Source organism: Zingiber officinale, chromosome 10A, assembly GCF_018446385.1.
Source record: "Zingiber officinale cultivar Zhangliang chromosome 10A, Zo_v1.1, whole genome shotgun sequence".
Taxonomy (NCBI): Eukaryota; Viridiplantae; Streptophyta; class Magnoliopsida; order Zingiberales; family Zingiberaceae; genus Zingiber; species Zingiber officinale.
In genome coordinates, this window is record NC_056004.1 from 89,019,685 (window position 1) to 89,082,324 (window position 62,640).

General features: G+C 38.0%; 3 protein-coding genes across 11 annotated transcripts; 1 reads left to right on the top strand and 2 right to left on the bottom strand.

The window, feature by feature from the left end:
* Positions 1-11,818: 11,818 nt before the first annotated feature.
* On the bottom strand, positions 11,819-16,830 carry LOC122028032. 3 transcript variants are annotated; one of them, XM_042587054.1, is made up of 6 exons: positions 16,683-16,823; positions 15,790-15,860; positions 15,383-15,627; positions 12,594-12,678; positions 12,253-12,319; positions 11,819-12,154 (listed from the first exon to the last, which is right to left on the bottom strand). In XM_042587054.1, the coding sequence occupies exons 1-6, from the start codon at positions 16,749-16,751 to the stop codon at positions 12,101-12,103; spliced, it is 591 nt and encodes a 196-aa protein (XP_042442988.1). In that variant the 5' UTR covers positions 16,752-16,823; the 3' UTR covers positions 11,819-12,100. The 3 variants fall into 3 exon arrangements, with proteins under 3 accessions (XP_042442988.1, XP_042442990.1, XP_042442989.1); XM_042587056.1 differs by having other exon boundaries at positions 15,383-15,632; positions 16,683-16,807; XM_042587055.1 differs by lacking the exon at positions 15,790-15,860 and having other exon boundaries at positions 15,383-15,632; positions 16,683-16,830.
* An 11,593-nt stretch (positions 16,831-28,423) lies between these two features.
* On the top strand, positions 28,424-42,241 carry LOC122027488 (probable xyloglucan endotransglucosylase/hydrolase protein 32). 7 transcript variants are annotated; one of them, XM_042586479.1, is made up of 8 exons: positions 28,424-29,269; positions 29,337-29,437; positions 29,521-29,738; positions 29,955-30,867; positions 33,949-34,078; positions 40,587-40,649; positions 41,768-41,821; positions 41,903-42,241. In XM_042586479.1, the coding sequence occupies exons 1-4, from the start codon at positions 29,059-29,061 to the stop codon at positions 30,316-30,318; spliced, it is 894 nt and encodes a 297-aa protein (XP_042442413.1). In that variant the 5' UTR covers positions 28,424-29,058; the 3' UTR covers positions 30,319-30,867; positions 33,949-34,078; positions 40,587-40,649; positions 41,768-41,821; positions 41,903-42,241. The 7 variants fall into 7 exon arrangements, with proteins under 7 accessions (XP_042442413.1, XP_042442409.1, XP_042442411.1 ...); XM_042586475.1 differs by having other exon boundaries at positions 41,768-42,241; XM_042586477.1 differs by having other exon boundaries at positions 40,605-40,649; positions 41,768-42,241.
* Positions 31,129-43,150, bottom strand: LOC122027487 (serine carboxypeptidase-like 51). Its single transcript, XM_042586472.1, has 13 exons — positions 42,725-43,150; positions 42,547-42,641; positions 42,362-42,469; positions 42,000-42,240; positions 41,878-41,921; positions 41,749-41,816; positions 41,554-41,659; positions 41,278-41,471; positions 41,108-41,177; positions 40,962-41,012; positions 37,617-37,669; positions 37,367-37,505; positions 31,129-31,377 (listed from the first exon to the last, which is right to left on the bottom strand). Exons 1-13 carry the CDS (start codon positions 42,852-42,854, stop codon positions 31,303-31,305), a joined length of 1,374 nt encoding a protein of 457 aa, XP_042442406.1. The 5' UTR covers positions 42,855-43,150; the 3' UTR covers positions 31,129-31,302.
* Positions 43,151-62,640: the final 19,490 nt, after the last annotated feature.

The following is a 62,640-nucleotide window of genomic DNA, read 5'->3' on the forward strand; positions in this document are numbered from 1 at the left end:
TGCACTATAGGCTTAATTAAAAATCTGCACTATAAGCGCTTAATTAAAATATGCAATATAAGCTCTACATAAAAATCTGCATTATAAGCTTAATTAAAATCTGCACTATAGGCTTAATTAAAAATCTGCACTATAAACACTTCTTATGCTTCGAATTCAAGAAGAACAAAGGTCCGAAACTACTCTTACTACAGGTGAGAAGCACTTACCTTGCTTCTTGGACTCATAACCAAACAAAAAGGGCTTCTAGGACCTTGGCCGGCCGCCGGAGATGATGCCCTAACTCCCTTTCGTTTTCTGCCCGAGCTCCGCCATCGTACGCAGAAGAGAAGGAGAGAATGGTTTAAGTCACGGGAAAACAGAGCATTAACTTATCCCTTTTTATAACTTAATATTTCTGTTAACTCCTTAAATAAATTCGGTACCTTTTCTAAACAGACAAATCCAACATCAACTTATCCCTTTTATAATATTCTGTTAACTATCTTAAATAAATTCGCTACCTTTTTTAAACAGAAAATTTTGTTTGCCCACCTGGTCAACCGGGTTTTGACCGAGTCAAAGGTCGTGGGTTCAATTCTCGGCTTGGACATTTTTTTGTCGAAACTTCCTTCGTTTAGTAAAAATATCAAACGACCTCCAAAAATTACATAAAAATACTCTAAAAATCTCTAGAATATTTCTAAAATATTTCTAAATATTTTTAAGAAATTTTAGAACTCTTAATGAGGAAAATTGGGTCGTTACAGTTGTTGCCCACGGAAAGCGATCAAGGATCGCGGGCCTTCGAGTAGGAGTCGATCTAGGCTCCGAACGAAATAAATCCTCTTGTTCTTTCTGTGTGTTTTTCATTTACTTTCCGCTACTTTTAATTACTCAAACGATTTTCAAAAAACGTGAAATAGCCGCGAGCGCTATTCACCCCCCTTCTAGCGCTTTCGATCCAACAATTGGTATCAGAGCGGGGTTGTTTTGAATCGGTGCAACCACCATTCAAAACAATTTCTTCGTGGTATTTTCAGATTTTTCGGAGTCAATTAGAATTTAACTTTATAGTTATATTCTAATTCTTTTCTCGAATCGATTTTTGCTCGAGGTTGGTACAACACCACCCGAGTTCGTGTTCTATTTTTTATACTTCCCGCACTACTAATCCAGGACCAAGTCCTGGAATTTTCTTGTTGTTTATTTCTTTCTTAGTTTATCTAAAATGGCCCAACAAGAGGGTTATAGCATTGTCCGTCCCCCGCTCTTCATCGGAGAGGACTTTGGTTATTGGAAGGGCAGAATGGAGAACTTCCTGAAGATCCAGTTCGAGACGTGGATGATCGTCAAGACTGGTTTGGATCTGCCAACGGATAAAGACGGAAATCCTACACCCTGTGAGGATTGGGAACCTGCATTAATCAAGAAGGTGGAGGCAAATGTCAGAGCAACGTGTACCCTCCAGTGCGGACTAACAAAGGAGGAACTAAACCGTGTCGGTCCATTCTCAAGCGCCAAGGAGCTATGGGAGAAGCTGATCGAGCTTCACGAAAGGACCTCCGATACCAAAGTAAGTAAGCGTGATTTATTATTCAATAAATTGTATAACTTAAAAATACAGGAAAATGAGACGGCAAGCCAGCTACACGCGCACATTCAAGACATCCTCAATTCTCTTCATGGAATCGGGCAAAAGGTAGAGAATCGAGATGTCATAAGGTATGCACTAAACTCGTTTCTGAGGAGCACATTGTGGGCATCAATGGTAGATGCCTACAAAGTCTCCAAGGATTTATCTTCAATAAAGTTAGACGAATTATTCTGTGAGTTTGAATTACATGAGCAGACTAATGCACAGCCAACCGAGAAGGGGGTTGCTTTGGTTGTAGGTACCAGTCGAACGCGCGAACCGAGATCACGACGAAGAACTGAACCAGAGTCAGAAGAAGAACCCGATTCAGATAATGAAAATGTAGAACTAACAACTGAGCTCATGAACCTTGTGAAGAGACTCTACAAGAAGAAGAAAAGCTTCAACAAGAAGGACCTAAAGAAGGCAGTCCAATCCAAGGAGGTCCAACCAAGTTCTAAGGTAAAGTTCGAAGTGATCTGCTATGGGTGCAACCAGAAAGGGCACATCAAGGCCAACTGCCCTAATCAAAAGGATGCAAAGAAGCAAAGAAGGAAGAAGGCCTTAAAGGCGACATGGGACGAATCTTCCTCAGAAGACGACGACGACGAACTTGATCAGACGAATTACTTGCGCTGATGGCCCAGGACCAGATCGACGAATCCGAGAGCGAGATCGAGTCAGAGGCCGAGTCCGAGCGAAGCCACGGATCCGTATCCGTTTCCGAAGGGTCCGATCTCTCTGTAAATATCCCTCGACTTAATAACTTAGTCAATTACTTATTACGAAAATTAGCTAAGTCGAACCTTAGAGTTAAGTCACTTCTAAAGGAAGTAGAAGTCCTTAAAGAAGTGACTAACTCCAAATCTCTGACTGAACCAGTTCAGACTGGAAACTCAACTCAAGTTCAAAAACTTGAAGAAGAGAACTCCAGTCTGAAAACTCAAGTCAAGGATCTGGAGAAAATACTAGAACGGTTTTCTTTAGGTTCCAAGAATCTTGACCAAATTCTTGGGACACAAAGAGTCGTTTACAATAGAACTGGTTTAGGATTTAAACCAAAAAGATAATATAAATCCTACCTATCGCTTGTAGAAAGAACAAATAGAAAAACAGTCCAAGCATGGGTCCCCAAGTCCAAATTGATCAATCAAGTTGGACTTGGTCAATATTGAATCCCGAAGGATCAAATACACTACCTCGATAGACCATATCGAGGCTATGATCCAGAGGAAGCAAAAAGAAAAACAATATTAATAAAACAAACATAATTTCAAATTTAAAAATTCGAAAATAAATTAAAAATTAAAATTAAAAATTAAATTAAATTAAAAAATTAAAATTAAAATTAAATTCAAAAGTAAATTAAGAATTCAAACATAAAGATTAAAAATTCAAAATTCAATTCAAAGTAAATTCAAAAAATTAGAAGGAGGATCCAGAATAGCTGGCACCTCTAACTAAACTACCCGACTGGGTAACCGAACTTAATCTACCCGAGATGGGTAAACAAGAGTAGACTACCTGGCAGAGTAATTAAGGTTACATAAAATGGGCTAGGTTTAACTTGACCCACGGTACTGGTGAAGTTTTTGGATGATAGTACATTGGGGAAGCTTAGGCATCGTATGTCTAGGAAGATATGGCTTCGACCTGGTGCATTTGGCCAAGTGGAACTGACCGAAGCTACTCTTAAATGGATCCTAACTAGTTAGACCAAGATTTAGTATTAAGTTCAATGGGTAGGACTATTTGGAAAACCTCGAAGGCATGGTTACTTTAATGAGTTCCTTGTGACTCACCATAGCCCAGAAGTTTATCCAAAGACTGCTTACTTGTTGAACTCAAAGCTAAACCTGAATCTAACACAAAGTTAAACATAACCCTAAAATTGAACCTCAATTCATCTCAAAAAATTATAGAATTCCCTGATTGAAAATTTAAATCGGGTGAGATGACTAAGGAATTTAAAATTCAAATTCAAATTAAATTTGTAACTATAATTAATTCAAATTAATACAATTTTAAATGAAATTAATTTTAAAATCCTTTAAAAAAACATTTTAAAAATCTTTTCAAAATTAATTTCAAAACTATTTAAAAAATCTTTTCAAAATTAATTTCAAAATTATTTAAAATCTTTTCAAAATTAATTTAAAAAATCTTTTCAAAATTAATTTCAAAATTATTAAAAAAATCTTTTCAAAATTAATTTCAAAATTATTTAAAAATCTTTTCAAAATTAATTTCAAAATTAATTTCAAAATTATTTAAAAATCTTTTCAAAATTAATTTCAAAATTATTTTAAAAATCTTTTCAAAATTAATTTCAAATTTATTTAAAAATCTTTTCAAAATTCATTTCAAAATTATTTAAAAAATCTTTTTTCGAAATTATTTAAAAAATCTTTTCAAAATTATTTAAAATCTTTTCAAAATTAATTTCAAAATTATTTAAAATTATTTTCAAAATCAATTTCAAAATTATTTAAAAATTATTTGAAAATCATTTTAAAAACCTTTGAAAAAATTATTTGAAAGCTTATTTAAAAAACCTTTGAAAAACTATTTCAAAATCATTTTAAAAACCCTTTAAAAAATTATTTGAAAATCATTTTAAAAATCCAATTCACCACTCTAGGACTAAACACATAGAGGTAAAATACCACTTTGTAAGGGATCATGTAGCTAAAGGTGAACTTGCACTCAACTATGTTGAGTCCAAATCAAATCTAGCTGACATTTTCAAAAAACCCTTACCTGAACTTGAGTTCAATGCACTTAGAAGACAAATAGGAATATGCTAGGTAGAATATATATTAATTTTCAAAATTCACTGTCTTACTTCAAAACTCATTCTTTTATTTTTTTTTCAAAATCTAGGAACACTAATGATTTTAAAATCTCATTTTCTTAGAATTTCAAAAATATGACTTAGCCTAGGCTATACCCTAGAAATTCTGTTCCCCTAGATTTAAGCCAGAGCATCTCACAAACACCTAGGTATACCTTGCTTGTGTTTGCAAAACATAGAATGGTGTGAGATGCATAGGGTACAGCCTGGACTCAAGAATGCTTATTTCTGTACATCAATATGAGTCTGGGCATTAAATACTTTATTAACATTAATCAAGTCAAGTCTTCCAGCAATAGTCAAATCTAACTGGACCAAATGACTTCACTTGACTAACCAAATGAAAGTTGTTGCCCTCTAGGCAATCAGCAAGTAGCTAACGGTTAGACAGTTGGTGAAGGAAATGTTAAGCTTAAGCATGCTTGTACTTTAGGGCTCTGATACCTGATCAAAACAATTTGAATAATTTAACAACTATTTAACTTGACTCATGCTTGGACTGAAGGACCAACTGAATAAATAACCTAAATTAAATTTTTAGTTACTCCCTCTTCGTCCTAAGATTTCATAAATTCTTACTCCTATTTTCTTCAAAATAAAGTTTTTTTTAAGTAAGTACCTTTTCAAACTGAAACTACATTTTGAAAATTTAATGTTTGCAAAAGGCTTAGCTAAGTGGCTCAGATAGCAACCTTCAAACTTAGCAAGACAGTAAAATAATTTGCCTCCAAAATTCTTTAAAAACTCTAGCTAAGGTTTTCTAAACTTAGTTAAATATTTTTTTCTAAAACCAACTAAGTTTAAAATGAGGCTAAGGTCATCCTTCAAAGTCATCCATAAATTAGCCTTTTAAGCCCTCCTTCTCCCTTAACTAACAATTTTTTCAGTAAAATTTTATTATAAGTTAAGTGTTACACAAGCATTTTTTCTTTCAAAGAATAAATCTGTTTTTTCTAAAAACTTAAAACTTGCTTTCAACTAGCTTATTTTTTGATATATGGCAAAGGAGGAGAGTAGGAAATTCAAAAGTAAAAAGTGTTGCTTTTATTAAGGGGGAGAGTAGGAAATTTAAAAGTAAAAGGAAGCCCTGTATTAAGGGGGAGATTCACAAAGTTCAAGTGTTAGCTTAAGTTATGCTTTTATTTGAATTTATATACTTAAGCTTGCTCACTTAAAATCTGTTAATATATTTGTTTTACTTAACTTTGAATTTGGGTTGTCATAATCAAAAAGAGGGAGATTGTTGGTGCGGGAAACATCCGACTATCGAACCTGAGTTTTGATAATGGCAAAGGATTCAAAGTTAAGGTGTGTTGTGATCTAACGTGCTTGATTGAGTGTTTCAGGTAAGTCCTAACTGTGGTTAAGCAAGGTAAAAACCCTAGGGGGTGGTAACCCTAGGTCATAGGGGGTGGTAACCCTATGCGGAAAGTCTTGGTGGGTTGAGTGCTTCAGGCAAAAGTCCTAGAGGGGCAACCCTAGGTGGAAAGTCCTGGTGTCGCGAACCAGGTGAAAGACTGGACCAGCCGGGAAGCAGAAGTCCAGCAGAAAGTCCGGAAGCATCGAGCACCGAACAAAAGTCCAGTCGATCTGGAGGATCACACTGGCAACAGGTAAATCTCCTGAGTGGAGTAGGTGAGGACGCGTTCCCCGTAGAGGGAACAGTAGGCGTCGGGTCGACCTAGGGTTTCTGGTCGGAAACCCGAAGTCAGACCCGGACAGTCCGGTGACTGTCAAATTTATTTCTATATATTGTCTTTTGTGTTCTAACTCTGTTTTACAGAAAACTAATACTTTTGTGCAGGGTTAGAACTGACCGGGATCGGTCGACCGAACCCCCAAGCTTGCAGATCAGGTTCTAGGAGTTAGACCGGGCTCGACCAGGGATCGGTCGACCGGACCTTGGGATCGGTCGACCGAACCTGGGATAAGTGTCGACTGGATCAGGCCGAGGTGAGCGGGTCAGAGGAGACTGATCGGTCGACCGAAACTTGGGATCAGTCGACCGAAGCCAAGGATAGAGCCTGACCAGATCGAAGCGGAGCGACGGATCGACGGATCAGATGCGGTGGAGATCATCTGATCGGTCGACCGAACATGAGGATCGATCGACCGATCCGCTTCGGGTCAAAGCTGATCCCGAGACTTGGGGATCTGGATCAGACTTGCAGAGGCTATAAAAGGAGGCTTAGGATGCAGCTTCGAACAACAACTCTCAGAAAGAAGAACTTGTGCTCTTGTGTGCTGCTCCGTACGCTCCAACAAAGCCATGTTGCTCCAACGACTTAAAGCTCCGAAGTTCTTTATTTACTGTTCGTTGGTATAATTTTTCTTACTGCACTTAACTGTATTTAATCTTGTAATCAGCGATTCTATAGTTGTTTCCCACGGAAAGCGATCAAGGATCGCGGGCCTTCGAGTAGGAGTCGATCTAGGCTCCGAACGAAATAAATCCTCTTGTTCTTTCTGTGTGTTTTTCATTTACTTTCCGCTGCTTTTAATTACTCGAACGATTTTCGAAAAACATGAAATAGCCGCGAGCGCTATTCCCCCCCCCCCCCCCCCTCTAACGCTTTCGATCCAACATCGATTAATTGATACAAAGCTCATTTAGTTGCAAAAGGATATACCCAGATGAAGGGTAATTATTTTGAAGAGACGTTCTCACTAGTTATGAAGTTTGTGTCAATACGTGTCATCCTAGATATAGTAGCACAATTTTACATAGAATTACATCAGATGGATATAAACATGATTTTCCTTAATGGTAATCTTGAAGAAGAAATTTATATGGTACAGCAGAAGATTACGTTGTTGAAAGCCAAGAGAATATAGTATGTAGACTTAAGAAGTCTATATATGAGCTAAAGTAAGCGTCAAGACAATAGAACATAAGATTTAATAAAGTCATTTTGTCTTATGGTTTCAAAATGATCAATGAGGATCATTATATTACCTAAGAAAGGAAAAAAGAAAAATTTATCATTTTATCATTATATGTTGATGATATGTTAATAACTAGAAATAACATAAAGTGTGTGATAGAAGTCAAATCATGAATTTCATCACAGTTTGACATAATAAATATATGAGAAGCTGAGTACATCTTAGGAGTGAAAATTATTGGAGATCAATTAAAAAGGTTTTTGGGTTTGTCTCAAGAACTTATATCACTAAGATATTACAACACTTCAATATATCATATTACAACATTGAACAGACGCCTGTAGTAAGAGGTACTGTTTTAAGCAAAAGTATGTATCCCAAGACTCCTGAAGATTAATCGAAATGAAGAAAAAATCATATGCAGTGTTATTGATAGTTTAATGTACACTATGTTGTGTACTCGTCCTAATATGAGCTATGTTGTTGGCTTAGTTAGCCATTTCCAATCAAACCCAGGATTGAGACACTGGAAAACGGTGAAGAGAATATTTAGATATCTCAAAGGGACAGTGGATTATTGTATTTATTTATAAGGATCAGATATGAGCCTGAGTGGCTACACAGATGCAGATTGGGCAGGGGACCTTGATGATAAAAAATTCACATCTGGCTATACCTTCTTACTGAATGGTGGCGCCATCACATGGAACAGCAAGAAGCAGGTTGTGTAGCCTTGTCAACAATGGAAGCTGAGTATGTGACTTGTGCAGTGGCTATGTAAGAGGTTGTATGGTTAAGGAGATTCCTGAGGCATCTGAAGATTGCAGAGAATAGTGGGAGTCCTATTACAATATATTATGATAATCAAGCTACTATAGCTTTTTTTAAAGATCCCAAATATCATAGCAAAGGCAAGCATATAGAAATTATGTATAATTTTATAAGGGATATTGTTGACAAGAAAAAGATAGTTCTTGAGTATACCCCCTACACGTAATAGGTTTGTCGATCCTTTTACTAAGATATTGACTAAAGAGTCATTTCAAAGACATGTGAAGTCTTTGAGACTTTGAAGATTGTAACTTATTGTAAAGATATTTAAATAAATAAAAATGTCATGATTTATTCAGTGTATATGTCTTTGTTACATTTGAAAAAAAAAAGTCTCGATAAGTATGTTGCCAGATTGAGATTGATTCACTCACATGAACAAGTATCTCTATTTGTTAAGTATGAATAGAGGTAAGACTATTGCTTATGGGACAGCTTATGTAACTGTGAATAAAGGCATACTCATAAGTTAAGACCGCCTTAAGAATTGTATCAAGATAAGATCATTTATGTAATGATTGAAGTAAATGAACCTACCATTTACCGAATTTGCTTAGAGCCAGATTGAAATTTATATGTTGAATTCAGGATTAGACATTAGGTATGTCTAAATCGAAATCTGTACAATGTTAGATTTTTGTGAAAAATATGTGTTCTTTTTTGTAAAGAGAATAAACATGTGATTCATATCACATGTGCTATGACGACAAGAAGAGAAGTAGGAGAATGGATCCCTGCTTCTCTACTATGTGAGATCCTTGAGATTATAAGTTAATCTTAATCTTACCCTAAGTGACTATTTAGCTGTCTACTTGAAGTTCTGATCAGTGTTTGCTACTTTAGCATATTTCCTATTGGCTATGGATAATTCGGTTTATGGATCATAACTAGGAAAGCGATTGATTAGAATGAATAGATTCTAGCTAAAAATGAAGATTAAGATTAATTTATATCTGCTACATTTATTTGTTGGTACTGGTTACATTTTTATTTAGTACATACATTGTAATTGTAAATAATTATGTTGATTGAAGATGTTGAACATGCTCTTGATATAATAGTCATTTTGAGGTATTAGAGATATTCATATTGATTAAATAATTTAATCTGGGGTAAAGACAAGTTTTTGATGTCTCTGATTCGTTCTATAGAGCAACTATGTAAGGTGTAACAATTTTCTTAGCAATAATTACTCAGTGTGTTTGCTGTCGCACTGACCATTTTTCTTAAAGTATGGAATAGATGTTCTTATTTGGTCTTTGTAACTAATTAATTTGTCTATGCTCTTTATGACTTGATCATCATATAGTCTATGTACTTATTTGGTCTTTATGACTAATTAATGTTTTGTTCTAGCCTTTGTGACATGATCAACTTGTAGTCTATATGATTGACATGGTCTATGTGATCTGATAACCTCTATAGATTGACTTGAACGAGTGTAAGATGTTAGACATTGTAAACGTTGCAAAAGATTTGCAACGTTAAACATTGAGGAGATGACTGGTTCATCTTCCTCAACGTTTATTTCAATTAAGGGTCATCAGAGCATTGGTTACACGCTTATGCTTTCTTCTTATATATTTATGCATCCAAGAGCAATCGAGAAGTGTGCTAAGAGGAGACGATGGGCAAAGGAGCAAAGGAGAGCATCCCTTCGGGATTTGGTTTGTGATCTTGTGAAGAGCTTTTCGATCTGTGATCGCTCTTCTAACAACAAGCAAGAAGAACCTGTAGAGATTTGGCTCGTGGTCTTCAAGATTATCTCGGGAGATCGCTGTGAGTTTTATTTTATATTTGATGCTATTAGAGGCAACAGTAGAACATGCAGAGGTGACGTGCGGTGACGGCGACGTCAACAGTGGGGCGCGCGCATGAACAAGCAAAGGAGCGGCAAAGGGAAAATCATATTTTAATTAAAACTTAGATTAACGCTTCCAATTAACTCTCAAATTAAATAGATATTCTAAACCGACCTCATATATTACCCGTTTATCCCCTAAAATATAAAAATATTCATTTTAAATCTTAAAAAATTCTATCAATTCATATAGACCTATTTCCTATTAATTGTTCATTTTTTTATTATTATTTTCCTAATTAAATCTATTTAGTTCTAATTTTAATCATTTAAAGTCATTATTCAAGATATAAAATATATATATTCGGATATCTTACCAATACGTTAGGACATAAAGCCGTCAATTTGGGTTGGGTCCGTCGGATTAGCCCACCCCTCTAAAAAATTTAAGCAGGTTGAGTTGGAATTTTATCAATTTAAACCCGTCGCAGGGTCAGCTCACGACGCACTTGGGTTGGTCCGCGAGTTGAGAAATATATGCAGGTCAAATTTTATGTCAATTTATTATTTTTTATAATTCTAAAATAAAAATAGTACTTTTCATCAAACATATATACTCATTTATATCTATTTACATTTAAAATATCTATTTTTGGATATATTTAATTGATGAAATATTTCTGAAGTAAAATGTAAAATATAAAACTTTTTAAAAAAAATTGATGAATTTATGGGTTGGCTCGCTTAACCCATAATCTGCCTTAGATTGGATTGGATTAGAAATTTCTCAATCCATCGAGATGACGGGTCGACCCGTCCCGTCCCATTAAATGACTAGCTCATCATGGACATTACGACCTGCCCTACTACAGACCGACCTCTCCGTCACGGGTTGATTCGCCTGATCGTCTAGGAGGACCTAACTCCGCTTCATGGCATCCAGATGTGACGTCACGTGGGCATCAGCTTAATGATTGAAGCCAATTATAAATTAGCTTTAATTAACTTTAGCATTCAAGCCGCCTTTTATATTTGTCATAAAAGTAGCTTTAGGTCTTTTTCATATAAATCTGCTTTCTGACATGATTAAGTATTTGTAATAATTATCCATGGTATTTAATTAATCAAACTAATAATATTCTGTGATGGCTAAAAGTATCGCAGATTTCCATCTAAAGGATGAAAATCTCATGTCAATGAAAAAATAAAATGAAGTGCATGAAAACCTTTCAAAAAAAAAAATAGTATTATTAAGATTATAAGGTTTTGTGAAATATGCTAATAACTTGTTTCCTTAATGATGGTGCCCTTCCGGACGTGCACAAACAGCTCCTCTCCCTCTCTTTTTGAAGCCAAGATGGCATGGTTCCTCTAGTCGATCAGACGTCAATCTCCTGCAAGTCACGGCACTGGCATGATCAGCGTGACTCTTCCGACGATCAAGTCAGTGCAAGATTAAAAGTGGAAGGAGGTTGTGGTCAAAGGTGGTCCGCTCGATAAGGATCCTTTCGATGGACTAGAGTAGTTGTGATCGACGGGGCTCAAGCAGGGCCCGCAAGGGGAGTGTTGTCTGAATAGAGTTGTCGTGGAATTGTCTTACCGGCGTGGATTTCCCCAGGTACATCACTTAATTTAGAATTTGATTAGAAATTTAGTACAAATAACATTTAAATAGAAAGAGAGTACACCTATTTTTGTTAGCATTGTATCATCCTACAAACATGCATGAGAATGAAATCCATTCATAAGAGAAAATTGACTCAAAACTCAAGTTAAGACTAATCAGGTTCTTTCTCGAGATAGCATTTGAGTTTCACAAAGCCAAGGGGAGTGCAAAATAATAAGAGCCAACAAGAAGCATGGAAGCAATTTGCAACAAGGTCTTAGTTAGCCAAATCTTCAAAACATGGATAAAAGAAGACCGATTTAAAAGGATTTAGTTATAACAAACAAATAATATACAAGTTCAACAAGCTTTTGCTAGTAAAAATTGTCATTAGATCAGAGTCCAATAAGTTACCTACATAAAAATCTCCAGTTGCCAAGTCTAATGAGCTTCCGAGCTGACAATACTATTCATTTGTTCAAATTCTGCTATGTATGGTATAGTCACCTAGTCGTAAAGCCCTTCTTCATGCCAGATATCAACTAAAAAATCTACCATTTCCTGCATTTGCTCAAAAATATTTCAAGATGAATATTAGTAATCTAAGACTTTTAAACACTTATCTAATGGGCAAATAATGTAAAAGTTACTTGACACACCCATAATGGAATGGCCTGTGGGAAAGGTTGAGTCGTCGATAGCAAATCATCATACGTTGAGAGCCAGCTGACAAAAATGAGCAAGTGAGAATTGGACAAGAACAATCAAAATTTCAATGTCGTTGTATTTTGTGGAGGTGGATGTTTACAACTTACAAACATCAAGCCTGAACCTTAAAAATCTGAGTTCTAAAATGAAAATATTGTATCACGAACAAACAAATACCAAAAATTCAACAACGCTGCTATATGAAAATATGAACAGAGTCCAACCATTCACACAGAAATAGAATCAGATTAAGTTGATGTAATGACAAATATGAAGGATCAAGTGCAATTACCTGATTGATGGTTCGCTCCGTCTTCTCCACCTGTTTGAACTGTCTCCTAACCATTCTCGTCTCATCTCATTCCAAGTTATAGCACCTAGAAAAGATAAGATTCCTTATTAAGATGGGCAAGAAAGCTCGCATTATTTTCTTTGTATGAATCTCCAGTTGAACTATTCTCCTGGAAGTAGCTTAGATGCAGCATTTAAATTCAATATATTCCATCTTATTTACTTAAATAACCTTCATTATATCATAATACAAACATTTCAAAAAAACATATCGCCTCTGCTGCAAACTATAGAGATGTGGATGTGAATAGTGCTTTCCTGATAATAATCGAACACAATGGAAAAGATACATCAAATATTTCCACATGAAATAAGACAGTTACAATAGTTAATAAATGTCAAATGGCCAAGTGAAGGAACCTGGTCAGGGGCTCTTCCCTAGGATCAAGCGATTCAGATTTAAAAAACTTAGAGAAAGCATATATATCACAGCAAGTATCATTCCAAACATCCAACGCCAATTAAACAAGAAACTTCTCCAAGAAATACTAGAGTTTTTGTGAACTTACTATGACAAGCAAAAAAAAAAAGTGCCCTTTGATTTAAACAGGCCTGGCGATGTATTAATAACCAATTAAATTGCTTTCTAAAGCATCACAAAAAGAAATTATGTTTAACCTATAGTTTTGAACTAAAAGTACTAACCCTTCCCACCTATTTGAAGCAACAACCTTAATAACCATGATTGTTTTATCAATCCCTTCACAAAAACCTGGGATAGGTTGTGAGGGACACCTAGAGTGAACGTAATCACCTTTTGCTATAATGATTATTTTATCAAGGTTTATTTGGTCTTCACTGAAATCCCCGAAAATATCAATCGAAAGAGCCAAAATAATCTGATGATTGATTGCAAATTTTATTAGCAAAGCAAACTAAGACCCCATTTACTTGTCTTGATAGGAAAGAAAGGAATCAGAGAGAGAGAAAAGAGTGGATTCATTGAAGGGAGAGACAGGAAAGTGTTCGAAGTCGATTTATAAAAAACACAAAGGACAAGAAAAAGGTAACTATGATTAGGTATTACATCCCTCTTTTGGTAATTTACTTCTGACAGTTGCATTGTTTAGATTTACCCATTGGTGTGTCATAGAATAGCAGCTATGACACACGTACAAGATAGATATGTAAACAGTCAAAATTATGCCATATCATTATCATCAGAATAACTCAATGACTAAAGTAAATATTTGCAGGAGTGAAATTATCAAACTAAAACTAAGACAGTAAGTATTAACAAATAATAATGACAACATAGTATATTCTGCATATAGTTTGGTTTTAAAGGCTAAAATGTATGGTAGATTTAGGAACCATAGGTTTGTATGTAATGTCAGAGTAAGTGAAGCTAAAGAAGCTTTTAAAGAAAAAGGGAGCTATAAGTATCGGTCCAAATGGCAATTCTATTGAAGTTTGAAAGAGTTACAAAAATCAAGGTATAACTTGGTTGCTTCTTCTTTATATAGTTAATGGATGGCATTAGAGCTGTCTTTTCTTTTCAATGAATTGTTTCTATTTCTAACAAAATTGTAGATGAAATCAGTTAATATTCCTATTTGTATGAGGGAAAAAGGAATGTTTAGTAACTATATCAACGTGATAAAAAATATGTATCATGATATTGTTACTAGTGCAAAAGCAACTACAAGTGTGATATGATTTTCTACAATTCAAGAATTACATCAAGGGTGAGGCCTAAGACTATCTTTTTTACATTAGTATTAGATAAACTAACCAATCATATTCAAAATAAACCTTAATGTATATTATTTGCAAATACAAGGATGTATGAAATTACAAGAAAAGATTAAAAAAAATACTGATATTCAAGAGAAATTAGGTGTAGCTCAAATAGATGATAAAATGAGAGAAAATAGGTTATGGTACACGTATGTTCAAAGACGACCAATAAACTCTATTATTAAAAGAATTGCTTCTATTAAAGTAGAACAGGTAAAATATTTGAGAAGAGAAAAAGAAAAAAATTATTAATTAATGTAATAAAAATAACAATGATTTTAAACATTACAAGTAATATATACCTTTCATAGATCTCAATGAATGGAGAAGATTAAGTGGTCAACAGTAAATAATTGGAATAAAGGCAGCTTGATGATCATGATGTGTTAGTGTCATGTGCCTCTTAGGTTAAGAGGGGGCTTTATAAGACTATGGCTATATTTTAATAGAACAAAGTTGGACTTTTAGGAAGAAACATATACAAATAGTTATGCTAGAAGAAATAAGAATGCTAAAATGGAGGTATAGCATGACTAGAAAAAATGAAAAAATAGACAATAGCAATATCCAAGAACAACTAGCTGTAGCTTTTATGACAAAAAAAGAAGAAGAAAAAATAGTTGGGTGACAAATGTTAAATTGATTAGAAGGGAAGGAATAAGGGATAGACGTAGATCATAACATATTCAAAAGCAACACATATTGAATTGAAGAAGGGAAGAAATAAGGGATAGAGGAGGATAAAAAAAATTATTTGATGTAATAAAAATGATTCGATTAATTTGAATATGCAAATAATACAGTCCTACAGAGTTCAACGGAAGAATGTCATTCACAAATAATTGGGCCAAACAAATTTGATGACAAGAAGGATGAATGTTTAATAGCATATAATGTTAAATCTTTGCTAATAGGGAAACAAACATTTCACCGTGAAAATTTGAATAGTAATCAATGAGTATGGTTATTCCAAATAGATCTTAGATAGACCTTGATTGACAAAGGAATGGTTGTTTGTATTGATCACTGCAGCCTTGATGTCCTTGCAAGCAGATATGGGAGTTGAAGGGCGGTGGGTATCAAGCAAGCTGATGTTGTTGACATTATTTTCCATTTCTCTAGAACTTGATGACCACTGGCTTCCCCAACCTATTAAAGATTGATCTCTTTTTAAGGGTGACTTCAATGTTCTTTCTGAACTTGATCTGGTTTCAGCAAGGAGTCCCAAACAACAACTGTTCTGCACAAACTTAAACAAAATAAATTGTGCCCATGGAAAACATGATTGTATAACTAAGAAGTATAAATTTGCATTGAGACGATGACAAATTTTAATATTATCTTGAAAGGAAAAATGTATTTTGATAATTAAAAATTTGAGAAAGAGAAATGCCTACCCCATGAAAGCTAAAAGTAGGTGCTTGTGAAGGAGCACGCATCCACCAAAACCATGCCTACCCCAAAACTTCTGAAGCATAAAGTCACAGTAGTTTTACAAAAACACAGAATGAATAACTACTGGCAGTAGCCAAAAAGGAACATGATTCATGAACAAAAAAAACATGGGTGTGTTTCCTATGAGGGGAAAAAACTAAAAGAAATAAGGTAACCTAATATTTCCACATGCAATGGAGCACAAATCTAAACTTAAAAAACAACAAAATTATTTTTATTTTTAATTATGTTTATTAATATTTTTAATAAATAAAGTTTAAAATTTTAAAATTTCATCCCCTTTCCTTTTCTCTAAGCAAAGAGTTGGATAGTAAATATTTTTCCTCAACCTTAATAGCAAACAGAGCGTCAGTTAGCTACATAAGTAAGCGTTTATAAAGTAAAAAGTAGTTGATGAAACATTTAAGAAGTTAGATTTTGTGCCGAATGGCAGAATCAAAAAACAAAAAGAAAAATGGCAGGAATCACAATTCAGAAGACAAGGGATGGATCAGATTTGGATTCTAACCAAGTGGATATTAAATTGAAGCAAAACAAGTTCATATTTTGAGTGAGAAAAGCAAAGGATCTCTTCGATTCTCCCCTGCGCGTCGAGTCAAACAAAGCGAAACCCCATCCAAACAGGAATAAACGGCAGGAAGCGCCCACCACCTAACCAAATAGACCACCCCCAAAGGATCGCAAAACAAAACATAGAAAACCCCACCCAAGATCCCCAACGAAACCTAGAATTCAATCAGGATTAAGGAGCAAAGACCAAAATTTCCAATCTCAATCGCAGCAAAGCAACCGAACACGAGGTAAAGAAAGCTGCGTGAAGAGAAGGATCGCTTACCTTGTCCGAATCGATCAAATTCGCCGCCGAATCGGATAGCGTAGGAGCGGCAATGGGGTTGTTTTGCATTACCGTCGCGCTTCCTTAAAAGGCCGCGGCTTTGAGAGATAGAAGCCGACGACGACGTCAGCGCCGCCGTTTCGTGGGTTCCCCTTCGCCGACTACAAATCTGAACCGTCCATTTCAAATCAGTAAACGCTTTCCAGATTTTTCTCACAGTCGAATCATTAATCAAACTTTTTTACCTAACCCACTTAATATTTCGAAATATCCAAATCATATACTATAATTTAAAAATTACCTATATCTACTTTCTATTTTACCCTCGTCCTCACGCATCAATTAGATGGAAAAAAATAATGATCTGATTTTTTTCCAATAAAATTGATTTTTTCTATATATTTAAAATCTTAGAAATTTATTTTTTAAATTAAAATAAATGAGTATATGATTTGATAATTTTAAAATTATGATATGTGAGGTATAAAAAGATTCATTAATTTCAAATTTAAATTACTAAAAGCAATAAAATTTTAGTTTTAATCTTTCATAAATTTTATAAAATAAAATTTAGCTGTATTAGTTGTGCTATATTTCCTATCGCAATAATATAATTCAAGAATTTTTATAATTTATCGCTAGGGACAATTGCTAATCATATGGTAATTCTTAATACTCATTAGTTTTTTATTTAAATTGTAAAATAATATACATATCCTAAGAAAATGACTTATGATTTGCTATAAAAAAAAAATTATTAATCTAGCTCATTGGTTATATCTGGGATGATCAATCCGACTCTATAGAAGTTTTGCATTGGTCACGAGGATAAATCGGGAAGCGCACGCAGCAGTCAATCCAAAAGTCCATCATCCTTTGATTACGCCTCCTCATTTAGAGAAAAAATTCTTACAAATACATTGTAGCTAAAGTTTGAACTGTGAATGTCTAAATGACAATTTAAATATCCTATCGTATGATATCATAGCCCTGGGACATGATTTGCTATAAAAAGAACTATTCGAAGCCATCCAATTAAGGACGGATCTAAAAACGTAAAGGTGAGTTGAAGTTTGGGTGTGATTTTAGTGAACTTTAATGGTTATTCTAAATTTAGTCAATCTTATTCTTTAATTATACTATTAAAGAAGTAGGATCGAACCAACATTAACATTCAAACTAACTAAAATCAACAATTAGTAACTAAAATATTAATTTAAAATTAAATCGACTCCACATTTACATTGCCATTTAACACTTGCAATGTCCTACAAGTATACAGTATCGAAATGGGCCATACGGAAGCCCATGCTGTCGGTCCTAGCTTTAAATGGGTCATTTTTCTAAAGCCCATTAATGTTGTATAAAACTGATATATCGGGTTGGAAACCGATATTCAACTTTCTTCAATAAGATAATCAAGCGTAACTTAAAATGAACTAAGTTGTTAAAAAAGATTGTTTGAATTTAGTATAAGTTTAGTTTTCTTATGAAACTCTCAATTTAATCATATTTAATTATTTAAAATTTTTATATTTTTAAATTTATTTTATTGATTAAGATTCAGCATATTAATTTTATTTGTTATATTGATTAGAATGTGATTGTTGGACATAATTCATAAATTATATTCATGAATATTATTCATAAATATTTTTATGATCAACAGTTGGATACAGGAATATAAAAACAAAGAACATATTCCATAAATAATTGGCAATATATGTTTATGAATATTAATTATGTATTCAAATTTATTAATTTAGTTTAACAAATTATTTATATTTATTTATATATTTATTTATTTGACATAATATATATATATATATAATAAATATAAATAAAATCTTAGTTAGAATATTTTTTTCAGACAATCCAGATATTTAATTTTTTTGAACCGATTAATTTTAGAGATGACTAATCTAATCTGAAGGTTTTTATCGACCATCAAAATTAATCGGGAATCACTCATGAAGATCTATCTAGATAGCTAATATCCTTGACTCACTTCTTATTAAAAGGAAAAATTTTTAATAATACATTATAGTTAAAATTTAAATCTTAGATCCCTTTTATCTATTAAATAATCTAACCATTGTATTACTGTCTACTACTGTCTCACAGATAAAAATATTAAATTATATAACATTGAACCTAAATGATTAATTTAACCCATGAAAATTTTCGGTCAATTGTTCGAATAAATCAGGAAGCCTCGCACATTTAATGAAGTAGATGAGTAAAATAAATGATGTAGTTTGCCACTTTTCTGGTGCAATAGAAACTGGCGGCAGATGTAATTCATTAATTTGAAATGTATTTAAAACGATGGCTTAATGCGATTGGTCGTGTTCTTAGTAAAGAGGGGCCACGTAATAATATTAGTGTTTTTCGGCTGAACCTGCTGGGACAGGGAACAGATTGTTGACCATTGATTGGTGCTGGGCTCCACACGCTTTTGCCAATCTAATCGAGTTAACTTGTACGGCCAAGAAAAGCCGCGAGACAAAATGAAAGCATTTTTTTACTAATCTGGGAAAAAACTGTCATTTTCAACGCAAATATATTATTATTGAAAAAAATACAATGGCAACGCAAATATGAGTGCTTTAGTTTTTCGAACACTGTTCCATAATTTTATCCTAAAATTATCCCTTTTAAACTATGGGTAATGCTGACCAGCTAGAATCAATACATGTAAGTGTATACATGGGTATTTTAGTAATATCATATGTGTACATTAATTACATGCATGCATTCTAATTGGAGGATAAAAAATTCTAACTGGTCAGATTCTGGCTAACAAGAATTACCGTTAAACTATAAGGTGGTAAAAATTATTAGGTAATTTCTATCATATATAATAGCTACCAGCTAGCGTAGAAGCTACCGAATAATGTTTAAAATGAATTTTGATCTACTGTAATATAATTCAGCTTGTAATGTAATTAAATTTGTAATGTAATACAATCTTAATTACATTACTACGTTTTGTAATATATAATCTATGTAATCTTTGATTAACATTCTTTTGTTTGATATCCATTATTTTTTATAAGGAATGTAATTCATATTATTATAAAATTATAAAAATATCCCGCGACTTCTACCGACGGTCGCCGCACCTTTGTTAGAGCTTGCAGTCATCGGCGCCTGACAACTGACGACGGTCGACGACCAGTGACGGTCGACAACCGGCGACCAGCGGCGGCGGCGGTCGGCGACCAGTCGACGACCGGCGACGGCAGCCGAAGACCGGCGCCGGCTGCGACAGCGATCGGCGACCGACGACGGCCGACGACCGGCGAGCGACGACGGCGACGGGCGGTTGGCGGCCGACGACAGATTAAGGGTATATTCGGCATTCAAATTTTGGTTAACAGTGACCTCGTAATGTAATCGGATTACATAGTATTTGTTTTGTAATCCATATTACAAAACTTCACTACCTTTTGTAATCAAGATTACATTACATTACTGGTTTAAAGTTAAAACAAACAAAGTAATCAACCATATAATGTAATCCTAATTACATTACAAGGCATATTACACCCGACCAAACGTAGCCTTAGAATTTAGAATTTAGAATTTATACAATATAAAAGTTACCTAATATTTACTACAATATGTATAAATTACTCAATAGTTGTTACAACATATAAAAATTATCTAATTGTTACTATAATGTGTCTAGAGTGAGTTTAAAATTTATGATTTATATCTCATATAGAAATTATCCCGTAGCTGCTCAACGTATTTAATGTGATTTTAGAGTTTAGGATATCTTAACACTCTTATATTTAAATATTATTTACCAATTTAGTTAAAATTATTTAAACTTCATCAAAATAATTTTAAAATAGTTGTAGAAGCTATTTTAATATAATAGTTTTCAAATATCATAAACTCTAAATCCTAAACTTACGTTAAATACACGTTATAATAGCTACTAGGTAGTTTTTATACATTGTAGTATCTACCGAGTAGCTTCTACACATTATAACAGCTATATAGTTCTACACGATATAAAACTTAAATCTTAAATTCACCCTAAACATGTCATAGTGGCTATCGAGTAGCTTTTACACGGTATAAATCCTAAATCATAAACTCACCCTAAATACGTTGTAGCAGCTACCGAGATAGTTTTTACACATTATAGCAGTTACCGAGATAACTTTTACACATTATAGCATATACCAAGTAGCTTCTACACGTCGTAGCTGTAGGACCGTTGCGGCCGGCTAGAAAGGGGGGGTTGAATAGCCCTGTAAAAATAAAACACAATCCTTCCTGACTTTTCAAACTAACACTTGTATATAAAATAGAAAATCAATAAATCAAAACAGAAAAAGGCGAGGCACCAGATGTTTACTTGGTTACAACCGGGGAGGTTGTTAATCCAAGGAAAATGATCGCTCTATTATCTCCTTCAGGCGGAGAAGCCTCTTTTATAGCAATGTAGGCACAGAAAGAAAGAAGCTAATCTAAACAGTGGAAGTACACAAACGTTGTTACAATTTCTGAACTGATTGAAAAGCTTCTGGACCAAGGCTATATTTATAGCCTTGGTCGGGGCGCCTGGAAGGGGTTCCAGGCGCCCTAGAGAGATAAAACTTTATCCCCCAACGTTCAGATCGCATTTGACGCGATCTGGTCAACAAACCAAGTCCGGGTGCCCCGGAGCCTAAAGTCAACAGATGTTGACTTTTTCATTCGGGGACCACTGCTCCAGTTCAGTTCGCCTCAGTCCGGATCTTCAACTCCGGATCCGCTTGCTTGGGTGATCTCTGCCATCCGGAAAATGGCTCACCCGAACTCAACTTCCGGTCTTCTCAAGCGGGTTTCCCTTCGGCTTCTCGTCCCACGGAATCACCGCGTGTTTCCTTCTCGTCCGTCGGCGTACTCATCCGCAGTCTTCGTCCCTCGGGCGCACCACGTGCTGTCCTTCTCGCTAGCTGCGTCTCTTGCTCCTCGACCAATCTTCCGCTCCGGCTTTCGTCCCTCGGAACCACCGCACGCTTCCTTCTCATCTGCCGATGTACTCTTCCGCAGCGCCTCGTCCCTCGGACGCACCGCGTGCCGTCCTTCTCGTTAGCTACGTCTTCCACTCGACTACCTGTGCTCCTAAGCTCCTGCACACTTAGACACCAGGTTAGAAACATACAGGACCTAACTTAACTTGTTGATCACACCAAAACAACCTTGAGGTTCCAACAATCTCTCCTTTTTTGGTGTGAGCAACCCAAGTTAAGGTAGAGTAAAAATAGACATAAAATAAACTTAACTAGATTTGCAATTAAGTGCAAAAATAAAACAAGTTAAATTTTGGTCTACCTCCCCCTAGACTTATACTTTTCCTTCTCCTCCTTTGATTACAAAAAAATGGAGTTCCAAGTAAAATAATCTAAGGGTTAAAGACTTTGAAAAATATGAAAAATTTTCTAAATAATTTAAGCAGAAATTTTTAGTTTCAGAAAAAAGTTTTTAACTTAGGGAAAAAAATGATTTTTGAGAGTTTTTTTTTAAAAAAAATCTAAGTAAAAATACTTTTGAGATAAATTTTTAAAAAAATTTTAACTTAAATCTTTGAGAATTTGTAAGTTAAAAAAAGTTTTAAAAAAATTTCTAAGTAAAAGAAATTCTAACTTAGACAAAAATATTTTCTGAAAATTTTCCTAAGTATGAATTTAAGTCTTTGCAAAATTTATTTTTAAAAAAATCCTAACTTAAGATTTTTCTAAGTAAAAATTTCTAAGTCATTTTCACGTAAAAGTATTTTTCTAAGTATAAAAAAAAATATTTGAAAAACTTTGAAAGCATTAATTAATTCTAATTTTAATGCTTTGACATAAAGTTAATTAAACATTTATTTCAATATTTTGGCTTCCAGGTCGTGGCGAGACACTAGACCTTCTTGGTTATTTGAGCAACAACCACTTCCTTAGACAAAGCCTCATAGAGAAATTCATTGTTTAATTTTCTCACTGGAAAGCGCTAATTTTAATTTTTAAAATTTAGACTAAGCAAGATTTAGGAACCCAATAAAGGTTCCAACCTACTGGATTAACTAAAAAGTTTTTAGGGACATATTCTCTTCAAATGTTCCTAATTTGTCCTGGGTGATATCTATAATACCAATTCAAATTTTTAAATTTCTAAAATTAGATGAGCATGCATAGTTTTTCAAGTTGCCTATTTGATTTTTCAAATTTTGATTTTCTAATTGTAATTTTTCATTTTTCAATTTTGATTTATCTAATTCTTCTAAAGGGCAGGATTTAACTAAAATTATTTTTAAATTCTTTATTTCTTTTTCTAATTTACAGCAGTCTTTAGTTAATAACTTAACAAACTTAAAAAGTTTATCGGGAGAAAGAGAACGTACCTAACTTACCTTGGCGAGTTCGTTGTCCGTGTCTCCCCCGGACCTGCTGCTTTCTTCCGACGTGGCTCCCCCTTCATCGATGCTCATTTCGGAAAAGCTTGACTCGCAGTCGTCGTCTTGATGACTTGCCATTAGAGCAAGTCCGGAGAATGCCTCGACTTCCGACTCCGACGATGTATCGTCCCACGTCGCCCTTAGGGTCTTTCACTTTTTGATAGGCTTCTTACCCTTCTCCTTGTCTTTATTCTTCAGCTTGGGGCAGTTGTCCTTGACGTGCCCTTCTTCGTCGCAGTGGTAGCAGCGGATCGTCCTTTTCTTCTTCCCCTGCGGATGGCTAGTAGATCTGGATTTACAAAGTTTCTTGAATCTTCTTACCATCATTACCATTTCCTCGTCATCGAGAGAAGATTCTGACTCTGGTTCGTCTCTCGAAGCTTTGAGGGCGACGTTGTTCTTGGGCTCCTTCATTCCTGCACATCTTGACTCATACACTTCAAATGTTGAAAAGAATTCTTCTAATGAAATTTTTTCTAAATCTTTAGAAATGTAAAATGCATCTACTAATGATGCCCATTTGGTATTTCTAGGAAAGGAATTTAAAACGTACCTTAGCGAATCTCGGTTACTTACATTTTCTCCAAGATTCGAAAGTCCGGTAATAATTTCTTTTAGTCTTGAGTGCATATGCGCGACTGTCTCGTCTTCCCAAAGTCGTAGGCTGGTGAGCTGATTGCGAAGCAGATCTCTTCTGGCGAGCTTGGCTTTGGACGTCCCTTCATGCAGCTCAAGGAACTTCTCCCAAAGTTCCTTTGCCGAGTCATAGTGTCCGATCCTATTGACTTCTTGAGGTGGAAGAACGCTTAGCAGATGGTATTCTACTTTGCCGTTCGCCACGTATTCAGCCTACTCCTTTTTTGTCCATTGATATTTTTCCTTACCTTCTGGAGCTACAAAGCTAAATTCCATTGTTAAAACTAATTCGAAATTTGTTGTAAAAAATACCTGCATCAATTTTTTCCAGGTGGCGAAGTCCCCTTCGTATTTCGGCGGGTGGATGCTTGGTTCGACCATCTCGTTGCTTCGTTCGGCGGTTAGTCCTCCTGAAGCGCCTCGGCTCTGATACCACTTGTAGGACCGTTGCGGATGGCTAGAAAGGGGGGGTTGAATAGCCCTGTAAAAATAAAACACAACCCTTCCCGACTTTTCAAACTAACACTTGCATATAAAATAGAAAAGCAATAAATCAAAACAGAAAAAGGCAAGGCACCATATGTTTACTTGGTTACAACCGGGGAGGTTGTTAATCCAAGGAAAATGATCGATCTATTATCTCCTTCAGGCGGAGAAGCCTCTTTTACAGCAATGTAGGCACAGAAAGAAAGAAGCTAATCTAAACAGTGGAAGCGCACAAGCGTTGTTACAATTTCTGAACTGATTGAAAAGCTTCTGGACCAAGGCTATATTTATAGCCTTGGTCGGGGCACTTGGAAGAGGTTCCGGGCCCCCTAGAGAAATAAAACTTTATCCCTCAACGTTCAGATCGCGTTTGACGCGATCTGGTTAACAAACCAGGTCTGGGTGCCCGGAAGGGTTCCGGGCGCCCCGCCCTGCTCCGGGCGCCCAGAATGGTTCCGGGTGCCCCGGAGCCTAAAGTCAACAGATGTTGACTTTTTCATCCGGGGACCACTACTCCGGTTCAGTTCGCCTCGGTCCGGGTCTTCAACTCCGGATCCTCTTGCTTGGGTGATCTCTGCCATCCGGAAAAGGCTCACCCGAACCCAACTTCCGGTCTTCTCGAGCAGGCTTCCCTTCGGCTTCTCGTCCCTCAGAATCGCCGCGTGTTTCCTTCTCGTCCGCCGACGTACTCATTCGCAGTCTTCGTCCCTCGGACGCACCACGTGTCGTCCTTCTCGCTAGCTACGTCTCTTGCTCCTCGAGCAATCTTCCGCTCCGACTTTCGTCCCTCGGAACCACCGCACGCTTCCTTCTCATCCGCCGATGTACTCTTCCGCAGCGTCTCGTCCCTCGGACGCACCGCGTGTTGTCCTTCTCGTTAGTTGCGTTTTCCACTCGACTACCTGTGCTCCTAAACTCCTGCACATTTAGACATCAGGTTAGAAATACACAGGACCTAACTTAACTTGTTGATCACACCAAAACAACCTTGGGGTTCCAACAGTAGCAGCTATTAGGTAACTTTTACACTGTATAAATTTTAAATCTTAAACTCATCCTAAACATATTATAGCAGCTATTGGGTAGCTTCTATACGTTATAACAACTATTTTTGATAGCTTCTACATAGTATATATCCTAAACACATTGTAACAATTGTTTGGTAGCTTTTACACATTATAATAACTATCCGGTAGCTTCTACAATAACGCTGGATCAAGGGGTAATTTCAAGATAAAATTATGCAAGGGGCGCTCATTTAATTTTTTTTTTTTTAAAAAAGGAGCATCCTTTTAATGATTTATAAAATTTAGGGTACATTTTTAATTTTTGCCCTCTTATATTGAGTAACTACTACAACGTTATTCTTTTCTTCTAATGCTATTGTAGCAGCTATGATCTACAATGCGTAGAAGCTACTAAGAGCATTCACATTGGTGGATGTTATAATACTATTATCTCATCAAAAAGTATGAGGTCTACATGCCACATACACATTATATTAACACAGTCATCCTCTCACATACATTTTAATATTAGCACTCATTATTATGGGATATATATGTCACATACATATTAATATTCTTTCACATTCATTTTAATATTAACATTGATTATTTATGAGTCTCATTCTCTACTCATTCATCTTTATTCTTATTTTATATTAAATAAATATAATTTTAATTTTATTAACTAGCCATCGTGTGACTCTACTAGCCGTTATATAAATCTACTAGCGGTTAACTTGTTGTTTATTTTTTTTATTTTAATCTCATAAAAAATATATCACTAATTCAATTTTATTTATTGATTTTTAATTTTAAAATTTAAATTTTTTAATTTGTTTAATATAAAATACAGGGAGAGCACCCATGTGACCCAATGACGGATCCTCTGGTACATAAATTACGGATTAGAGGATGATCCACTCCATGCATTGGTTAATTTTTATAGTCCCCACCTGTTTAATAAGTGGAAGTTAATTTGTGGACCATCTTCTGATTCAGAATTTACGGACCAGAGGATCCCGCCTGATGTGACCCTCCCATGCTTTTATCACGTCACACTTTTTGTTGTCCTCTCGGGATGATATAGTGGCTAGCGCATAAAATGTTGTCACAAAAAAGTTTGGGGTTCGAATTTTGGTAAAATCGAGATAAATACCTCTCTTTTATATGTATTAGTCATTATTCTAACAGTTAATATCTACTTGTAATTATTTTTTTCATGTTGATCGTGAGATGGATTGATATAAGTACTGGAAATGAACGTATTCATCTTTTAATGGTCTGTGTCACACTTTTGTTTTATTTTTTTATTTTTAATCTGCATGCATCATTGAACGCATTCAATTCAATGCCACATCAATCATTAATATCGCGTCATATTGATTTTAATGAGGAAGGCTGTTATAATATTCACACTTTAACGTGAAACGTGAATGTAGATGTCTCCTCGGGACGGTGCGATGGGTAAAACATGAGGTGTTGTCACATGAGATTTTAGGGTCGAAACTCGGCGTGACCAAGCATAACCTTCCCTATGTCTTGGCCATTTGCACTAATGGCTAGTAGTCACCCATGATTTACCTCCTCCGTATTGACCTAAGGATGGGTTGACAGGGACGTTGGAGGTGAGCGAATCTCCTTTTTTACCATGTGAATGTAGATGCTCTAAATAGCACTTGCAATTGTTTTTAAAAAGATTTCGATAATTAAAGGTGATTTTAATGAAATTTAAATAATTTTGATCGATAAATAATATTTTAATATAATAATATTTAAAATTTAAGATTTAGAATTCAATAAGCTAAAACTTAAGATTTATTTATAACTTTATAGTAAATACCAGTAGTTATTATAACATTAAAAATTAATTATTCATTTTAATAAAAATTATTATACATAAATTACTATTATATTAAAATTTTCTTTACTAACTTAGTCAAAATTATTTAAACTCCATCAAAATTATTTTAAATTAACTAAAAATATTTTTAAATAATTATAATTAAATCCTAAATCTTAAATCCTAAATCCTCATTAAATCCTAAATTCAAAAATCATTTGAAAATAATTATAATTGTATAGAAACTAGTTAATAGTTGTAGAACATTCATAGATAAGGGGTAGTTTAGAAATAAATTTTTTGAAGGGTATCCTTTTTAAGCTGTAAACAAGTCAAAAATCGAGTCGACATTTGTGATGTTCAAGTTTGTTTGATAAAGTAATCGAATCGAGCTGAGCCTAGCTTAAAATAAACCAAAATTTTGAAATGAAGCTTGGTTTATTTTTTATGAGCTTGAGCTTGGTTTGTTTAAATATTATCGAGCTTTTTATTCAAGCTTGACTTGAGCTTGGTTCAAGCTTGACTTGAGCTTGATTCATTTAGATGTTATCAAATCCTTAATTTAAGTTTGTTTGATTGTTTAGAACTTTTAGTTGCTTGATTAATTATTGAACTTAATAATTTAAATTTATTTATTTATTATTTATTTAGTATATTGAAAAGAATTTATTAATGAATATGGTTCATGAACCTTGTTCACGAATATTGTTTAAGAACATTGTTCACGAACATTGTTCACGAACATTGTTCACGAATGTTAACGAGCTGAATACATATGTGTTAAAGCTTTGTTGTTTAACTTAACGAGCTGTTCAAGCTTGTTTGTTTAATTAATTTTATATATATTAAACGAATATAAATAAATTTTTACTAAGTCAAATACTAAATTTATTCACAAACACTTGATTTATTTATCGTCCTAATCCTTATTCAAAAGAGATGTCTTTTAATGATTGACATAATTTGGGACGTATTTTTTTTTTCGTTTTAATAAGACCAAGTGACCCCTTGCAAGATTAGTGTGCTAACATTAACAGAGGGTAACAGAGTAAATATAGAACTTTTAATAAAAAAATAATTTAGGTGTTCGAGTTATATCGGATTGTAGATGATTTTTTTTTAAAAATTTATCTATAGGATAAATTTAAAATATAATTGATACAGATTAATATTGATTTTATTTGAAAATCTAGATTTTCACAGAGGTAGTACTAATCACACAAGGGACGTCCCGACGTTGGAGGACGCGAAATAAAGAAGAAGCTACAAAACAAGCAACTGCCCCTTCACGGGCTCATACACAACACTGCAACCTTCCATTTCCCTCATCAGTCACTCATTTCCCTTCCGTCTCTTCTCTTCCTCCTAACGTTAAAAACTGTCCACCCAACGGCTCTCCTCTGTCTCTCTCTCTCTTCCCTTGGACTTCCATCCATCATAACTCATCTCCTCTGTACCCATCTCTTTCCTTCTTCCTTCCCTTCTCACTGTCTGCACGACTTTTGATGCTCCTCTCCAACGGCTACTTACTTAGCTTTCGCCTGTGCTTTAGCAGTTGGGCATGTGGCGAACGCAAGCCGGACAGCCGGCCATCTGGTAAAATGCTTAGGTTTCTATAAAACGGGGTGCGGAAGGGCAGCAGCGACTTGGCTTCGCCCCCCAAGATCTGAATGAGATCTAAGTTGGAGCAAAAGAGAGCTGCTGGGTCAGTCAGTCAACCAAGTCGCGGGGCAATCATTGGACTTAGACTCCCCCCTTCTTCTTTCTCTCCTTGTCCTTCTCCTTGGCGCCGTTAAAAATGGTGGTGAGCGAGGTTTAATTAGACTGGGGATTCTACACAGCCCATTATTAACTCCATTGTCCATTGCCATCATTATTGATACGGTTCCTGAGCTTAGACCTTGCTATTTATTGCGTCTGCATCGTGTTGTGCCGCTGCCTTCTTCATTTAGCGTTACCCTCTTCATGGATCTCCGTCGCCCATGTCTTCTTCTTCTTCTTCTTTTTCTAGTGCTGCATTGTTGCCGGGCTCAGCCTTCCCCTGGTTACTTCCCCAGCTACCGGTACCGGCCGCTCAGGGGCTTCAATCGCGGCTTCAACAATCTCTGGGGCCCCGAGCACCAGATCGTCACCGGCGACCAGCGCTCCGTCACGATTTGGCTCGACAGCCACTCGGGTTGGTGCTTGCTTCCCGTGCCCGGATCGTGTCCGGCGCATTGATGTCTCATGCTCTGTTTTCGCAGGGAGCGGCTTCAAATCCATCAAGCCATTCCGGAATGGGTATTTTAGCGCGTCGATTAAGCTCCAACCTGGGTACACCGCCGGAGTGAACACCGCCTTTTACGTGAGGATCTTTGCTTCTCTCTTTTGCTAAAAAAGGTTTGCTCTGTTTTAGCTTTACAAAGAAGCGATTTTGGAGGTTTTCAGCTCTCGAACAACCAAGTGCATCCTGGGTTCCACGACGAGGTGGACATCGAGTTCCTGGGGACGACGCCCGGAAAGCCGTACACGCTGCAGACAAACGTGTACGTGAGAGGCAGCGGCGATCGCCGGATCATCGGCAGGGAGATGAAGTTCCACCTCTGGTTCGATCCCACTGCAGGCTTCCACAACTACGCCATTCTCTGGAATCCAACTGAGATCATGTAAGCGACCTCCAATCCTCCTCCAATCCTGATAATACCAACATGACTAAGGGAGTCAATGGGTCTCACTCAGGTTCAGTGGACCCCACCCAACTTAGTCAAAGTTGGGCACGGTTACCCACATGATCGAATTTTCCGGGTCCCAGGCTGCTTTGTAGGGTATTCTGATTCCCTTACTACTCTGTTTTTGTTTGCTTGGACAAATCACGGCGACAGATTCTACGTCGACGACGTACCCATCCGCCGGTACCCGCGAAGAAACGCCGGGACGTACCCGCTGAGGCCGATGTGGCTGTACGGGTCGATTTGGGACGCGTCCTCGTGGGCGACGGAGGACGGCAAGTACAAGGCCGACTACCGGTACCAGCCGTTCGTGGCGCGGTTCACCCGGTTCACCGTCCACGGCTGCTCCGCCTTCGCGCCGCCTCGCTGCCACCCGGTGCCGCCGTCGGGGTACGGCGCCGGGCTGAGCCGGCAGCAGAGCGCGGCCATGCAATGGGCTCAGAGGAACTACATGGTCTACAACTACTGCAGCGATCCAAAGAGGGATCATTCCCTAACCCCTGAGTGCCGGTCCTGAAGACAATCATGCAACTCTTATCCTTATCATAAATATTATTATCATCAGCTTCAAGTTGTAAGCTTGTAATTTGATTCTAGATATCATGATCGATGAGGCGATAAATAAAAAAAATGGAGAGAGAAATCAAAAAGCTGAAGAGGAAGCAAGAGATAAGGCGATGACGATCGAGTATAATGTCGGCTTCTTGTCTCTCTTGTCATTTCTCAGTGTTTGGAAGCGAAAATGGTGCTGGTATTTTGATGTTGCACGACCAATGACAAGACTTCGCTGTTGACTTGGAATTGCAATTGTATTTTTTTCCGGATGTTGTGTTTTTGTCGATTGATCAGTAGGGAGGAACATCCGAACATGATTGCATGAACATGAACAGAGTACAACCTTTTGAAGAAGTTTTAAAAGGGCCGGATCGATCTTGAAAGCCCATTAATGGCCTAATAAATGCTTCCCAATTCGCCGTCTCGTGTCGGCTTCTGCGATTTTGGAGCTCTCTCGGCACCGGCGGAGAGGAATCGGAAGGAACTTGCTGTTGCTGTCCGATCCGTCGTTGTATGTGCCAAAACCCCTTTTTGCTTTCAATCTTCTCGCGGTTTTACAAAAAGTTGGACTCTTTGCTTCATCTGGATCCTCTTTGCCTTTGGTTATATGCTAGATGTCGGTTTTGCATCATGATTTCTTCTCCTTGCACACAATACTTTGCTGTTTCTTCTTGTCCCTGAACTAGGGTTTAAACATGTTCCTTCTCTTTCATAAACCTAGTTGGTGAAGAACAATTAAACGCAGTATTACCAGAAATGATGCAATTCAGTATAGTACTCGAAGATTATGCAAGGACAAGTTGATCAATATAAACAACTAACTGTTTGATTTAAATAATTCATCATCTTATTCCCCTTTTCACCCAAACAATAGAAATGTGAAGAATAAACATTGCATTTCCACTCTGTTCCTGTTCTTATAATGCCAGGAGGGATATCAACAATGCTAAGAAGACACAGCAGGAGAATTCGTAATGTCGGCAATCATCTTTAGTGCAATGCAAGGCTGGTCTACTGGAACCTGCATAGAGAAGATAATACATTAAAATCTTGGATTAATTAGTTTCAGAGAGAATTTGAAACTTTTTGGTTAGTTTATCCTTGGACCCATTTTGAAAACATTGATTTTGTGATCAAACCTTCTTGATATATCTTGGTTAGCAAATTATCAATAGTAAAGAGGATCAGGGATGGTAAAATGAGATAAATAAGTGTTTTCTTCTCTATGAATTTAGCTGTGTATTTAGTTAGTAGGAATGTCTAGAGAGAGGAATTCGTAGAAACTGAAGAATACCCGGATCTAAAGTTTAAAATCTAGAGTTGTGTTTAGTTTTCGATTTGTGACCAGAATCATACTAAACTAAACAGTACCCGTATCCAAGGTTTAAGATGTATTCTAATCAATTATGTTGATTGATTAAATAATAATTGATGATACAGATGTTGGATAGTTTCAATAGATTAATATTTCACACCCAAACATATCCCCTACATGAAGTGGAAGCTAGCTCGATGACATCAAGGCTTAACTTCACTTGAGTCCTCTCTTGTGGCATTGAAAATAAGAATTTCTTTACCTCATTCTTCCTTTGATCTACCTTCTTCATCCACAAGTGAACAAGAGCTTGACCTTCGGTCATTTCCTCAGCCACTGCTTCCTTGTTCAGTTGCCCGTTAATATCACTAGAACACCAATTTCTCTCAATATAGCCTCAAATTCATTGTTCTTTCTTCTTCCTATGACCAACAATTAGAATTAGACAGTCGAGAGATGAAATTTTGCAATTCCTTTGAAGTGCAACGATGCCGATATGAGACAATGTTAGAATAAACATTTTAGGATTGATTGGTCTTGTCAGAATATTATAACATAATAACTAAGGGTATTATTATAATTATGCTATATATCTTTCTCTATATAAGTTAATAACTCCGTGGTGTCTAATACACGATATTCTCTTAACATGATATCAGAGCAAAGTTAAAAGAAAACCCTAACTTCCTATTGCCCTAATTTCCCCCGATTCTACCGCCGCCGTCTCCCATCTTCGCATCTCCCTCGCGCTGGCGCCTGCACCTCGCGATCTGTGCTCTCTGGCGAAAGTGTATCTCCTTTGCTCGCCGGCGGCTCCACCTCTCTTTAAACCCATCTCCGTACCGACGCTGACCACCTCCTTCACTCTCTTGGCCGCGGATACTAGGCGCGCTGGAAGCCGAGCACCTGAGCTCGCTTTTTGTTCATGACCTAGACCTCTACCGTCACCTCTGACAGAAGAAGCCGCTTCTCCACGGCTTCTGGTGTCTCGTTCGCGTCTACGGCGTGCCGCTCCTCATCGTCAACGCCTGGCGCTCTACCTCGCCTTCAACATCTTTGGCCGTGCTTACCCCGACGCCGCGAGCACATCCAGATCTTCATCTCCAACGCCGCGCGTACTCCGCCGAGGGCCACAGAGGCAGCCGGAGGTTGGGGTTGTAGGAGAGCAGCGCCCCTGCTTTCCTCGCCACCTCCATCGCCTTCAGGTGCACCGATCTGCACAGCTCTGTGATCAAGTTTATAGATCCGTAGTGGAACATCGCAACGCCTTCCTCGCCTTCCTCCGCCCGACGCCGACTCTGCACCACCTCTGCGCCGCCTCTGCCATCCCTACCCATCCCGGAAGGGGTCTACGGAGGCTGTTGTGGGTCGTCATCAGGGAGTTGCGACGTCGCTTTAAAAGTCAAGCTGCTGCCCTCTTTCATGCCGGCTGCTGCTGCCACAATGCAGTGCGTCCTCCCTAGTCCGTGCGACTTCCGTCCTACCTTATCCGTGCTGTTGGTGCCGCCCCTTCCAAACTAATCAATGGCTACATCTGGCGTCCCAAAGCCAGATATCTCAATTTTTACCAACCATATCACTGCACCCCTCTCTTCTGAGCAATTGGATGGTAAAAATTATGTCTCCTTGGGCAGCTCCACAGAAACTACCATGGACAATAGCTGGGTGGCTCTCCTCTGTGTCCCGGCCAAAGTCTCGACGATGCCCCCTTCCGTTCTTGTTGACTTGTCAGCTTTGGTCTCTCGATACAACAATAGACCCCTACCTTGCAAGGGTGGCAAAGGACGTCCTTGGTATGATCATTGCCATCAACCGGGACACACGATTGATAAGTGCTGGAGTCTACATGGTCAACCTCCTCGCGTTGCTCAGATCATTCAAAGTTCTGTTGCTTCTTCAGCTTCCACTTCACAGTTAACACCAAATCATTAGGCTTCTAATTCCACTACTACCGTTGCACATGCTGGTAATTCCTTTGCTGGCATATCTCGCTCTTCAGGTCCTTGGGTTCTTGATTCTGGGGCCACCAATCATATCATTGGTAATAAATCCCTATTTTCTTCTCTCACTACTTCCGGTTATTTACCTATTGTCACCATGACCAATGGTTCCCAAACGCAATCCCAGGGTATTGGTATTGTTCATCCTTCTCTGTCTAATTCTATTCATAATGTTTTTTATACTCCAGGAGCTCCCTTTAATTTATTGTCGATAAGTCAACTTACTCGGTCTCTTGATTATGCCATTTCTTTTACTAAAACGTCTGTTTCCTTACAGGACTGGAGTACGAGGAGGATGATTGGCTTCGGATGTGAGTCTCATGGCCTTTATCGGCTTCAACAACCCTCTCTTGTTGGTTCGGCGACGACATCTCCACTTCTTATTCATGCTCAGTTGGGACATCCAGGTCTTGATAAGTTGAAACAATTACATCCTAGTCTTTTTCACTTAGAGTCTTTGTCTGGTGAGTTATGCCAATTAGGTAAGCATGTTCGTAGTTCTTTTTCTCCTCACATTGTGAGTCAGACTACGTTGATTAATTATGTTGTTTGGGATCCGAGTCGTATTTCTTCTACATTGGGATTGCGATATTTTGTTACTTTTATAGATAATTTTTCCAGTGGTACATGGTTATATCTGATGAAGGAACGTTCAGAATTATTTTCTATTTTTCAATCTTTTTTTTTATGAAATCAAAATTCAGTTTGATATTTCTCTTCGAACTTTACAAAGTGACAATGCACGTGAGTATCTTTCTACTCAGTTTCGTTTCTTCTTGGCATCTCAGGGTGTACTGCATCGTACGTTTTGCCCTCATACCCCTCAACATAATGGGGTTGCAGAACGCAAGAATCGTCATCTCCTTGAGACCAATCGGACTCTTCTCCATTCTCATGTTCCTCATCAGTTTTGAGGTGATGTCGTACTTACTGCGTGTTATCTCATCAATCGCATGCCTTCCTCCACTCTCTAGGATAAAATACCTCATCATATCCTCTACCCTCATCATTCTCTTCATCCTTTACCACCTTGGGTCTTTGATTCTATATGTTTTGCTCATGATCTTGATTCTAGCATTGATAAACTCTCTCCCCGGTCTGTTAAGTGTGTTTTCCTTGGGTACCCACGGTCTCAGAAAGGGTACAAGTGTTATTCCCCTACTCTTCGTCGCTACTTCATCTCTGCTGATGTCACATTCTTTGATTCGGTTTTATTTTTTGGGCCTCCTGCTTCCCAGTCCGAGGTTTCTCCCTCTCCACCTACACCAATGACTATCTTTTGTCCTCCCGAGGCACCTCTATCGTCCCCAATCTCGTCTCCTTCTTTGCAGGTTTATCAGCGTCATCCTCGTCCTGCTTTGCCGCTGACCGACACTGACACTGCCGTGGACACATCTTTGGAACCAAGTCTTTCGCCGTTTCCTCCGGTCCCATCTCCTGACTCTGATATTCCTATTGCACTTCGAAAGGGTATGCGTTCCACTCGTAATCCTTCTCCTCACTATGTTTCTTTGAGTTATCATCGTCTTTCTCCTTCTTATTATTCTTGTCTTTCTTCCTTGTCGTCTGTTTCTCTTCCTAAGGACTGCAGGTGATGCCTTTGCCTATCTAGGATGGAAACATGCTATGCTCGATGAAATTTGTACTTTACAGAGTAGTGGGACTTGGGACTTCGTTCCTCTACCACATGGGAAGTCAGTTGTTGGTTGTCGATGAGTGTATACGGTGAAGGTTGATCCGGACGGTATGGTTGATAGACTTAAGGCGCGTTTCATCGCTAAAGGCTATGCTCAGATCTTCGAATTGGATTATGGGGGATACTTTTTCTCCTGTTACCGATATGTCTTCTGTACGCCTATTCCTGTCAATTGCTGCGATTCGTCATGGGTCTCTTTATCAGTTGGACATAAAAAGTGCATTCTTACATGGTCATATGCTCGAGGAAGTCTACATAGAGCAACCTCCGTGTTTTGTTGCTCAGGGGAAGTCTTCTGATCTTGTATGTCGCCTGCAAAAATCTTTATATAGCCTAAAGTAATCACCCAGAGCATGATTCGATAGATTTGGCATGACTCGGAGCGAGGCTGACCATTCTGTCTTTTATCGCCACTCATCTACTGGTTACATCTATGTAGTAGTTTATGTTGATGATATTATTATCACAGGTAGTGATCATCTTGGGATTTATGAAACAACATTTTTTTAAACATTTCCAGACAAAGGACCTCAGCAAACTCAAATGTTTCTTGGGGATAGAAGTAGCACAGTCTAAATAGGGGATCGTCATATCCCAAAGAAAGTATGCAATGGATATTTTAGAAGAAACATGAATGTTAAACTCAAAGACAGTCGGCAGCCCTATGGATCCTAATGTCAAGCTCCTGCCTAATCAGGGGGAGTCTCTTTCAGATCCTGAACGGTACATGCGATTAGTAAGGAAACTAAGTTACCTTATTGTTACTCGTCCGGATATCTCATTTGCGGTAAGTGTAGTAAGTCAGTTTCTCAACTCTCCATGCAAAGGACATTGGAATGCTATGACTCGCACTATTCGATATATCAGAGGCGCACCAGGAAAGAGACTTTTATATGTAGACAAAGGACATATTCGAGTCATAGGGTACTCTGATGCAGATTGGGCAGGATCTTTCACTGATATGTCACAGGGTACTCTAATGCAAATTGGGTAGGATCTCCCACTAATAGAAGATCCACTTTTGGGTTTTGTATATTTGTCAGAGGTAACCTTGTTCCTTGGAAAAGCAAAAAGCTGATTGTTGTGGCAAAATCCAGTACAGAGGCAGAGTATCGAGCTATGACCATAACTAGTCAAAAGCTTATATGGCTAAAACGGTTGCTTCAGGAACTCAGATTTGGAGAGGTTACACAAATGTCACTTATATATGACAACCAAGTTGCCATGTATATTGTCTCAAACCCAGTTTTTCATGAGAAGACAAAGCATATTGAAGTTGACTGTCACTTTGTTAGAGAGAAAGTCATATCAGGAGAAATATCTACTAGTTTTGTCAATTCACATAATCAACTAGCAGATATATTCACTAAGTCACTGAGAAGTTCCCGAATTGACTACATATGTAACAAGCTGGGTACATATGATCTATATTCTCCAGCTTGAGGTAGACTGTTAGAATATTGTAACATAATAACTAGGCATATTATTATAATTATGTTGTATATCCTTCTCTATATAAGTCAATAACTCTGTGGTGTCTAATACACGATTTTCTCTTAACATGTCTCTTCTCTTAAATCAACATTTCCAATTGGCAATCCTCAGATAGCCATGAACACACCAATAGTTTTCCTATAATCACTATCATCTTCTCCTTCTCTAACCTTGGTGTCTCTCCACCGAGTTTCGGCAATCCTTGCCAATCACTAAAAGATTCTTAATCTTTATAGTCTTAGCAAGTCTATACTAGCCTTTTAATTTTATCAAATCTATCATAATTTATCTAACAATTACAATCTATCCTACCATTGTCATTTTCCATTTCCATCTGATTTCTTTAGTCAGTCAGATTTCTCTCCATCAAGGCTGATTTTTCCTTGTCCTATCATCCTATGAGACAGAGAGATCTTATATCAAGGTGAATATAAAGAAGATTCTTTTTTGAAAAAAAGATAACTTTTAGCCAATTTAACTGTAAAATACCAGAAAGAATACTTACAAAATGTCCTGCTCCAAGAATCCAGTAGAAATGCAAGTTCTTATAAGATTTTAGGAAGCCCCGGGTGAGTCCTGCTTCCTCACTAGAACAATATAAAGGCGTTCGATCTATGTTGTTGAAACTCTTTAATCCTTCCCATCTAGAAACAAAAAGCTAGGAAATTCTCATTCACCAAAGAGAAACATTTCCAAGTTGAAAATAATAATAAAGGCAATGATACATTGAAATTCAAAAGTTTTATGTTTCTCACTTCAGCTTCTGAATCCAGGCTTCAGTGCCCTTGGTTGCACAAATTAAATCAACCTATGCACAGAAACAAAACACATTACTTTTTTTTTTTCCTTGGAAAAATATGCTATATATATACAGTGTAACAAGTGCAGTTTCTATCATCACATCACATTCTATTGTAGATTTATTTAAAGTTATGTCAGCTTGCAGTTTTGCCCTTGTAAAATTTGTTGGGATGTTTCTAATGGTACCCGGAGTTATTCCTGAGCACTGACCTCTCTTCCCAATTCGCCAGTTCCCTTTCTCGAGGACTCGGCCTTCATCAATCATCCTACAGTTTACCACTTGGAGTCGGGATGCTATAGAACTTGGGAAGCTTCAGTAATTGCAATGCTACAGTACTCAGGAAATTAGAATAACCGCGATGCTGCAGTACCCACGAAAGCCATTCGGAGTTTGTTCTCCCAAGCGCTTAGTATTCATCCAGCAATTTCCCATTCGGACATGGGAAACTCAGAAACTCAGAATCAAGCTCCAACAACTCTCAACAGCCTAACAACCTCCAACAATCTATTTGCCAATAACCAGACAATGTCAGTGAACTGTCTAATGGTTGTCACCCTTTGCCCCCCAACAACTCGACATATTACGTACCATATGAAGATTTCCTTCCATGGGTTATATAAGGATCGATGGAGGTAAGTCAAAAGGATGATGACTTTCTTCTTGTGCGCGGAGGCACTCTTCACCACGAAACTCTCCAGCATTTTGATTTCTTTCTTTCTTTCTCTCTGTTTCCTTCACTCTTTGGCTCCAGTTCTAACTTAAACTTCGGAGTGGTTGTGCCGGTAGAGCCGTCCAACCTTGATGTTCCTTACTTGCCATCGGACTCTGACCAGATCAGAGACGGTCGCAACATCGGAGGTTCTGGAGAGGAGTCTGATCCGAGCAAACAAAAGGACACCATTAGTTTCCATTTGGAAACTTTCATTGTGTTATCATTTTGCCCTTCTTGAAATATTTGGGAAAATATGATGAAGCCTAATGCAAATTTGTGAGTGCAATATAGCAATATAGCAATATATGAAAGATTAAGGAGCAAATTATAAAGTGAAACTACAATTTGAGGGAGGCCAATTGGCCCTTGTTTAGACATGGCAGCACTTTCCAGGAACCACAACCTAAACTAAGCATCTAAGCCAAAAAAAAAAATGTTTTTCCTTAGAATTACCTCAACACACTTTGACATGTAACAAGCAACTTTAATAGGCATAAACTTAGATTCCAGGACCGTTCATGTTTTGCCTTCATATGAGATGCCACTAAGCTATTACTTATGTTTTTATCCTAAAAACTATTAGGTGACGTTTGGTTCTTTCCTAGGAATCGGAATGAGAATCATAATATTGTGGAATCAGAATGGGTATGAGCATGAATATCACTTTTAAAACTAATGTTTGGTTTGTTGAATATTTCCTATCGGAATAAACTAAAATTTTCGATTTTATTCTTAGAAGAAAATAAGAGAAAAAATTAGATGTGAGAGAAAAATATGATGTGAGAGAATGATGAGAGAAAATGTGATGGGAAAGAATGAAGAGATTAAAAGTGTGCTGAGAGAAAATGAGGAAGAGAGTGTGATGGGAGAGAGCATAGTGACAAAAGGCGAATACTCTTGCCCCCAACGCCCCCGCCAAGCCGTCCCAGGGCCAACATGGAGAAGATAAATCACGGACGGCTACTAGCCTTTGGAATAATGACTAGCACATAAGGGAGGCATGTACCTCAGCTTTACGGAGGTTTGAACCCAGACCTCATGATGGCAACACCCATGTGCTAGCTACTAGACCGTCCCGAGGGGAGATGTGATGGGAGAGAGCATGATGAGAGAGAAAATGTGATGAGAGAGAAAGTATAATGGGATAGAACGAAGAGAGAGAAAGTGTGATGAGAGAAAATGAGGAGAGAGAGTATGTGATGGGAGAGATTGAGGAGAGAGAGTATGTGATGGGAGAGATTGAGGAGAGAGAGTATGTGATGGGAGAGATTGAGGAGAGAGAAAGTATAGTGAAAGAGAAAGTGTGATAAGAAAAAATAAGGAAAGAGAGTGTGATGAAAGAAAAAATATGATGAGAGAGGATGAGGAGAGAGAAAGTATAATGGGAGAGAATGAAAAGAGAGAAAATGTGATGAGAGAAAATGAGGATAGAGAGTGTATGATCGGAGAGATTGAGGAGAGAGAAAGTTTGATGAGAAAGAAAGTGTAATGATAGAATGAGGAGAGCGAAAATATGATGAGACAGAATAAGGAGAGAGAAAATGATATGAAAAAAAATTGAACAAATATATTAAGGATGTTTTCGTCCAAAACTTAATTCTCATTCTCATTCCCATCAAAACCCAAGGAAGGAGGTGAGTTTCATCAATACTCAAGTTTTTAGGTTTCATTCCAAAATTTTAATTCCATTCCCATCAACTAAATACAAGATTTGAGAATAAATTCATTTTCTCATTCCCAATCTCCTAAACCAAACGTCACCTTAATTAATTTCCATGAACAAAGTTTAGTTTGTAGGTCCACTTGCATTATTATTCACCAGTACTATCGGTCAACAACTTAGCAACATTTCTCCACATCAAGGTCAATCTGACATCTCCTATAGTAGGATAAGATATTATTTAGTGTTTTTTATTTTCAAATTAACTAGGATTTCCTACCCATTAAGTTTCATAATTCATTGATGAACTTAAAGATTGCTAGATTTTACATTATTAGAGCAAAAGGTGATATTGTTCATCCCAGGTAGTCTAGTATCGTCGGTCCTACGACAAAATATACAAACAGGTAAATCACGGGGGCATGAGATTTTACATTATTCGTAATACATTAGCAAGTATATATTGTTATGTTGGCAAATATATATTGTCTTCTTCACTTCTTTTGCATTACTTCTTGTTATTCACAAATTAAATTAATTTATTGTCTCAGATTTAATGTACTATGTAGGGACATCTACTGAACAAAGAAGAAAACCAATCAAGTCTGTCGAAGGTAAAAGTAAATCTCACTCCAACATTTTACTATTCTGTTTATTACAATACTGTAACTTATTGTGTATCAAATAAGTTTTGTTCTTGGCATCTCTGAAGCAGCTTATTTACTTGAATAAAGAGCTTATTTACCAGCTTATGGACTGCTTAAATAGATGAACAATCCAATCTACTGCTCCTTTGGACCCTACTCTTTACTAATCATAAGGTTTATGAGTATCTCAAAGGGACTTTCTCAACATGTGGGAAATCTAGAATGAGTGGTCAAAGTGGCTTTGGATCCTTCCTAGATGGTGAGATATCAATTTCATACCTGTCCATTATAGACGGTGACATTGACTTCCAGGGAAAGGAGCTCATCAACCTGTAAGATTAGATCAGAACATGCAACTTTATCTATAGAACTTAATTTTATTATAATAATCTAATTTTTATTGAACACTATTGTTAATGGTCCACCTCTTTGATTCTTGGCTTCATGAAGTCATTGGAAAGATAATTAAAGACAAGGTCAGACTGCTCTCCCCAGCTGCAAAATGCAAATGCACAAACTCACCCAATCTTTTCCAAGCTAAATGCTATGAACTAGTTAGTTTCTTCTTCGATTGAAGAGGAAGTAAAATATATACCTCACATTTCTTGGAATGATCTTGAGCTTGTTCCTGATTGGACCGTTCATGAGGCTCGAAATGTCAACATCTGCAGAAGCCTTAGAGCTCAAGTATGTTGTATACGCCTTCATTACTTGCTTCCTTCCCACTTCTGTAGTTGTTGCCAGTGACAGAGGATCGCTTGCAGAGTCCAACAAGAAATTGTAAAAATCCTGCAAATGTGCAGCATTAGCTTGAGCCATAAAAAAGCATTTAACTGTCCCTTTTTTTGTTAATGGATTTGCAATTACATACAACATCATTGCTTTTAGAACTGATGAAGTCTTCAAGCCTTCCCCATGTGTATGCTGAATCATTGTATTGTCCATTTGCTATCTGCTGCTTAATTTCTTCAGCTATTCTGAAATTAACAACGTGATCAACCATGCTTAATATATAGTTTGGTAGAAGTAAATTAATGATTACACATAATTGAGAAAAGCACATCACTTGTTCGATTCCTCTGCAGATTTTCCATCGAGCCTTGATATATCCTTCAGCAGAGGCCCCCAAGAGAACTGCAGTACAGTAGTTTGCATGAAGTGTTTGTCTAATTCAGTGGAATTCATAGTTGCTTACCACATAATCTTCTGGTGAAATCCAGCTATCTCCCAAAGCAACACCTATCAATAAGTACCAACTTCAACTTGTTTCTTTAGCTGCAAAGACAAGGAATCGAGGGATAGAGGAAACAAAGGTACCTCCAAACTTGAGCTTCAATTCTCCTGCTTTAATGGCTTTATGGATAGCTAAACCAACAGTGGCAGCAAACTTCCCTCCATAAGATTCTGCCACAATAAAGAGCGGGCTCTTCTGCCATGCTTCGTTGCCATTGTAGAGCTTCTTGAGAAGCGTCGTCAAATCCGTGGCCGCCGCCACGTCGCTCTTCACAAGAAGGCTCTCGTCCTCCACGAAGCTGAACCCTGTACCCACGGGATTGTCCTAAAAGTCCAATTTTTTTTTTCCCTTATCAAGATGATCAAACTCCAATTATGATTAAAGAAATCTGCAGGGAATCAAAAAGTTCTAAGTTTTCTGCAATTTTGAGAGTCAAATGAATCACCACAAAAAGGAGGTCAGCCTTTTGCAGCCACGTCGATTTCCGAGGCTTGAGATTCGCGTCCAGCGGCCCGACTTCTTCGAAGTTCCCCATGGCGACGCCCGAGGAGCCCTGGAGCGGAAAAATGGAACCTTTCATAAGAGTTGGAGATCTCGGAGTCGATCCTGCGAAGAAACGGACGAACTTACAGGTCCGCCCTGGAGCCAGAGCACGGTCGGCCATGGAGTCGGGCCGGCGTCAGTCCTCTGAGCACTCCGGTAGAGCCACCAGAACATGTGCGCCTCTGCATCAAACAAAACAGCAGCAATTGAGGTGCTCCTCGACAGGGTGGAGAAGGAAGAAGAGTGACGAAGGGAGATTGAATACTTGGCCGGACTTGGACGTATCCCCACTCCTCAGACCCGTCGGCGGTCCCGGAAGCGGCGAGTACGGTGAAGTGGAGGGCGGAGCAAAGGAGGAGGAATTGAATGTGAAGGAGAGGAGAGGATGTAGCCATGGAAGATGAGGCAAGAGTGAAGATGGTTACAGTGACTCGATCAACGTGACTATTTAAGGAGTGAAGAAGTAAAATCAAGTAATCAAGAGAGAACTGCCGCTGCTAAAGCCACAAAAGCAAGGAAACAAAATACGATTTTTTTTTTTTTGATAATTCATGTGCGGAGGTACTTCTGATTCGCTTCAGGCCACTAATCTTGGAGGTAGATGAGTTTTTTTCGATTCGGATTCGTCTCCTGATAAATTCAAAACACAGCACACAAGTCTGATATGTCTGCATTATGCCCCTGAATCATTAGAAATATGTTGTAATTGTCTTTATACTTATCCATATTCTGTAAATTTTATCTAATTATAGAAATTGATCCAACTATGTGTTGAAATATAATTTTGGTATTTGATAACATTTAAGATTAGACTAATGAAATGAGATCTTACTTGTGCGATAAGCATATAGGAAAAATTCTTAGTTAGTCCAGTGAACCTCTCATCTGGCATTAGATAACAGTTTGGGAAGGTTAAGATAAGAGTATTAATCGATTGATATAAGCATCAACTGATTGATACTTTGAAAATCCATTCGGATCATACTATTAATCGATTGATTAGTTTCATCAATTGATTGATGTCAATTTGAAGGAGAATAGAAGGGAGTGAAACTCGCTTGTTTTGTCCGACTGATATTAACAGTCAATTGATGTTAGACGTCAGTCAACTGATGTAGAATTGAAGAGCATAGAAGTGAGTGAGGCTCACGTGCTTCATTCAACTGATATGATCTGTTGATCCCGTTGTTGTTTTGGTGTGATCAACTAAGTTAAAGTTAGGTCATGTTTTGTTTTGATCCCCGTGTCTAAGTGTGCAAGAGCTTAGGAGCACAGGAAGTCGAGTGGAAGACGCAGATAACGAGAAGGATGACACGGGAAGGGAGTCGACGGGCTCGGTGCATCCGAGGGACGAAGTGTTGCGGAAGAGTACACCGGTGGACAAGAAGAACGTATGCGACGTTCGAGGGACGAGAAGCTGGAGCGGAAGCCTGCTTGAGGAGAAGCTCGGAAATTGGGTTCGGGTGAGCCCTATTTCGGTTGGCCGCAATCACCCAGGAGATCGGAATAGTGGAAGAGCGAAAGAAGCTGATGAAGATTGCCGGAGGCGCCCTCAACAAGGGTTAAAGGTGCCTTCGAGGCGCGTCCACGCCTCCGCCACCTTCAGGCGGAAGGCGCCCTCCACAAGCATTGAGGGCGCCCTCCATAAGATTGGAATGCGCCTCCATGAGTATGGAAGGTGCCTTCGGCAAGTCAAAGTAGTCGTTAGCAGTGGATAAAGCTTTATCCACTGTGCCTCGCTGGAGGCGCCCTCAAGTTACGGATAAAATTTTTCAGGGGCTATAAAAAGACTCTTGGACCTAGGAAATAGACATCAACTCTAGTTCTCATTTCCTAGCACATTCCTGAGCTTTTGAAAAGTGTAATAGGCTTCTCCGCCTACACGAAGGAGATCTTTTAGTGCTTTCCTTTGCCTTGGATTAACAATCACCTAGGTTGTAACTAAGTAATTCCTTTGTGTCTTTCTTTATTTATTAGTTGCTTAATGTCATTTATATAAGTGTGCTACTAATCTGAGTTGAAGATCGAGGAAGGGTTTTATTTTTCTATTTCAAGTAATTCACCCCCTCTTGTCGACCCCGTTGCACCAACAAGTGGTATCAGAACCCAACCACCTCAGAAGGACTAACCACCGACTGAAGCATCAAGATTAAAGACAATTGCCGGACTGATAATCTATCCACCAAAATTCGAGGGAGAATTTGCGTCCTGGAAGCAACGAATGGAAGTATTTTTCAAAACCAACTTTGAAATATTGCTAATAATTAAATACGGTTTTGTAGCTCTAAAATCCCTCCAAGGAGAAGAAAAAGAAGAATATCAGTGGACCAATAAGGAGCAAGCAGACTTCGTAGCAAATGGACGAGCCGAGTTCCACCTACTTAGAGTACTTCAACCCCAGGAAGTAAATCGAATCGGAGATTATAATTCAATAAAGGAACTTTGGGAGAAGTTCCTAGAACTGTACAAAGGAACTTTGGCAGAAGTTCTTGGAACTGCACAAAGGAACTTCCGAAACAAAGCTTGCGAGACGGGACGTGCTCCGGAATCAATTGACGAACCTCCGGATGGAAGAAGGAGAGTCATTAGCACAACTACACGGAAGACTCAAGGAGCTAATAACTGGATTATCAAACCTTGGAGAAACGGTAATAAACCGAGACGCACAAAGATATGCATTAAATGCGTTCCCAAGAACACCTGAATGGACATTTATAGTAGACTCCTACTATATATCCAAGGATCTCGAGGTAAGTACTTTAGAAAGTCTTTTATCTAATTTCGAATTACACGAATCTCAGTATGTAGGACAAAGAAAAGGACCAAGTCAGAACGTTGCCCTGAAGGCAAGAACAAACGATTCAAACTCCGAAGAATCAATTGATGAAAGCGAAGCAGCCCTAATGGTAAGGAAGTTCAATAAATTTATTCAATCTAATAAATTTAAATCACAGAGAAAGAGGGATTACCGAAACAAAAGGAAGGTCCGATGCTACAACTGCAATGAAGAAGGACACATCAAGGATGACTGCCCAAAATTGAAGAAGAGGGACAAGGAGGAAGATAAGTATAAAAGATCAACATCTTCTAAACACAAGAATCTGAAGGCCACATGGGATGAATCATCATCCTCCGATTCCGAGGTCGAAGCTTTCTCCGGACTAGCTTTACTGGCTAACCACCAAGTAGAAGATGAAACCAGCTCAGAGATGAGCATTGATGAAGGGGGAGAATCAGAAGAAGAAAGCTGCGATGAAGGGGGAGCATCAGAACATGAGGTAAGTGAGGTACATGCTCTATCTTCCAAGCAATCTTTTCAGTTTATTAAGATTCTTTCTAAAGATTTAGTCAAATTAGAAAAAGAAAATGCTGAGTTAAAATTAAACTTAGCAAAGATATGTCCCTTAGACTTATTTAACAATTTAAAATTAGAAAATGATAAATTGAAAGTTTAAAAGAACATGCGTGTTTGAAATTAACCAGGTACATAAGGAAACACCAAAGACAAATTAGGAAATTTTTAAAAAATCATGTACCCCCTAAATTTGTGATTCATCCAGTAGGAAGTGACCTGTATTAGGTTCCAAAATCATGTTTGAACTGAATTTTTCTTTGGACTTTCAGAAAAGGAAATTAAATGTTTAATTCTTTAAGAGACTTTGTTTAGAAAGTTGTTGATGATCTAATAACCAAAAAGGCCTAGTGCTTCGCCACAACCTGGAAGTTAATTACTAAATTAAATATTTAATTGACAAACTAATAAGCATGTCAAATTTATGCTTTCAATATTTGTCAATCATTTCAATTAATTTAGTAAAATTATAAATTTTTAACTTATTTTCTTAAACTCAAACTTATTGTTAACCTTACTAAAATTCTTTAAGTACCCTAGTTTTTTTTATGTGATCAAAGGGGGAGGAAAATGCACAAGTTAAAGGGAGGTTAAGGGGTTAAGATTTTTTTTTCAAATTTGAATTCTGTTAACTCTATCAGTTTGAATTTGAATTATGTTTTTGCAATTTCTTTGATTGCAAACTTATGCTTAAAATGTTTGTTTTGCAATTTCTTTTATTGCAACTTGTTCATTTTTAACCCTAACTTGAACATGAGTTGATGCACTCAAAAAGGGGGAGATTGATAGTCCCCCTGATTATTTTGGTGTGATCAACCAAGTTAAAGTTAGGTCCTATTTTATTTTGATCTCTATGTCTAAGTGTGCAGGAGCTTAGGAGCACAGAAAGTCGAGCGGAAGACGCAGATAGTGAGAAGGATGAGACGGGAACGGAGCCGACGGGCTCGGTGCATCCGAGGGACGAAGTGTTACGGAAGAGTACACCGATAGACGAGAAGAACGTACGTGACGTTCGAGGGACGAGAAGCCGGAGTGGAAACTTGCTCGAGGAGAAACTCGAAAATTGGGTTCGGGTGAGCCCTATTTCTGTTTACTGTAATCACTTAAGCAATCGAAGTAGCAGAAGAAGCTGATAAAGATTGCCGGAGGTGCCCTCAACAAGGGTTAAAGGCACCTTCAAGGCGCGCCCGCGCCTCTGCCACCTTCAGGTGGAAGGCACCCTCCATAAGCATGGAGGGCGCCCTCCATAAGCATGGAAGGTGCCTCCATGAGTATGGAAGGTGCCTTCGGCAAGTCAAAGTAGTCGTTCGCAATGGATAAAGCTTTATCCACTGTGCCTCGTTAGAGGCACCCTCAAGTTACGAATAAAATTTTTCAGGGGCTATAAAAAGACTCCTGGACCTAGGAAATAGACATCAACTCTAGTTTTCATTTCCTAGCACATTCCTGAGCTTTTGAAAAGTGTAATAGGCTTCTCCGCCTACACGAAGGAGATCTTTTAGCGCTTTCCTTTACTTTGGATTAACAATCATCTAGGTTGTAACCAAGTAATTCCTTTGTGTCTTTCTTTATTTATTAGTTGCTTAATGTCATTTATATAAGTGTGCTACTAATCTGAGTTAAAAATCAAGGAAGAGTTTTATTTTTCTATTTCAGGCAATTCACCCCCCTCTTGTCGGTCCCGCTGCACCAACATAATCAGTCAACTAATGATGAATTGAAGATCCCAAAAGTGAGTGAAACTCATATGCTTCATTCGATTGATGTGATTAGTCAACTGATGTTAGATATCAGTCGATTGATGTTGAATTGAAGAGCACAAAAGCAAGTGGGAGTCGCTTGCTTCATTTGACTGATGAGAAGAGTCGACTGATGTTAGACATAAATTGACTGATGTTGAATTGAAGAGTACATAAGAGAGTGGGATTCGCATGCTCCATTCGACTATTGTGATCAGTCGATTAATGTGTTACATCAGTCGACTATTATTCTAATTAAAGACAAAATGAGACAGGTTTCAGAAGGTTCAGTGGTCGTTCAACGATATGAACAGTTGTTGGAGACCAGATCAGTCAATTGATGGTATGTAATAGTCGATTGATGTCTGAAATAAAGACTTTGATTCAATCATTCATATAAAAGCAAAAGAGAACATTTGAAGGGGTAGAGCTCTCATTCCAAGCCAAGACTTGTTCATGCTATCTAATTATTGAGAAGTGCTTGAGCTCAACCTTCATCTTTGGTGCAAGATTTGAAGAAGAAGCCTACATCTACTTAAGAAATCATGATAATCTCTTGCTTCATCTCATTCTTGCATTGTATTGTAAAATTGTTGTAGAAGGTTTTTCCACCTTTAATTTTGGTTCGAGAAGGAGTTCACAGTGGAAGAGAGAGTGAGTAGTGGACCCTTGGATCAGTCATCTTAAGGAGGTGGACACCAACTAAAATATGAGGTGGCAGCGATTTGTGTGTCTTGCTTCAAGTTTCTATTGTCATTCAAATTCAAAGAAGTGAAGCGTGCTATTCACCCCCATTAGCTCTCAAGATCCTAACAAGTGGTGTAAGAGCAAGCTCACTTCAGAGGACTCACATCCAAAGAAGTCAAGCTCAGAAAAATAAGATGTCTTTGAAGAAGGGTCACAGTTCTACACGACCATCATACTTTGAAGGAAGCATCTTTGCATATTGGAAGAGCCACATAGAGTATTATCTTAGAACTGAAGTAAACATGTGGTTCTCCGTAACTGAGGGTTTCTCTGAACCAAAAGATGAAGATGGAAAGGTATTAGAGTCTACAAAATGGTCCACAAATAAAAAATGGAAGTCACAAGTGAATGTTAAAGCGATTGTCACACTACAATGTGGATTGAGTTCTGAGCAATTAATCAAGGTTGGTTCATTCAATAGTGCTAAGGAGCTGTGAGATAAGTTGATTGATTTTAATGAAGACACAAAGGACTCAAGAATTGCATAGAGGGACCTTCTAGTTAACCAAATGCAGAATTTGTGATGAAAGAAGGTGAAACCATAAATATACTTGATGGAAGGTTCAAGGAGTTGTTGAATGGAATTTGTGCCATTGGAGAAAATGTAGAAAATAGAGATATCATCAAGTATGATGTGAAAACCCTCCCTGGAGACTCCTTGTATTCATCCATGGTAGATGCCTACAAATTTTCAAGGAATTTATCAATTGTTAAATTAGATGAGCTGCTTTGTGAACTTGAATTGCATGAGTAAGCCAATGCAAGGCATAAGGAGAAGGGTATAACTTTGGTTGTAGGTGATTAAAGTAAGAAAAAGAGCAAGGAGAAGAAAAATGAAAGGGAGGAATATGTTGGTACCTCATGGTAGTTTTGATGTGATCAACCAAGTCAGGTTAGGTCATGTTAGTATTTAATCTCTGTGTTTAAGTGTGCAGGAGGTTAGGAGCACAAGAAGTCGAGTGAGTGACGCAGGTAGTGAGAAGGACGACACAGGAGAGAGCCGATAGATTCGGTGCGTCAGAGGGAAGAGGTGCTGCAGAAGAGTACATTGGCGGATGAAAAGGATGCGCACGGCAGTCTGAGGGACAAGAAGCCGAGAGGAAGACAACTCAAGGAGAAGGCTGGAAAATGAGTTTGGGTGAGCCATATTATGGTTGGCTAAAATCACCCAAGCAAGCAGAGCAGTGAAAGAGTCAAAGGAGAAGTTTGGAGCTCGGTAGTAGCTGCTAGAGGTGCCTTCAATGGATTGAAAGCACCCTCGCAACCTTCTGGTGGAAGGTACCTTCAAGCACTTGAAGGCGCCTTCAAGCTTTCATGGAAGGCATCTTCAGTCGCTTGAAGGCACCTTCAACACTTCATGGAAGATGCTTTCAACCACTTGAAGGCACCTTCGACCGAGTAAATTTTGCCATTGGCAAAGGATAAAACTTTATCCCTTGTTGCCTCGTTGGAGGCACCTTCTAGCATGTTGGACGCGCCTTCCAGCCTAGGATAAGATTTTTCAAGGGCTATAAAAAGACTTCTGGATTTAGGAAATGAAATACAACGCTTGTAATTGAATCCTCTTGAGTTCGGTTCTGTAATTGAGTGTGTTAACTATTGTAAAGAGGTTTCTCTGCCTGAAGGAGAGATTAGTGCACTTTCAACTTCCTTGGATTAACAACCTCTCCAGTTGTAACCAAGTAAATCCCTCGTGTCTCTTCTTTTATTCTCTTATTTTTATTTATGCAAGTGTTCATTTTAATTAAGCTATAAAAGTTCGAGGAAGGTTTGGTTTTTAATTGTAGGAATATTCATCCCCTCTACCCAACTACCCAAGGGTCCAACATAAGAGACTTCATCTGAATTTGATCAAGAAAGCAATAGTGAGGAAGAGATGTCATCCAGCAAGATGGCCAATTTAGTAAGAAAAATGATGAGAAGATCTTGAAAATTCAATAAGAATGATGTCAAGAAGATCATCAATGTTAACAAAAGAAGAGATAAATCTTCGATGGATTTAAAGTCTAAAACTAACGTGATTTGTGTTGAGCGCAATTGTCACGCCCCGAGAGTAAGGTTGTCCGACGAAAATCGGACAACACTTCCCCTGTAGCAGTGACAAGTGAAACCAATATACATTGCCCAAGGCTACTCACAATCCAACAACAGACCACATGGTTGGATATAAAACACAATCACGCAGTTATATATACAACCCACATAGCTAGAACAAAAAGAACATAACCATGCAGTTGTATAGTAAGCAGCACACACGACTGGAACAAAAAGACAGCGGAAGACATAAGCAAAACATAAAAATAATACAACTAACTGCGAGTCAACCTGACTTGACACAAGAAGTTCATAACCAAAATAAAGGACACAACAAGTCCAGAAAACCATACAGAAGGTACATAATATAAATATAAGTACAAAACCAATAATGCAAGTGGAAGCAATAACGATAGAGGTCGCTCTATGTGACATGGGATTGGCAGACAGGATCTCCAGGAGACTCCAAAAATCCTTTACCTGTTATCTGGTGAAATAACCAGTTTGTGGGGTGGTGAGTACTAAGACTGAACGGGTAATAGGCAGATAGTGCATGAACATAATAAAGAACTAGAGATACAAAGGTATACAGTCTCGTAGGGAAAATAGCAGATACTATAGTGACATCATAGTAATGTTCATACTTGAAACCATATCCTAGGCTAGTAATAGAAGGTCAGGAGTAGTAAGGATCTGCCATAGTACTGCTCATAACTACAAGGATAACATGTGAGGAATATACATACTACTAACAAGTAAACCAGTGACTAAGTACATGCAATAGGTGTATAACTCAGCATATGTAAGCATATCACATGGATATAATAACACAACTGTATAAGTAAGCAATTAACAACATCTGCAGGTATAATAATAACAGCGTATGCACGGATGGTCACTCCCGCCCACCCCTCTGCACTACGACCCCTGTATGGCCGAGAGGCGGGGACAATGACAATTGTACACACTTCAGCTACCACTACTCTCGAGTGGTCGAGTGGACAGGTACTGAGTAGCTAACTAGCTACGTAGCAATGAGGTCCCTACTGCTCGCATCTCCAGCTATCACTATCCCTGAGTGACTGAGTGGGATGATGATAGGATGAGCAACATCTTCTCCAGCTACCACTACCCATGAGTAGCTGAGCGTGCGACTTTGGTCAATGACTCTCTCGACCACAAGGGAGAATTTATCGTTGACATGCATGCAATGATATGATACGCAAGATGCAACAGTTATCATATATATAAACAGTAATCAGGTATGCTACATGAAGCCAACATACTTAATAAGGTCTGTAAATAACCAACAATCAAAGCAATTAAACATGATATATAGTATCTGCTAAATATCATAGATAGAAACGAAAGACTATATAGACATCAACTTGATTAGCTCAAAGATCACGCGGATAAGTATCAAACTCAAGAAAAATACGAGTGGAGTCAAGATAAATACAACAATTATCTAAATATAGCTTATGTACTAAGGTCAAAGCACTAAAGAATTAAGGTAAGAAATACCCACCTTAAATTTGGATTGGGCCAACATAACTCCCAGTCGAAACGATCGTCTCAAACTACCTCCAAGTCGAGATGTGTCTCCGATTAGTGTCCTGCAACAAATCATACGATTACAACTAAATCCCTTCATACATTAATAGCTACGTAAATCCAAATCCAATCCGGAAACCCTAATTGACTTCACCCAATCCATCCACTTACTGAGGGTTAATCAACCTATTTTAACAATCCGATTCCAATAACCTCATCAAACAAATGCTTCAATCAATCAAGTAAGTGGATATACAAAGTTATCCGAAATTAACCGATTCCAATCCTCCTCATTCCACAATCAACTCAATTTAAGCTAAACTTGAATCAATTCCAATACAACTTACCCAAAACTAGAGACACCTCGGTAGACTCTCGGCTGGATAAGTTGCTGCCGAAAGTTTCGGCTGGTGTTAAATGAAGCTACTGCCTTCTAGGTCAAGAACCCCAAATCAGCACTTGCTTGTCGGAATTCAGCAGGTTCATAATGCTACCTATTGGATCTGTAACCCATCTACAGATCAGATGAGTACCTCAACTAATGATCAAATATGAAGGAAACAAAGATAAGATCACCATACTCTCTTGTGAACGGAGGAAAGAATCTGGTGGTTGTGATTTCAAATTCGGCACTCTAAACAATGACGGCGCTAGGTCAAATGGGTGGCGTTGACTCGAAACAATGGAGGATGGTGGCGTTGCTAGGTTAGGCTCGGCGTCGTGAGTGGATTGGGAGCTAGGGAACGAAGACGGTGGATCTAAGCTGGCATAGCAACCATATTAGGATCGAATGCTTGGCTCACAACAAGTGCTTGGTGTCCGCGTCCAGGAAAGGGAAGACGATGGACATCTTCGCCAATCGAAGAGGAGAGGGAGAGAGCGACAGTGGATTGGAATAAGGCTTAGACTGTGTGCGGCATCTAACGCCGGAATTACGGTGGTTGCTCGTGAGAGGGAAGGCATCAACGGATTGGGCGATGACGACCCACGATCGGGTGGTGCAGCGAGATTGGGAGATGGGAGAGGAGGGTCGGTGGTGAGGAGGAAAAGGAGAGGGATCGGGAGAAGAATCATATGAGATTAGGTTTTTATATAAATATATAACTTAGGTTTAATTAATTAAAACCTAAGTTAATTCCTCAATCAACTCCCACTTGAATGGTATTTCAAATAGGCTTTCTCCATGCCCAATAGATTCATCCTCTTAAAACATGTCATACGAGCTCCATTTAAATCCTGAAAAATTTCTAAAAATTCTCAATAAATCTAATAAGATTATTTCTCTAATCACACTTATTATTTGATTTGTTGTATCTTACATTCTCCTTCACTAATAAAAATTTGGTCCTCAAATTTACTGCTCAACTTAGAGATCGCCATCTAAGTGCAACAATCAAGCAACATACTCATATACCACTCCATCCAAGTATCATGAACAAATCTCCAACCAAAGGAATGACTCTGTGGGTCATGAGCTCACCCTGCTTCCGCTACTCCCACACTACTATCTAGCCAATTGTGGGTAACATACACTATATCCGAAATCCTTAACACACTATCAACAAATCCTCCATTGTTCGTATAGTGCACTCAGACTATCCATCTGTTTAGGGTTGGAAACCTCTACTACAACAAAGCTTCATACTCACGCTCTGCTACAAACTTTGCCAGAAATGCGAGGTGAATCGTGGATCTTAATCCGATACAATACTCAGAGGTATACCATGAAGTCTGGTAATCTCTCTACGATATAGCCCTACTAATCAATTCAAAGAATCCGTTCTATGAATCAATAGAAAGGAAACAAATAGTCAACCAATCAACAATTACCCAAATCATATCATATCCTCTTCGTGTCCTGGGTAATCCCATAACAAAGTCCATCGAAACATGCTCCCATTAGTATTCCAGTATCTGAATCTACTGATATAATCTAGCTAGTCTCTATTGTTCAACCTCCACTTACAGACATACTGGACATTGAGCTACAAAATCCACACTGTCTTTATTCATATCGTTCCACAAATAGAAAGCACTCCAAGTCTCTATACCTTCGAGTACCACCCAAATGTATCCTAAATCTGGATTAGTGTGCTTCCTGGAGTAACTCCTCCCAGACAAGATGAGACCCAGGAAACACATAATCTCCCACGAAAATAATGAATCTCGTATAAATGATGTCTACCTATTTCCAGCGTGAAAATGGTAGCTACTAACTCCAAATCATGAGTTGGATAATTTTCCTCATGGTCTTTCAATTGTCGAGAAGAATATGGACTACTCAACTGTGCTACTTTAGAATTGCACCTAACCTCTAGTACGATACTTCTGTGTAGAGTACAAATCTGTCTACATTAGAAGGTAAAACTTGGACGAGTGCAGTTATTAGTCTTCGTTCCAACACCTGAAACTGGTCTCAAAAGCATATGTCCAGGAAAATTCCACACCCTTCCTAGACAGTCAAGTCAACGACATAACAACGCTAGAGAAACCCTCAACCAATCTCCGGTAATATCCAGCTTGACCAAGGAAGCCGTGAGTTTCCTATACAGACTTCAACTACTTCAATTCCAACTGGTAACAACTTCTATCTTCTGTGGATCCACTGATATACCCCTGCTAAAGACAATATGTTCCCAAAAATTCCACAAAAGACAATCGAAATGTGCACTACTAAACTCTGCATAAAGATGTTCCCATCGAAACATCTCCAGAACTATGTGAAGATGTCATTTGTGATCCACCTCAGATTAGGAATATATCAAAATATTGTCAATGAAGACAATTACCACTGATCCAAATTTCCTAAGACTATCAAATTCATTGAGTCCATGAAAACATCTAGAGCATTGTAATCCTAAATGGTAAAGCCAGAGACTCATAATATAGATACAATGATCACACTCAACTGTAAGATCACTAACAACAAGTCTGTAATCTGATTACCAACTACAAATCACCAAAATCCATAAATGTCAAGACATACTACTCCTTATACTACTATCAACATCAAACACTAAATAATAGACAACCAAGTCAAAAATCCAATAATAGAGTATCAGAAAAATCACATATCACAACATTTAGATGTTGTGTAAAAGGATATCCACCAATAAATCATCAGAAATCAACATATCACAATATCTGATCTTACAATATCCATCAATCTCAAATCTTCCTCAACATCAATCATACTTGATAATTTCCCAGTGACCAATTCTCATTATGGTGTACTATCAAGATATAAAAATATATCATCATCCAACTTATGATGTATGACTACTAAAGTTCAAGGGATATCTCTTGACTTCCTAATTAATAATCTACAACTCTCCAAATAGTAGAGATATGGTCCATCCATGAAGTATGAGTATAAAAACTCTACTAATCCTATCCAAAAGTATCCAAAGAGTATGTTAAATCTCATCCTTCAGATACTCAAATATTCACAATAAAAGAATGGTAATCCAAAATCCAAAGGGTCACTCAACATACTGACTAAGAGTCTACCCATCAAGAGTTTATCACCACAACCCTCAAAATCGTACCCATAAATGTCCTCCGACAAATATCAACAAAATATCGAATACCCTGATCTAACATATAGACTACAAGATCTTAGGTATAAAATCATATGATCAAGGTCTTAAACCACTAGATAAAGACAATGCTAGTTGAGTCGACTAACCATTGTCTTGTAACACATCATACTACGATGGCTACACCTGAGGTTCAGGAACCTCTAGCGACAAGCAATGCATACAAGGGTAGAGGAGCACTATCACTAAATAGATGGTCGAAATAACTGTCAATCGATACTTTACTCCCCGTAAATCATTATCTGATATTTCCACTCAGTGAAGGTGGAACTTTCTAGGCGTTAATCAACTAACACCACCTTCTTCGCATCACTACAGGTCATAAATCCCTAAGTATCATCAAAGATATTTAACCATATCCGATCGGTCAATGAGTTAGGATCTCCCATGGAACATCATTAGGTGAGTCAACTAACCATCGCTTTATAAAATGTCATGCTACCAAAGAAGGTAGATAAGTACTCTCTCTCCAAACACCTCAAAGTAATCACCAAGAGATGTCTTGATCTCAAAAATCATCTTTTGCATCCTCTTTCACGTGATGTCAGGTCACGCAAAGGACAAACAGCTAACATCATATATCCCACATCAGTACAACTCATTTATTTGAATGTACTCTCCAAGTTATACACCCTAGTAACGGTTGTATCTCATAAGTGTTAAGCAGGTAGCTTTACACTTTTTCACATAAGTTGGGGTCATCTATCCGAATGAACCTTCTAGGTTATCCTACCAGGTACATGCAGTCCATGGTCAAAGTCCCTATGGAATAGGATGCATCGATCTTCTACAGACTAGTTAAGCCAATAATGGCATGCGTCTAATTCAGTCTATTCTACGTCTGTACAAGTCATGTACTCTAATGGACCTTCTAGGTTATCTAACCAAACACAAATAACTCAATGGTCAAAATCTCTATGGAATAGAGTAAGTCAGTCAGTCCCCTACTGACCGAACTAATAAGGGTAAATCAGTCCTCTACCAACTAAACCAACAAGAATGAATCAGTCCTCTACTGACCAAACCAACAAAGATAAATCAGTCCTCTATTGACCGAGCTAACATGATATTTAGCAGATACTATCCACTACCTAACTAGTAATAGCAAAAACTAGTAATATTGGTGGAATGGTAAAAGAAATCCCATGAGACTGTAATCCCTAATCTCTAGTAGGAATTGATAGACATAAACAGTGGTTGACCCCACACATGTCATACATGCTTCAAATGACTAGACAAGTACCAACAGAAGTGTATGATAACAGTATACAAACATACCTCCTATAGCTTGGAGATATCCTGTCACTGCCTGATCCCAAAACTCAAAAAGGTCACATCGAGAAAACAAATCATGAAAATCTAAAAACCCGTAAAGCAAGGCTCGTAAACCGATGACTCTGATACCAATAAATTGTCACCGCGAGAGTAAGGTTGTCCGACGAAAATCGGACAACACCTCCCCAGTAGCAGTGATAAATGAAACCAATATACATTGCCCAAGGCTACTCACAATCCAACAACAGACCACATGGTTGGATATAAAATACAACCACACAGTTATATACACAACCCACACAGCTGGAACAAAAAGAACAACCACGCAGTTGTATAGTAATCAACCCACACGGCTGGAACAAAAAGACAACGGAAGACATAAGCAAAACATAAAAATAAAACAACTAACTGCGAGTCGGCCTGACTTGACACAAGAAGTTCATAACCAAAATAAAGGACACAACAAGTCCATAAAACCATACAGAAGGTACATAATACAAATATAAGTACAAAACCAATAATGCAAGTGGAAGCAATAACGATAGAGGTCGCTCGATGTGACATGGGATTGACGAACAGGATCTCCAGGAGACTCCAAAAATTCTTTACCTGTTATCTGGTGAAATAAACCAGTTTGTGGGGTGGTGAGTACTAAGACTCAGCGGGTAATAGACATATAGTGCATGAACATAATAAAGAACTAGAGATACAAAGGTATACAGTCTCGTAGAGAAAATAACAGATACTATAGTGATATCATAGTAATGTCCATACCTGAAACTATATCTTAAGATAGTAATAGAAGGTCAGGAGCAGTAAGGATCTGCGATAGTACTGCTCATAACTACAAGGGTAACATGTGAGGAATATACATACTACTAATAAGTAAACCAGTGACTAAGCACATACAACAGGTGTATAACTCAGCATATGTAAGCATATCATATGGATATAATAACACAACTGTATAAGTAAGCAATCAACAGCATCTGCAGGTATAATAATAACAGAGTATACATGGATGGTCACACCCGCCCACCCCTCTTCACCATGACCTCTGTATGGCCGAGAGGCCGGGACAATGACAATTGTACACACTTCAGCTACCACTACTCTCGAGTGGCCGAGTGGACAGGTACTGAGTAGCTAACTAGCTACGTAGCAATGGGGTCCCTACTGCTCGCATCTCCAGCTATTACTATCCCTGAGTGACCGAGTGGGAGGACGACAGGACGAGCAACATCTGCTCCAGCTATCACTACCCATGAGTGGCTGAGCGTGCGACTCTGGTCAATGACTCTCTCGACCACAAGGGAGAATTTATTGTTGACATGCATACAATGATATGATGCGTAAGATGCAACAGTTATCATATATATAAACAGTAATAAGGTATGCTACATGAAGCCAGCATGCTTAATAAGGTCTGTAAATAACCAATAATCAAAGCAAGTAAACATGATATATAGTATATGCTAAATATCATAGATAGAAACGAGAGACTGTATAGACATCAACTTGATTATCTCAAAGATCACGTGGATAAGTATCAAGCTCAAGAAAAATACGAGTGGAGTCAAGGTAAATACAACAACTATCTGAATATAGCTCATGCACTAAGGTCAAAGCACTAAAGAATCAAGGTAAGAAATACCCACCTTAAATGTAGATCGTGCCAACATAACTCCCACTTCGAAACGATCGTCTCAAACTACCTCCACATCGAGATGTGTCTCAGACTAGTGTCCCGCAACAAATCATATGATTACAACCAAATCCCTTCATACATTAATGGCTACCTAAATCCAAATCCAATCAGGAAACCCTAATTGACTTCACCCAATCCATCCACTTACTAAGGGTTAATCAACCTATTTTAACAATCCGATTCCAATAACCTCATCAAACAAATGCTTCAATCAATCAAGTAAGTGGATATGCAAAGTTATCCGAAATTAACCGATTCCAATCCTCCTCATTCCACAATCAACTCAATTTAAGCTAAACTTGAATCAATTCCAATACAACTTACCCAAAACTAGAGACACCTCTATAGACTCTCGGTTAGTTAAGTTGCTGCTGAAAGTTTCGGCCGGTGTTAAATGAAGCTACTGCCTTCTAGGTCAAGAACCCCAAATCAACACTTGCTTGTCGGAATTCAACAGGTTCATAATGCTACCGATTGGATCTGCAACCCATCTACAGATCAGATGAATACCTCAACTAATGATCAGATATGAAGGAAACAAAGATAAATATGCTCACCGTACTCTCTTGTGAACAGAAGAAAGAATCTGGTGGTTGCGATTTCAAATCCGACACTCTAAACAACGGCGGCGCTAGGTCAAATGGGTGGCACTGACTTGCAACAATGGAGGATGGCGGCGTTGCCAAGTTAGGCTCGACACCATGAGTGGATCCGGAGCTAGGGCACGAAGACAGTGGATCTGAGCTAGCACGGCAACCACCTTAGGATCGAATGCTTGGCTCATGACAAGTGCTTGGTGTTCATGTCCAGGAAAGGGAAGATGATGGCCAGCTTCGCCAATCGAAGAGGAGAGGGAGAGAGCGACAGTGGATTGGAACAAGGTTCAGACTGTGTGCGCTATCTAACGTCGGAGTTATGGTGGTTGCTCATGAGAGGGAAAGCATCGACAGATCGGGCAACGACGACCCACGATCGGGCGGTACAACGAGATCGGGAGACGGGAGTGGAGGGTCGGCAGTGAGGAGGAAAAGGAGAGGAATCGGGAGAAGAATCATATGAGATTAGGTTTTTATATAAATATATAAATTAGGTTTAATTAATTAAAACCTAAGTTAATTCCTCAATCAACTCCCACTTGAATGGTATTTCAAATAGGCTTTCTCCAAGCCCAATAGATTCATCCCCTTAAAACATGTCATATGAGCTCCGTTTAAATTCCAAATTTTTTTTAAAAATTCTCAATAAATCTAATAATATTATTTCTCTAATCACACTTATTATTTGATTTGCTGTATCTTACAGCAATAGAAAGGGACACTTCAAGTACGAATGCCCAAAATTAAAGAAGCAATTGGAGAAACTTAAGAAGAAGAAAGCCTTGAAAGACACATGGGATGAATCTTCTTCAAGCTCATTAGACGACGATGACAGGAAGAACTCAAAACACGTGGCACTTATGACGTTAAGTAATGTGGAGAGTAGTGTAGGTGAAGATAACCAAAGTGAGGATGTGGAATCCTCAAGTGAATCATCATCCAGTGATGAAGAGGCAACCTCACCTAAGCTTGATGAAATGTATGCTACTATTGCATGCTTAACCAATGCTTTGTCAAAAACAAAAAGTAAGGTTAGGAAATTGAAAAATGAATTGATGTCATTTAGAGATGAAAATGTATCCTTAAAATTACAAGTAGACATCTTAGAAGTGTATTGAAAAATTTTACTTCAAGTTTTAAATATTTGGATATGATTTTAGGGGCTCAATGGACGATTTATAATAAAATAGGATTAGGGTACAAGCCAAAATACAAAGAAGTTAAATTATGTCCTTGATTAGTAGAAACCGTGTTTCTAAAATTAAAATTGTGCAAGCTTGGGTACCAAAATAATATGTTGTTGATGCTTCTAGACCCAAAATTTGGGTACAAAAATATTTAGTTCATCATGTTTGAACAGGCGTGGGCCAAGGGGGAGCATCCAACAATAAGGTTTATAGATAACAAATGCTCTAAGACACATGACGGAGGACTTATCAAAATTTCCATCACTTAAGAATAAAAATAAAAGTACTATTTCCTTTGGTAATAGTGGTGAACTAAAGGTTACAGGAATAAGAGACATTCAAATTTCTAAACAATTTGTGATTAAGAATGTCTTTTTAGTGAAAGGCATGACCTTCAATCTTCCAAGTGTTAGCCAACTATGTGATTCAGGATATAGAGTTAGTTTAACTCATTTCAATGTCTAACAAAGCATAGCGAACTAAATACCATCATGCTTATAGGCCAAAGAAAAGAAAATATTTATCAAGTTAAATTATTTGGTGCTACTAATATGCTTACTAAGTGTTTTATGTCCAAAGAAGAGGAGACTTGACTTTGACACCAAAGACTTGCCCATACCAATATAAGGAATATCAAAAGACTATTAAAGAAATAGTTTGTGCAAGGATTGCCAAAGTTAAAATTTCAAAAGGACAAATTATGTGATGTCTGTCAAATGGGTAAACAAACCAAAGCTGCTCATAAAGGTAAAAATGTCATAAGTACTTCAAATGCATTAGAACTTATTCACATGGACTTTTTTTTTATAGCGGTAGATATATTTTTTTTAAATGGTAGTGTAAGTACCCCAGGTTAGTTTTAATATTGATCAACAGAGTTAAGTTAAGTCCTGTGTGTTTTGATGTCTTGTGTCTAAGTGTGCAAGAACTTAGGAATACAAGAAGTCAAGTGAAAGACGCAGCAAGCAAAAAAAATTGGCATAGGAAGGAAGTCAATGGGCTTGATGCATCCAAGGGACAAGGAGCTATAGAAGAGTACACCGGTGGAGCGAGAAGGAAGTGCACAGTGCATCCAAGGGACGAGAAGTCGGGAGGAAGTCTACTTAAGGAGAAGGTCAGAATTGGGTACATGTGAGCTCAACTCCGAACGGTCAGAGTATCATCCAAGCGTACGAAGAGTGATGGTCAACTCATAAGTTGACCATCTAAGGCACCTCCAATCGACTGGAGGCGCCCTGATGAAGTGAAGACTAGATGCGCTTCCGATGGGTCTGAGGCGCCTCACATGCAGTGAGCTTTAGGTGCCTTTGATGAATCGAGGCACCTCTAAGGAGCTAGAGACGTTGGCGAAGAGATAAGCCATGGAATCCAGCTTAGCCAAACCGAGGTGCTTCCGATGAACTGAGGCGCCTCCAGTTGCCAGAACAGCTGAACATTGGTAGCGATAAGAATAAAATTTATCCGGTTGGATGTGTCTCCAATTGTCACTATTCACCTTCGAAGTGTCACATCAACAACAGTCACTTTTGACCAGTGGGCTATAAATAGTACCCTAGAGCTAGTTGCAAAGAACACACTTGTAATCACTTATGTATTTTCTTTTTGAGCTTTCAACTACTATAAGGGGATTCTCCATCTTCGACCTCTATCAAAGAAGGAGTTTACTAGTGTAGATTGTACTAATGATCAAACAAAAATTTTGATATATGACAAAGGTTAAAGTTATATTATGTTGTAATCTAATCCTTTTACCAAGTGTGTAAGATATGAACTTGATGGGTCTAGGGATCAGACATCAGGATGAAGTCCAGTCGGGTCAGGAGGACCAGACGATTAGTAGGAAGTCCAGTTGAGTCAGAGAGGATTAAACAGTTGGTAGGAAGTCTAATTGGGTTAGGAAGAACCAGATGATTGGCTGAAGTCCAGATGAGGCATCTAGCAGGAAGTCCTGGTGGGTCAAGGGACTTGACATCAAGAAAGTCTACGATTGATAAGTGGAGGTAAGCAATTGGAGGAGAGATCTAGTGAGGATGCATTCTCGGTTGAGGGAATAGCAGGCATTAGTCTGACCTAGAGTTTTAGCAAAACACAAAGTCATGACCGGACAATCCGGAGACTGTCAAATATTTAATTACTACTTTCTTTCCATATTATTACTTGTTGTGCTAACGTTGTGATGTAGGAAAATCATGTGGCTAAAAAAGGGAGCTCCAGGCACCCGGAGGTTCAAGTGCCCAGAGGTGGTCTAGGTGCCCGGGCAAGAGGGCGAAGCAGTAGGTAGTTAGATGAGGTGACACACACTGATTGACCAACCTACATCATAGTTTGAGCGCTCAGACTGATCTAGGTGTTGGTTGCTACTCGGAATACCATCCTAGTTCCCCTGTATA

Excerpts from the sequence above, each read along its gene's own strand:
- LOC122028032 (XM_042587054.1), bottom strand. The coding sequence starts at position 16,751 with ATGCAAAACAACCCCATTGCCGCTCCTACGCTATCCGATTCGGCGGCG. Across the intron at positions 15,861-16,682 it reads ATTTGATCGATTCGGACAAG|AAGTTTTGGGGTAGGCATGG; the intron begins GTAAGCGATCCT and ends TTTATGCTTCAG. Across the intron at positions 12,320-12,593 it reads CGGAGCGAACCATCAATCAG|CTGGCTCTCAACGTATGATG; the intron begins GTAATTGCACTT and ends CATTTTTGTCAG.
- LOC122027488 (XM_042586475.1), top strand. The coding sequence starts at position 29,059 with ATGGATCTCCGTCGCCCATGTCTTCTTCTTCTTCTTCTTTTTCTAGTG. Across the intron at positions 29,270-29,336 it reads TTGGCTCGACAGCCACTCGG|GGAGCGGCTTCAAATCCATC; the intron begins GTTGGTGCTTGC and ends CTGTTTTCGCAG. Across the intron at positions 29,438-29,520 it reads GAGTGAACACCGCCTTTTAC|CTCTCGAACAACCAAGTGCA; the intron begins GTGAGGATCTTT and ends GGAGGTTTTCAG.
- LOC122027487 (XM_042586472.1), bottom strand. The coding sequence starts at position 42,854 with ATGGCTACATCCTCTCCTCTCCTTCACATTCAATTCCTCCTCCTTTGC. Across the intron at positions 42,470-42,546 it reads TCTGGCTCCAGGGCGGACCT|GGCTCCTCGGGCGTCGCCAT; the intron begins GTAAGTTCGTCC and ends TTTCCGCTCCAG. Across the intron at positions 42,241-42,361 it reads AGGCTGACCTCCTTTTTGTG|GACAATCCCGTGGGTACAGG; the intron begins GTGATTCATTTG and ends TTGGACTTTTAG.